Genomic DNA, 72,089 nt, shown 5'->3' with positions numbered 1-72,089 from the left:
TTGGCTACAATCACAGGGAAACTCCAGACTTGTATAATCTAATTGGCTCTGTGTCCCTTCTCATCTTCATCTCTGGTGCTCCCTTTCCCCAAATTGAAATACTTTGCATTTTTTAATTCAGAGTCATTTTACTTGTCTTTGCTTAAAGCAAAAGTTTATGTTCTAGGCCCACCTTCCTGTCAAACCCACCAATGTTTCTAGAATAGTGGCCTTCAGCCATGGGTTCACAGAATGGTAATGACCTGCATGCAGATGTAGAAAGGTTGAAAACCTCTCTGGTGTACTGCCTTAGTTATGGTGGTCTGTGGACCTGTGTACAGGACAGTTATTCATCCAGAGGTGTAAAAAGGTGGCGGAATGCTGTTGTAGAATAGCCTAAAGTCTCATTTCATGAATACCACCACTCTACTTAAAAAAAAAATCAATGTATCTTTATCATGTGATAAAGATATATCTTGCATGTGAAATAACAGTTGTCAAATATTTAGCCAGGACTAAAATAACCCTGTTATGAGATCAGGGAGTTTTATGAAATAAATCCTGTTAGCTTTCTTGTCTTGTCTCTCATGTTCAGAAGGTACAAAACAGTAGAAAAAATTTGGCTATATATATTTTTTTTATTTATTGGAATTGGTTGATAGCTTTCTTATATTGGCCTCATGAGAAGTTATATATTATGATAATCTAGAATGCTTTTAGAGGGACAGGAATTGTAGCTTTAATTGTTAGAATGTTTCATGGGAGCAAGAATCATCTGTTTTGCTTAGTGAAGGATATAAGAATCATAAATATTAATGCATGCATAAATCATTGAGTGCAGTGGATTCATTGGTTTGAAAGACGTTGACTCAGAGTTCTCCAAATTTTTGGACAATTACTTGCTAGAAAACAAGAGATAGTTGAAATAACAAGGACGCTTAAAGTGCTTCATGTACTGTACTTATAGGAAGATATTGAAGGTAGAACAATTTATAACTGTTAAGAGTCAACAGTTCTACTGCTAGTTGCTATTATTATTTGCATGATTCCCTCGTTCACATTTTACTATGCTAATTCGATACGTGGTAGGGAGGAACAGACGTATGTATGTTGCACGGGTTTACTGACAGCAACTGCTTCATAACTTTTCCACTCAGTTATTAGCAAATGTATTCTTTGATGTCTTCATAAGAAAAATAGAAAAAGTAGGAGAAGCACTGTGAAGAAAAGAAGGTTTAGGTAGAGTTTACAAGCTTCATTTTCCCAGTTTAGGAATTTACCACTGTTACTTTTGACACTCAGAATTCCTCAGTGGAGAACTTGTGGTGGAAAATTATTTTTCTCTAAATTGTAATGGTAGAAGCAATAATAAATAGAAACAAATGCAGGAAATAAATAATAGGCATGTGGGGCTGGAGAGATAATACAGTAAAGCAGGTAAAGCATTTGCCTTGCATGCTCTCAACCTATATTCGATCCCTGGAATTCCATATTGGTCCCCTGAGCACTGCCAGGTAGTATGGAGCCAGGAGTAACCCCTGAGTACTGCTAGGTGTGGCACCCCTCAAAATAAATAATAGGAAAGTAAAGCTATTATACAGTATAGACAAATATAGTGTGTATCTATAGTATAATATATTTATATGCTTATTTATATCGTGTGTCTAAGTAAATATGGCTATTTAGAAAGGATACTGCATGGAGGCTGATGAGATAGGTCAAGTGGGTAGAACATATACCTACTATGTGCAAGGATCTGGCTTTGATTCCCTAGTACCACATGACCACTGAACCTGCCTGGTCAGACACCCTCTGTGGCTCTGGTACCAACCTCCACCATAGCTGACCTCTACTGTATTGAGTGCCATCGGAAGTGGTTTCAGGCCCTGCATACTATCAAATATGCTCCCTATTTGAAAAAAAGACTGTTTTATATGTAAGACATATAAGCTTTGATTTTTTTTCTTTATTGAAAGAGAAGTCCTAGAATTTTCAATAACTCTTAGAATAAGAGTTTCTAGAAACTTTAATAACCCTCAGAAGTACAAAGTATACAGAAGCTCTAGTAAAAATAAATGTTTATTAGTAAATCTTGAATAAAATATACTTAGAGTAAAGTATACTTGATTATAAAGTTTTTGAAAGTTAGTTCTCTTTATTTTATAGGTGAAAATAAAGCAAGCCAGGGTCCTGAGGGTGAGGAGGAGGGGAATTCTATAAGATTTTGCATCCTATTTGGAGTGTTTGTTTTTTGCCATACCGGTCACTCAGTTATTCTTAGAGTTTACTCCTGGCTCTCTGTTCAGGAATTATTTCTTGTGGGATTATGAGATCATATACAATGCTGGGGCTTGAACATAGGACCTATGTCAAATCAACCATATGCCAGGTAAGCCCTTTGACCCTGCTACTGTTTCTCCAACCCCTATCAGAACTCTTAAGACTATTCAATTAACTCACTATTCAGTTAAATCACACAAATATTAATGAATAAAACCCATTGTATATTATTTACTGTGGTTAATTCCGTTTTCTACTATATCAATTTAATTTTATACAGCAAACCTTTAAGCATACGATATGATCATCATTCAGTTGTGAACCTAATTATTTCCTTGTAAAAATTAAAAAATCTTTAAAGGTATTCTTTTAGTCTAGGTTTAATCATTTATAGCCCAGGTGACCAGTATCCTTCACTTCTAGTACATTGTCTTCTCAATGCCAGCAACCTCTTTTCGGCTGTGTTTTACATTTCTCCCAGATTTTTCATATTAGAAACGTTAAGTTTGCTGAGTGAAATAAGTCAGAGGGAGAAAGACACACACAGAATAGTCTTACTCATCTATGGGTTTTAAGAAAAATAAAAGACATTCTTGCAATAAAGCCGAGAGACAATAGAGATGAGGGCTGGATGGACCGGCTCACAATATGAAGTTCACTATAAAGAGTGCTGAGAAATAACTATACTAACAACTACCATGACGATGTTAATGAGTGAGAGAAGTAGAATGCTGTGTTAAATACAGGCAGGGGGTGGGAGAGGAGGGAGATGGGGGTATTGGTGGTGGGAATGTTGCACTGGTGAAGGGGGGTGTTCTTTTTAATGACTGAAACCCAACTACAATCATATTTGTAATTATGGTGCTTAAATAAAGATATTATATATACAAAAGAAACCTTAAATTTATGTGTCTTGTTTTTAACCATAATCGCCTATCCTTCTAGCTCTCTTACACCCACACTTTGGCAATTTCTTTATTTTTCCACATCTCGTGTTCCTTGTCGACTAACATCAATTGGCATCAAGATTTTTTGCATTTACTTTGAAATCTATCATTAAGCCCCTGGAATAGGCTTTTAGTACATTTATTTTCCTGCCGTACCTGAATTCATATGATGTTTGTCTTTTTGTGCCTGGCTTTGTTTTATTTTGTATAATGAATGACTTCCAGCTTCATCAGAGTTGTGATTTGTGATAGGATTTCCTTCCTTAAGACTGAATAATATGGGGCCGAAGAAATAGCATGGAAGTAAGGCATTTGTCTGGCATGCAGAGAAGGATGGTGGTTCAAATACCGGCATCCCATATGGTCCCCCGTGCCTGCCAGGAGCTATTTCTGAGCAGATAGCCAGGAGTAAGCCCTGAGCACTGCCGGGTGTGGCCCAAAAACCAAAAAAAAAAAAAAAAATTATAAAAGCTATAAATATTCTCAATTGTATTATTTCAGAGGTGGGGCATACCTGGGGGTGCTCAGGGCTTATTCCTGGCTCTGCTCAGAAATCATTTCTCATTGGTTCAAGAAACTATATGGGGTGCTGGGATCAAACCTGGGCAAGCTGCAGGCAAGGCAAATGCCCTACCCACTGTACAATCACTCTAGCTCCTTTCAGTTAATATAATTTAATAAAGAATATTTAGGAAAAACTAAGCTTTGCATTTAGAATATGCAAAGAAAATAAAAATTACCTCACCAGTAAAGAATTATATTACAGCTATTTATTTATTCACCAAATAATGGACTAACTACTATGCCATGTACTTGTCTAGAAATTTGGCACATGAAAATAAATTACAGCAAGCAATATAAAGTAAAAAAAATTTTGGGGGGGTGCCCACACTGGGTGACACTCATGGGTTACTCCTGGCTATGCGCTCAGGAATCACTCCTGGCTTGGTGGACTGTAGGCCGCTTGTGCCACTGCTCCTGGTAAGGGGAGGATAGGCTATGAAGGTGTAGGTAACTGGAGACTTACTGGTGGTAGTAGTTTAGTGTTGTAATACTGAATACCTGAAAGAACTATAGAATGAACAACTTTGTAAATCATAGTGCTTAAAGTTGTTTTTTTTTTTTTTTTTTTTTTTTTAGTTTTTGGGCCACACCTGGCAGTGCTCAGGGTTACTCCTGGCTGTCTGCTCAGAAATAGCTCCTGGCAGGCACGGGGGACCATATGGGACACCGGGATTCGGGATTCGAACCAACCACCTTTGGTCCTGGATCGGCTGCTTGCAAGGCAAACACCGCTGTGCTATCTCTCCGGGCCTAGTGCTTAAAGTTTTAAACATGAAAAGGAAAATGTATTTAGATTATCTTACTCAGAAATTGAAACAAGCCATATAATAATTTATTTAAAATTTGTAAATTATGATAAGAAATAAGTTATAGTTATAACTTATAGTTTACAAAGCTAGAGTTTTAATACAAATATATTTAAATGATAAGATAACGTAAAAGTATCATCTTTTATTTATTATTTTTTTGCCCTTACCATCTTCCAGTCTTCCTGACAGCAAAAGTGGGAAGGAATGATGAGGAATTAAGATTTCTGGGGCCATAGCAATATCATAACAGCATAATGGTAGGGAGGGTGTTTGCATTGCCCAGGGATAAATAGTAATGGAAACAGGTTCAATCTTACAAGGTCCCCTGAGCATTCCAGGAGCAATTTCTGAGCGCAGAGCCAGGAGCACTGCTGGGTGTGACCAAAACAGAAACAAAAGTTCTTTACCAAGTATCTGGAAAATTCTCAGATAATTTGACTTTTCATAAACCTGAGGAGTTTGTTGGTTTATACAAAGTTGAGTATTTATAGTATTTACTGCTTGTATATTCTGAATTAAGAAAAACAAAACCCTATCAGTTAATAGGTAGGAGGATTAAGGGGAAGTGATTTTTAGCAATTCTTTTGGACTTTGTAGGTTTTTTTTTTTGAAGAGTTCCACATTTCTTCAAAAAAATGTCATTTCTGTCACCTTATTTAAAAAATCTTGATTTGTAATTTTTTTGGTAAGACAGTCTTTACAATGGATGTGTAAGACTTTTGTGCCTTGTTTTCTTGGGTACATAAAAATTTAGAATGTGACCCATGACTCATCAGTTGTTATTGTGGTGTACTTTTAGAAACAAAGAATGTGATAGCAGATTTCCCTTAAACAGCAGTAGCAGAAATAAATAAAAGAAAACACAAATTTGTTTTTTTCTGTGCTGGTGTTATTACAGCTGTATGTTAAGTTGGTTCTTAGAAATGTGTTACAACATTGGACATTTCATTGAATTTAAATAGAATGTTAGGTGGCTTGCAGAAAAGATTCTTGCACACAGCAGTAACTACTTTTCTCCATTTTATTGAAGCATATATTTATTAATTCACTTTGCAGATAAGTATGGTGTTTAAGAATTAGACTTGTGTTTTACTTATTTTTGAAACAAATAGATGAAGTAATGAAAAATTATGTTGGACATCCTATATTATTTTTATTGCTTCATACATTTATTTATTTGGTTTTTGATTTTTACTTGGTGATGCTCAGGAGTTACTCCTGGCTCTGCTTAGAAAGCACTCCTGGTAGGCTTGGGGACTTTATAGGATGCCAGGGATCGAACCTGGGTTGGCTGTGTGCAATGATTTACCTGCAGTGTTATAGATAAGACCCCAAATATGTTCATATTTTTAATATGTTTCTTCTTTGTTTCCTTTACTTTTAATTTTTCTTGGGGGAGTCACACCTGCCGGCACTCAGGAGTTACTCCTGGCTCTGCCTTCAGAAATCTCCCCTGGCAGGCTCTGGGAATCATATGGGATGCTGGGAATTGAACCACTGTCCATCCTGGGTTGTCTATGTGAAAGGCAAACGCCCTGCTGCTGTGCTATCTTTCCGGCCCCAACTTTTAATCTTCTTTTTTTTTTTTTTTTTTTTTTGGTTTTTAGGCCACACCTGATGACACTCAGGGGTTACTCCTGGCCATGTGCTCAGAAATCTCCCCTGGCTTGGGGGACCATATGGGATGCCAGGGGAATCGAAGTGCGGTCTGTCCTAGGTTTGTGTGCAAGGCAAACACCCTACGACCTGCCCCACTGCTCCAGCCCCCAACTTTTAATTTTTAATCATATTATATGTTAGGCTGTACATGTTCCTATCTAGTAATATAGTTTTATACACTTAAAAGTCAATTGGTACAAATAGATACCTTAAATAAAACAAGTCTCAATCCTCTTTTATCCAAGACCCCTGGTTCCTCCAGAGTTGACTGCTATTAGGAGCTTTTGCCTTTTGGTTTTTTGGCTTTCCCTCAAGGCATATTTTGTGCATATAAATGATCAATTTTTTATTCTCAAAACCTAAGAGTTTGGCTTTGTTTATTATTTTGGTTTTCACCACATATGAGTATGAAATAGCACTCTATTTACCTTTGCCCATTTCACATATTTCACTTAGAAAATCAGCTCTAGAGTCTGTCCATGTTGTTACAAATGGTAGGATTTCCTAGATGAAAGTTGTTTTTCTTTCTTTTTAATTAACTCACCATAAGATACAGAGTTATAAAATTGTTGATAGGTGATAGCCTGCCTTTATGGCAGATACTTTAATTCTCTCTCTCTCACTCTTTCTCTTTCTCTCTCTCTCTTTTCTTTGCAATATGATTACTGAAAGGCTATAATGCATATCATTTTACTTTCTTTCAATTCCTGCACTTTCCACCCACTATTTCTGTTTTCTTTGGGTATTATTCTCAAACTATGGGGCTTTTTTGGTTGTTTTATTTTATTTTATTTTTTCGATTTTTGGGCCACACCTGGTGATGCTCAGGGGTTACTCCTGGCTATGCGCTCAGAAGTCGATCCTGGCTTGGGGGACCATATGGGACGCCGGGGGATAGAACCGTGGTCCATCCTAGGCTAGCGCAGGCAAGGCAGGCACCTCACCTCTAGCGCCACCGCGCCGGCCCCTGGTTGTTTTATTTTTAAATACTGCAGATGAATGCATTCATTCTATGTCTGTCCCTCTCCCTCTGAGTCATTTCACTCATCATGATACTCTTCATGTTTATTTTAATGTTTATGTATAAGCACATTTCATGACTTTGTTTTTCCTAACAGCTCTGTAGTATTCCACTGTGTAGATGTATCATAATTTCTTTGTTCACTCTTCTGTTTTGGGGCATATGTTTCTATATTCTGATTATTGTGAATAGTGCTGCAATGCACATAGCAGTGGAGATGCCTTTTTTGTGTTGTCCTTTTGGTCCTCTTTGGTTCATTCCCAGGAATATGGAAACTCAATTTCTAGTTTTTGGGAAATTTTATATGTTTACCAAAGGCTGGGCTAGTCAACATTCCCATCAGCAGTGAGAATCCATTCTTCTCACATCCCCACCAACATGGATTGTTCTTGCACTTCATTTATACCAGTCTCTGTGGTGTGAGATATAGCTCATTGTTGTTTCAATTTGCATCTCTCTAGTGATTAATGAACATTAATTGAACATTAATTGAAATGATTAATGGAACATTTTTTTCTTGTGCCTTTTGGCCTGTCTTTGAGGAAATTTGTGTTCAATTCTTTCCATATATATTTTATTTATTTTTAATTTTTGGGGGGCCACATTGGGCAGTTCTCAGAAGCTTCTCCTGGCTCTGCACTCAGAAATCGCACCTGACAGGCTAAGGGGACCATGTGAGATGCTAGGAATCAAACCCGGGTCTGTCCCTGGTCGGCTGTATGCAAGGCAAATGCCTTACCACTGTACTATCTCTCCGGCCCCAGTTCTTTCCATTTTTTAATAAGGATATTTTTTGTTGCTGTTATTTGGTTAAGCTCTGCTAATGCCTTATACATCTTAGAGATTAACCCTTTATTAGAAGGGTAGTGGATGAATTATTTCTCTCATTCTGCCCATTCTGTGGATGATCTGTGTATTCTTGTCATCATGCCCTTTGAGGAGCAGAAGTTTCTTAATGTATTCCTACTTGTTTATTTTTGCTTCCACTTGCGTGGACAGTGATATTTTATCCTTGAAGATGTCTTTAACTTAAGTGTCATGGAGAGTTCTTCCTGCTTTTGTATGTACTTTATGGTTTCAGGTCTAATATGGTGTCTTTAATTCATTTTGATTTAACTTTTGTGCATGGTTTTAGAGAGAGGTCTGAGTCATTTTCTTGCACATAGCTGACCAATTTCTCCAGCACCAATTGTTGAAGAGGCTTTTCTTCCTCCTTTTCATATTTTTTTGCTCCTTTATCAATAATTAACTTGTCATTTACCTCGGGAGCTGTTTCAGTTCTATTCCATTGATCTGAGAATCTTTTTTTTCTTTAATACTATGAGTTTTAATTACTGCTGCTTTGTAGTAGAGTTTAAAGTTGGGGAAAGTGTTGCCTCCCATATTTCCCCCAAGGATTGCTTTAGTTATTTATAGAGGTTTATTGTTTCATATGAATTTTAGAAGTATTTGATCTATTTTTTTTTTTTTTATGTCATCGGCAACCTTATTGGAACTGCACTGAATTTGTGCAATGCTTTGGGGAGTATTGCCATTTTACTGATGTTAATTTTCCCAATTTAAGAGCTAGGGATGAATCTCCATATCTTTCTGTCCTCTTTTATTTTTTGTAGCATTTTGTAGTTTTCTTTGTGTAAGTCTTTCACCTCTTTGACTGATGCTGAAGTATTTGATATTTTTTGAAGCACAATAATGAATGGGAATTGTTTTTTAATAGCTTTGTTTTTTAATATCTTTCTTTCTTTTCATTATGTATATAAGAAAGCCATAGACTTTTGCATGTTAATTTTGTAGCCTGCCATTTTTCTGTAAAATTCTGTAGTTTCTAGAAGCTTCTTTTTTGCAGTCTTCCCTTCCTGTCTGGATGCCCTTATTTTCTTTTTAAGATTTTTTTTTTTTGGCTGTTGTTTGTTTTTTTGGGGATTACTTCTTTCTGTTGGACTCATGGGACCATCATGCCAGGGATGGCCCCGCTTGCAAGCTAAGCTTCCTACCCACTGTACTATATCTCTTTGCCCCGATAGCTTTTCTTGCCTAATAGTGATGGCAAGTACTTCTAGTACTGTATTGAATAGAAGTGATGAAAGTGGGCAACCTTGTCCTGTGCCTGATCTTAGAGGGAAAGCTTTTAGTTTTTAGTTTTTTCATTGAATATAATATTTGTTGTGGACTTGTGGCTTTGACTATTGAGGAACGTTCTTTTGATTCTCATTTTCTTGAGAGTTTTTATCATGAGTGAGTGCTGGATCATATCAAATGCTTTCTCTTTATCTATTGATATGATTATATGATTTTTATTTTTCCTTTTTTCTTTTTTTTTTTTTTTTTTTTTTTTTTTTTTTTTTGGTTTTTTGGGTCACACCCGGCGGTGCTCAGGGGTTACTCCTGGCTGTCTGCTCAGAAATAGCTCCTGGCAGGCTCAGGGGACCATATGGGACACCGGGATTCGAACCAAGCACCTTTGGTCCTGGATCGGCTGCTTGCAAGGCAAACACCGCTGTGCTATCTCTCTGGGCCCTTATTTTTCCTTTTATTGTTGAAGTTTATTATGGTGATTGACTGTGTTAAAACATCCCTGCATCCCTGCATGCCTGGGATGAAAACTACTTGGTCATGGTGTATGATGCTTTTGCTGCATTGTTGGATTTTATTTGCTGGTATTTTGTTAAGGATCTTTCCATCTGTGTTCATCAGGGTATTGGCCTATAATTTTCTCTCTGCCTCTGTCTCTCTTTCGTTTTTCTCTCTCATCTCTCTGTCTCTGTCTGCTATGATATCAGGGTGGTCTTTGCTTCATAGAAACTATTTGGAAGTGTGTCTGTTTCTTCAGTTTCCCTGAAAAGCCTGAAAAGGATTGGCAGAGAAGGTAAGAGTTCTTTAAAGGTTTGAAATAATTCAGTAGTAAATTCATTGGGGCCTGGGCTTTTGGGGGAAGCCTTTTTATTATTATTTCAATTTCTCAAAAGTATAGGTCTTTTTAGATTTTCCAAATCATCTTGGTTCAGCCTTGGGAAGTTATAGGATTTCAGGAATTTATCTATTCTTCTGGGTTCTTTTGTTTGGAGGCATAGTAATCTCAAAGTTATCTCTGATCCTTTGAATTTCTTTGGTGCCTGTTGTGATTTTCCTGCTTTTGTTTCTGATTCAGTTGTTAGGATTCACTCACTCTTTGTGGGTTTATTGATTTTGTTTGTTTTTCAAAGAACTAACTTTAGGTTTTATTGATTCTTGGATTGTTTTTTTGGATGCCAGTTTATTTATTTCTGCTCTAAGTTTTTATTATTTTCTTCTTCCTGTCTATTTTGTGGTCCTTTTGTTGGTATAGGAATTGCTTTTAAACATTCTATTAAACATTCTTCTTCTTCTGTGCTTTTGATTTAAAGATCTACACTTTTGTTTTGTTTCAGGGCCATACACGATGTGATGCTCAGCTATATTCCTGGCTGTGCAAGGCAAACATCCTACCTGCTGCATTCTCTCTCTCGTACTGAATTAATGTTTCATGTAAACCATTCATTATCCACCATCCCCTGTGTACTTAGGTATTGTGTGTGCCCAGGCTATAATGCCAAGCAAAGCATAGAACTTTCAATCTAGTGGGGCTAACAGATGCATGACTGTTATTACTAAGAGGGAAACATAAGGTATTATTTAACAGGGAGCTATCCTAGTTTTGAGTGCCATTATGGAAGTTTTTGGGGAAGAAATCACATTTGAAAGATGAGAGTGTTAGGATGGCATAGATGGTAGGAAAGGTGAATTATTTGTAACTATCTTAAAATAAGTCATGATGCTTTCCAGAAACTAATAGAAAATCCGTAATGAAGTGACATCTATGATAATAAAATCTGGAGAGTTAAGTTAGAACAAAATTATTCAGAGCAGGATGACAATACTTCTTCATGACTTAGCTATAGGAAGTGAGAAAGAAAGCAGTAACACTTATTACTCCTTAGTTTCTGGTTTGTGCATCTGTGTATTGGGTGTGTTATCTCATTCATTAGAGCAAAGCCAGATTATGATGATATTGACACATGGGCTTTGAATTTGGATATATAAAGGAAGTGAGGAAGCAGCCAGGTATATATTTTATTTTATCAGACTTTGTCTCCTGCTATAGTTTTCTTAACTAAAACATCACTTTCTCAGAGGAGCTTACTTTGAAACTTTTGGTTATACTTTTCAAATTGTTATATCAATTTGTGTGTTGTTAGTTAAAATCTTGATATAAACCAAGTTTGTGAAGTCAGAGGCTCTCTCTATTTAATGTTCCACAGTAACCCTATCCTTTATCAGTCTGGCTTGCAAAAATAGTTAATAGCTATCTCTTTATTTTATCACGAATTTTCTGTGGCTTAATTTATGTACTTCTGCCTGTTACATGTCTTGCTAGTTAACTGAATGGAGAAAACATGTAACACTCTTAATTGATTTACTCTCAGGGTTTCTTCATTTAGCAGGGGTCCTCAAACTTTTTAAACAGGGGCCAAATTCACTGTCCCTCAGACCATTGGAGGGTCTGACTATAGTAAAAACAAAACTTATGAACGAATTCTTATGCACACTGCATATATCTTATTTTGCAATGGAGAAACAAAACAGATACAATTACAATATGTGGCCCACGGGCCATAGTTTGAGAGGACCACTGATTTAGAGTGTTGGCATGGAAATAGATTTTAAAACAATTTTCAGGTTCTTTTTAATAAATACTTTCTAGATGATATTTGTGGAATAGGTATTATTAACTAGAACCAGGAATTTTTGTTTATTTTTTATATTCTTTTATTGTATTTGAAGCCACATGAGTACAATAGTGGTAATGTTAATGTTTATGGACTATAAAGTTACTGCTTTGGTGGTAACCAAATTGCTTAGTACTTTTTACCTCTGTTCTCATTTAACTTTAATTCTCCTCTTCCACTCCCTCATTCCAGAATCAAGGAGTCACAGTACAAGGGTTTGCTATCATTGGGTACTGTTCAGTCCCTTGCTTTTGCTTTCATCGGGTGTTTTTCTTTCCTCTGACATATAACCTAGCATAACTCTACTTTTAAATCTATCCACATTGTAGCAGAAGGTAAGAGTTTATATTTCCTTACAGCTGAGTAGTATTCCATAGTGTTACATACCACTCTTTCTTTATTCATCTGTTGTTTCTTCCAGATCTTGGATATTATAAATAATGCTGCATATAGGTGTGCATATGCCTTTTTGTGTTAATGACAGTATTCTTGGGATAGATACTAAGAAACGGAGTCACTAGGTCATATGGTAGTTGTATTTTTAATTTTTTGAAAAGTTTTGATAATATTTCCCAATATAGTATGATCCTTTGGTATTTGGGGCATATGTCAACTCCAGATTGGGGATCACCGCCATGATGCTAGTGGGTAGACCATTTGGTGCTGGGGATCAAACCTGGTCCAGGACCAGCATGTGCTCTAGAGCTATTTCTCTGCCCCTCTTTTTCTTTTTTTGTGATGTTTAATGACAGATAAGCCCATAATTTGTGGTATGGCTGTACTGTAGAGTATTATGCAGTTTGATGCAACTTAGATGGAACTTGAGTTTATCATGTTTGTGACTAAATCAGGAAGAAACAAATACTGGATGATATTAGTCGTCTGTGATTTGTAGAGATACATGACAGAAAATAAACTATATCAAATTATGAAAAATCTTTGTCCTTTGATTACAAAACCAGATTACTAAGCAGTGGGGGAGGGAGTAAAATAAGAGATGATGTAACATAAGCATAGTGTTGTTGGGGGGTCTTGTGCTGGCCCATAGGTAAATTTATTTTTTAATTTATGTAAAGAGCATACGTCATATACTTGATCAAAATACGTTTGTTTTCAGATGAGTGAGAATGAAATTATTAAAGGAAGAGAAAAAAGAAAGAAGTACAGCAACAACCAAATTTGTGAAAATCATTGTATCTACAATGAGGTCATTAAGTCATTGTCAGAAGGTTTAATAAGATCTTGTTGCCAGTTGGTCATTCTATTACTTCTTTTGTTTCTGAACATTATGTAGCTTCAAAAATACATTGGCATCTAAATTGGTGTGTTCCTACAGGAATGACAGTATTAAACAAAAACGGCCACATGATCCAGTAATTCCAAGCACTGTTGCTGAGACTACAGCTTTTGTGGGTCATGTTTTTGGTTGCCAGGGCTTCTTAAAGTATGAGAAGGTGAGAGGAGGGAGCCTAAAATTCCGCAGGAAAGGCCTGGTGATATCAGCCTAAATACTGGCATACCTGGAGTTTTAGTGTCTCAAAGAGTCATAGAGGACTGGTGAAGCAGGGCCATTGGTAATGGGTGCAGCAAGCATGGCTTTGATAGGGTAGGGACTTGACCTGCCCTCTCCTCCCAAGATTGCCAGCTTTCAGTGTGGCCAGTGTACCCATATTTTTTCATAGCTTTGTTTGGATTTCATTCAAGAGCATAGTGAGTTTATGGAACTGGAAGGGTGCAGAATGGCAACCGCATTGGTCTAATTTTTTTTTTCTTTTTTGGGCCACAGCCATTGACGCTCAGGTTACTCCTGGCTATGCTTTCAGAAATAGCTCCTGGTTTGGGGGGACCATATGAGACGCCGAGGGACCGAACTGCAGTTTGTCCTAGGCTAGTGCTTGCAAGGCTGAGGCGCCTTACCTCTAGCGCAGGGATCTCAAACTTGCAGCCCGCGGGCCGTTTGCGGCCCTCCATACAACGTTTTGTGGCCCATGGCCAGCCTTTAGATATCGCAGTTTTCACCAAATAATCACAATAAAAATCGCATTAGTAAGAAAAAAATCACATTAAGCATTCTCATACTCTGAGCAGTTCCTTTCGGGGTATGCAAATGTTTAATGTGATCTTTTGCGATATTTTTTTCTTACTAATGCGATTTTTTTATTGTGAATATTCGGTAAGCAAATACTCACGAATACTTTGCACCTAGCGCAGACGTCATTTCTGCTGCTCCTGCCCGCTGTCCCTTGCATTTTCGGAGGCCTAAGGGAGAGAAGTTTATTACAGAATTAGATTTTATCATACCTTCATCATGACTTCATCAAAGCCTACAATGAAGAGAAAGATTGATGACGAGCACAGACAATTTCAGGAAAAGTGGGAGACGCAGTATTTCTTTGTTTAGCACAGGGCATCCCCACATGTCTTATTTGCTCAGAGAAAGTTGCAGTGCACAAGGAATACAACTTGAAACGCCATTATGCAACTAAACATGCTGAGGAATGTGCAAAATATCAAGGAAATGAGAGAGTCAAGCTGGTTGCCAGTCTTAAAGCATGTCTAATGAGGCAACAAGATTTCTTCAAGAAAGCAACCAAAGAGAATGCTGCATCAGTTGAAGCTAGCTACATGGTTAGTGAGATGATTGCTAAGGCAGGGAAACCATTCACAGAAGGAGAGTTTGTTAAAAAAAAAATGCATGTTACAGGCTGCAAGTATTATCTGTCCGGAAAAGAAAGGTCAGTTTAGCAAAATCAGCCTTTCTGCCAACACTGTGGCAGAGCGCATTTCTGACATGTCAAGTGACATCATCAACTGTGTGAGAAAGCCAAATGTTTTGATGCATACTCAGTTGCTCTTGACGAGGGCACAGATATAACAGACACTGCGCAGCTCACAATTTATGTCCGTGGTGTTGATTGCAATTTTGAATTGACAGAGGAGCTGCTCACAATAATTCCAATGCATGGCCAGACCACTGCTAATGAGATATTTCAGCATCTGTGTGATGCCATTGAGAATGCAGGTTTGCCATGGAAGAGGTTTGTTGGAATAATAACCGATGGAGCGCCATCGATGACAGGGAGGAAAAATGGACTAGTGGCACTTGTTCAAAAAAAACTTGAAGAGGAGGGTGTAGAGAAAGCCATTGCCCTTCCCTGCATTATCCATCAGCAGGCCCTTTGCAGTAAATGGCTGCTGTGTGACAATGTGATGTCTGTTGTTGTGAAATGCATCAACCAAATCAGATCCAGGGGCTTAAAGAACAGGAGGTTCTGTGCTTTTTAAGAGAAAATGGAGTCAGAATATGGAGGTGTGCTCTATTTCACCAAGGTACATTGGCTCAGCAGGGGAAATGTCCTGAAAAGATTTTTTAAGTTGAGAGAAGTGAAAGCCTTCATGGAGAAGGATGGGAATGCTGTTTCTGAGTTGAGTGATCACAAATGGCTCATAGCTTTTCTTGTTGACATCACATAAGTTGAATGTACTAAACAAGATGTTACAAGGCCTGGGGCAGCTTATCAGTGCTGCCTATGACAACGTGAGAGCATTCTCCACAAAACTTGTGTTCTGGAAATCCCAGCCCTCTCAGACGAACCTTTGCCATTTCCCAGCATGCAAGGAACTTGTGGATGCAGGCATACCATTCAGTGGTGAGAAATATGTTGATGCTATTTTTAAGCTAGAGAAGGAATTGGATCACAGATTTGCAGATTTCAAAAAGCACAGAGCCACTTTCCAAATTTTTGTGGACCCCTTTTCCTTTGATGTGCAAGATGCCCCTCCTGTGCTTCAAATGGAGCTCATTGACCTGCAATGCAACTCTGATCTCAAAGCCAAGTTCAGGGAGATTAGTGGAAAAGCAGACATGCATGAGCAATTTTTGAGAGAATTGCCCCCCAGCTTCCCCGAGCTTTCCCGAATGTTCAAGCGCACCATGTGCCTTTTGGGGAGCACATATTTGTGTGAAAAGTTATTCTCCACATTGAACTTCAATAAGTCAAAGTACAGGTCTAGACTTGATGATGATCTTCAAGCCATACTGAGGGTCTCAACTGCTTCCTCTCTAAAGCCAAATGTGGTTCAGATTTGTGAGAAGAAGCGCTGTCAAGTCTCTGGCAGCAAGGAATAGGCAAAAGATGCCATGTTCAGAAGAATTGTTCATGATCATCACTCAATGTTATATTCATGTTCAGAGGAAATTATTAAAACTGTTAATAATGACGTTTGAGGACTTTTTTTTTTGTGAAATCCCTTATACGGCCCTGCCTCACCCCGACTTTGCCTCCTGCGGCCCCCAGGTAAATTGAGTTTGAGACCCCTGCTCTAGCACCACTGCTCCAGCCCCTGGTCTAAATATTTTTAAATGAAAAACATTCAGCTTTTGTCCTAACTCCATATCATTCTCCCTTTCCCTCACCAAGATTTTTCATTGCCTAGAAAGATCATTAGAAGATGATAGTTTTTGAAGGAAAATGCTTGCATAGTTGACGAATCATTTATGTTACTTTTCTTTCTGATGTTAATATATTTATGTTTTGGTTGGGGAACACTCACCAGTACTTTGAGTACTATCTGGTGCTAGGAATAAGATCTAGGAACAGGCTTTTGAGCTATCTCCCTAGCTCACTGCCACTTTATATTAATTTTTCCCTTAACTTTGAAATTAGATATTACTTCAAAGGCAGTAGTGAATTATGTGCTAGGAAGACTGATTCAGCTACCCTCCTTTTCCATTACTACATTCACTATATATGAGGTCATTATATGAGGTCATTTCTGTTTACATTTGTTAATAGATTTTCATGTATTTCAGAAATAGAATAAATATACTTAATGTAACTGTAGGTCACTGTTGTTGCAAGATCATATATTTTTACGTATTTTACACCTCCCCCATATCTATTCATACATATATTCTCAACATAGGCAAGCACTTTTCATCTGTACTTTTTCACGTCTTGAACCACTGCAAAAAATATGGCTTACAAGGGCACAGCTTTCAGCAGAATAACATGTTGAGCTCTTTTTGCCTTATGTTAGAATGTTCTTAAGAACAAGAAATGGGGCTGGAGAGATAGCATGGAGATAAGGCGTTTGCCTTTCATGCAGAAGGACGGTGGTTTCAATCTTGGCATCCCATAGGGTCCTCTGTGTCTGCTAGGAGAGATCTCTGAACGTAGAGCCAGAAGTAACCTCTGAGTACTGCCGGGTGTGACCCCCCCCCAAAAAAAAAAACAACAACAAGAAATTCCGTACGTATTAGGCTGTATTAATGGAGTACTACTCAACTATTAAAAATGTTGCACTTGTGCCTTTCAAGTCTACCTCATGGAAGACCTTGAGAGATTATGCTCAGTAGAGTTAAGTCAGGAAGTAAAATACAATTACCGGATGGTTTCAGTCATGAGGGATATAAATAACTCAGCAAACTGGCCAAACACAACAAAAATAACTCAGTCACTGTAAGAAGATGCTACCAGAGAGAAATGGCTTTCAGAGGGTGGAAAGAAGGGTGGCGGGCATTATTTTGATAATTTTATGGCAATTAGGTGGTTGGTGTAGTAAGTAGTAAGTCTCTTACACTTACAGATGTGTTAAGCTGTAACAGCCACAAATTTATGATATTGTAAGGCAATAAAATAAAGCAAAATGGATTTAAAATATTTTTCTGCTTTTTTATTAAAATGAAACAAAGTTGTTTTTTTTTTTCAGAGTACATCTCAGTGATACAGTGATACAGTATTTGCTTTCAACATGTGAATGCCTGGGTTCCATCTCTCTCCTCTCTGTCCCTCTCTGTCTCTCTGTCTCTCTGTCTCTCTGTCTCTCTCTCTCTCTCTCTCTCTTTCTCTCTCTCTCTCTCTCTCTCTCTCTCACATACACACACACACACACAATACTATGATGACTGAATACACAATACTGTGAAGACCGAAAGATACAGTAAGTGGCTATAAGGGGCTTGTCTTGACAATCTGATCTGGGTTGATCTCTAACACTCCATATGGTCCTTTAAGCCTGTCAGGAGAGATCTTTTTTTTTTTTTTTTCTTTTCCTTTTTGATTTTTGGGCCACACCGGGTGACACTCAGGTTACTCCTGGCTATGTGCTCAGAAATTGCCCCTGACTTGGAGGACCACATGGGACACCAGGGGATCGTTCCAAGGTCCATCCTAGGTTAGTCTAATGTAAGGCAAACGCCCTACCACTTGTGCCACTGCTCCAGCCCCCAGGAGAGATCCTTGAGCACAGAACCTGGAAAATGTCCTGACTGATGTAGGGCATGGCCCCAAAACCAAAGAAATATTTTGAGGGCTGGCTGGAAAGATAGTGCAACAGGCTGGAAGGCATCTTTGTATGCTGGAGACCAGCATCACATGATCCCTTAACCATTGAGCTGGGAGTAGCCACTGAGTGGTCTACAAACCAACCTCCCAACACTATGATTTAACCAATAAAATACTATGAATAATAACTCAAATATATTTGTAAATTTGAAAAATATACTAGATAATTATAACAACATGTAATTATGTTAATCCTTGATTTTTTTAAAGGTATAATGAAAAGTTATATTAAGGAAAGACAGGAAATAAGCACTTTTCATATTTTTTCAACAAAGTTCCCTGTTGCAAATCAGGCTCTGCGCTCAGAAATTGCTCCTGGCAGGCTCAGGGGACCTGGGATGCCAGGGAATGAACCTGGGTTCATCCTGGGTCGGCTGTGTACAAGGCAAATGCCTTACCGCTGTGCTATTGCCCCATATCATTTAATTCTAACATTTAAGAAATGTTCCTTAGATAAGACCATTTGATTTTTGTAGAGATTTTGATGTAGGGCTAGGATATAGAAAACTAGGAATTGTAAATTGGGCCATGGGGTGGGGAGAGTGCTCAGGTTCCTTTCCTTAATACAGAACTATGATGTATCTTCATGATGAGTACATACTTTGATGTGAAAAACCCTGGGTTTGATTTCTGACACTACTTCAAAAAAAGGAGGGGGGTGGAATAAAAGAGCACAAAAGGGCCTAGAAAATTCATGGGAAAAATTGGAGTAGTGGTGAAAGGGATGGAAATAAGGGGTAGGCACAAATAAGAGGGAGTAAGGGAGGAAAGGAAGGAGAGCTAGTGTTATATGCTGCTTCTATCCAGGAAAGAGGAACAGACTATTAAGGGCAACTTAGGGTTTGAGATATGGAAGTGATTTGAGGTGACACCAGCTAAAGCATAGGGTTTGTGAGGTGGGAAAAAGTAAGAGACTTGTCCTAAAGAATTTCTCTCCCTCTCAGAAATGATAGAATCAGTCGGTAAGTGATTTCCTTTAATGATGATGGGGTGAAGGAAAGAGAGGCAATTTAGAGATAATGAAGTAATCAAAACCTTGAATTAGAGCAGAGGCAATAAGAATACAAATTCTAGAAATAGAACCAGAATTTGCTGAGCCAGGTGAAAATTGAAGACTCATTGCATTTCCTTATTCAATCTTCAGATTGTATTAACCTATAATATACAAAGTCAGGTGTGCTTTTAACAATTAAGACTTGGCTTCTGTCTCCTTAGGCATTCATTTGATAGAGAAATAAATGTTAGATTAATGATTGCTAATAGTAGCAGAGAGGGGCATATGACTATAGGAATAAAATGCTTGTTTTAGGCACAGAGTGATTGATTATGTGGGGGTGGATAGGGAAGAGCTTCATTATGGAAATGTATGCTCTTTGTCATGGAAGAGAGTTCACTTGAGCCAATCATTAGAGGGTGGGCATGCTGCAGATCACCAAGGCAAGGAAAGGACAATTTGAGCAGAGGGAATACCATGCTGATATCAGAACGATGGAAAAGTTGGCATAGCCAAAGTATGGAATGTACAGAATTGTGGGAGGCAATGAGAGTAAAGAAGGTAAAGGGAGGGGGCTGGAGTGATAGCACAGTGATAGGGCATTTGTCTTGTATGCAGCTGACACAGGATGAACCTGGGTTCGATCCCTGGTGCCCCATATGGTCCCTTGAGCCAGGAGCAATTTCTGAATGTATAGTTAGGAGAAACCCCTGAAAGTCACTGGGTGTGACCCAAAAACCAACTCCCCACCCCCAAAAAAAGAAGCCAAAGGGAAGAACATCATGACTTTAATTTTTATAAGAACATTAAGTTAGGGAAATAACACTGGTTTAGGGAGCCTAGTGACAAGGGATAGAAAAGGAGAGGAGCCAGGCTGAAAATCCTATTTTGTTACTGCTAAAAGAACTAGTGCAAAAAATAATTGAGAGTGATAGTTTAATGGAGAGAAGAAGAGGCATAGCTTAGTGACTGTCTGGAATGCTACGTAGAGCATGAAAAACATAAAAATTCTCTAGTTCTTTATGTTGGAACTAATAGTACAGAAGTACCATGAAGAAGTGCTGTAATGGGATCATTAGAGGTAAATGCTACCTGGTTTCAACATACGTATGAGTCAGATATATTGCAACTAGGATGATTATTTTTACTTTTGATAGAAAAATAAAGTTAAATTGATTTTCATGCTTCATGTCAATTACAATATAGTGATTATAAAAAGTGTCTTTAAAGCTATATAGATGAAGAAAACAGTCAAGACTGATCGCTCGCTACCTCCTCTCTCTGTTTTTGTTTTGGTGCCTTACCCAACGATGCTCTGAGGTTGTTATTTATCCTGGTTCTGCACTTAGGAATTACTCCTGGCAGTGTCTGGAAACCATGTAGGATGCTGGGGATCGAACCCAGGTCAGCTATGTGAAGGCAAGTGCCTTCTGTTCTATCATGCTCAGCCCCCACTTTTTATCATCCTTTTTTGGAAAGGGGATAATAATAATGGAAGAAATCAACAAGTGGAAATTTCTTGTATGAATACTGGTATGCCATTTGATAATGAAAGAACAGCTGGAGGGCTAGGAAAAGCTATTGCAGTAACATGATGGAGAATTTTTATCTCAATGTATTGATTGAGATCTTACATTAGTCTCATAGTTATAACACTATAAAAATGGGATCAAGTGAATATACTCACTCTTCAAAAGAAATAGAACTAATCATGTACTTAATTAGCCAGAATTAAAAAAGTAAAAACTGAGTGAAGAGTGAATTGTTACTTTGTATTTCTAACTAGTCATAAATATTTGTAAGAAAAATAAGAGATGGAGGCACTTGACTAGGATGAAGCTAACCTGGATTAAATCTTCAGCCCCCACATATTCATTCAATCCATGTAATGTACCATGAGTGATTTCAGAATTCTGCCTGGAGTGAACCTGAGAACAGCTGGTGTGGTACCCCTCAAAAACAAAATATGTTAGCATATTTATTTACTACTAATATCTAAACAAATTCTGTTCAGCATTTTGGAGGAGAGTTTACTAATTGTACATCTGAAAGCTTCTATTTTACTTTGGCTCAAAAATTTACTTTTTTTATGACTTTTCTAAAAATGTATCTAGTTGTCACATACAGATGTTTATAGATATATTTTTATATCTTTTGATGCTAAACTTTTTTTTTTTACAATTTTCCATCTTATTTTGTTTTAAGAGAGGGTGGTTTAATTCAAGTCAAAAGAGTAAATAGTTTTTTTAAATTTATTTATTTATTTAGATTTTGGGGCCATACCCTGCAACACCCAGGGGTTATTCCTGATTCTGTGCTCAGAAATGGCCCCTGGCAGGCTCAAGGGACCACATGGGATGCCGGGAATTGAACCCGGGTCTGTAGGGTCAGCCATGTGCAAGTCAAACGCCTCACCGCTGTGCCATCGATCTGGCCCCAAGAGAGTAAATAGTTCTAATGAGAAAGAAATGGGATATTACAGAGAGCTGCAGTAGAAACTAGAACTAAAAAGTGACCATTAGATTTAGCCATTAGACATTAATGACTATAAAAATGTTAATCTCAGTGACTGTTAGAAAATTTTAAAATATTGTAGGTGAAGTTATAGAGGGCTAGAGAGTAATAATTGTAGAAGTATTTTGTTGTTTAATTAAAACATGAATATTTTACTATGGAGGAGAAAAAAATTAGAAACCGATGAAAGATGAAACAAATGCTAACGCTTGCCCAAGGGAAGGGTGGGATATTGAGCTCAGCTGGAGAAATTAAACTTTAGATGGGAGAAGTCAGGTGCAGAAGAAATGAATTAGTGAATTATGGGTGTCTATATTTCTACTATAACGCCCCATTGCTGATGAGAACCAAAGCCATACTTTGAGCACAAGATTTTAATCCCCAAGCAGCACTGTTTGAGCCCCTTTAATCTTTTGAGTAACTGGGAATTAGTGGAGATATTGTGATCCACAGTTAGACAAATTAAATACTGTAAGAGCCTTGAAAATAAGACTCTTGTCTATCACTTGAAGTATTTTCTAAATTAATTTCAAGAAGATAAATGTTTCATCCTTTAGGAGAAAATGAACTTATTTAATAAATTTATGACATGCTGTGAAACCAAACCAATGGAAATTGTTGTTTTCCATATCACCTACTCCAAATCATTTACATATTGCACAATACTTGTAAATTTATGACATTCTCTGTGATATTTGGGCCACACCCAGTGACGCTCAGGGGTTACTCCTGGCTATGCGCTCAGAAATCGCTCCTGGCTCGGGGGGACCATATGGGACACCAGGGGATCGAACCACTGTCTGTCCTACGCTAGCGCTTGCAAGGCAGACACCTTACCTCTAGCGCCACCTCTCTGGCCCCTAATTTAACTTCTTTAATATCAGGACATTAAAAGTGGCCCTCTAAAAAGAACATTAGGACTACTAAAAGTCAAAAAAATGCTATCTCAGTAGGTATTATATTACAATCTAAAAACTATAGATAGAATCACAAGAATTTTAGAGCTCAATTTATTTCCACTATGTATATTTAGTATTACTGTTATCAATTACTTGCAAAGCTAATGGTGTATAGAAAGGAAGTCAAAACATGATAATTTATTTATAACATACTAGCACATATTAGACATTGGTAAATGAAAAAATGGATGCATAGAGACCTAGTTACTCAGCTGGCATAGAGCAAAGGGCCTGTTTCAAAGCTTCTAGTGATTTTTGCATAACTCACTTTATTAATCATAAATATGACACTGTAACTACAAGTAGCATTATGAAAGTCTTGACATTTTTTTCAGATATTCCTATTTGCCAGGTAGGGATACAGAACAAGTAGCAAAGCGCGTTGAATTAGTTTGTTTATATATATAAAACATATATAAAGATATAAATATGGAATTATTGGAAACTGATATTTGATCATCTTCCTAATGGTGTATAATAGAATTATTTTAAGAAAAGTATATGTAAAACTTATGATATAGCTAAATATTTTTTGGCTAAATATCCAGACATAATTTAGTAGGAAATGGCTCTGAAGAGAGAATTTTATTAGGAAAGAAAGACTTGCAATCTGTCTAAATTTTTCAGCATTTTGCCTGTCTAAATACTTTTAGATTTTGGTTTTTCAAGCAACATTGGATTTTTGTTTTGTATGGGGACCAGACTGCTAACCCCTGGCTTTGCATTCAGAGATCATTCTGGCAAGTTTGGGAAATCATATGTGATGTTGGGAATCAAACCTGGTTGAGCTATGTGCAGAATAAGTGCTGTCCTATCTCTCCGCCCCAACAATGGATCTCGATCAGAACTTACTGTACTGGAAATGTTTAGTGTTTTTCCCTTTTTTCTCACAGTGTGAATCAAGACTCAATTATTTTTCAATGGATTCATAAATTCCAAATTATTTTTCCAGTAACAATACCTTTTTCACATTAATTTCCCACGAATGTCTAACAGAATTCTTTGAGGGACATTTGACACAAAAAGTCTGACTCCAGGAGCCAGTGATATATAGCACAGCGGTAGGTCATTTGCCTTGCATTGGGCTGACTCAGGATGGACCTGAGTTTAGGTTTGACTTTTCCCACTCAGCTAAATTATCTAGAGATTGATCTAGGTTGTTATGAATTAATAGCACATTCCTTTTTATTGCTGAGTTCTTGTCTGGTAGGAATAGATAGGAATAATTGTGGTAGGAATGTACCCTAATGAAGCAATCAGTGCCTTCGCTGGATGTAGTGTTATGGTTTGATTATTCCACAGTTCCTAAACATGAACGGGAATCCCCATGCCCCCTACCCAGGAAGGATAGGAGAAGCTATTCCAATTATATTAGTCTGCAGTAAATAATCCACACAGGTATGAAGGTCAAAAGAGGCAAGAGACTCAAACAGCAACAGTTTACTAGTAAGCCAGCTGCTCCAATCCTGGAGCTAACAAACCTGCAGTAAAAGGCTCCCTCCTCTCAGCCCTACCTAGTATTTATTCAGATCCAAACAGTGCCCCTCCCCCTAAAAGGAGGGAGGGGAAAAAGCAGGCAAAACAGATTCAAAAGAGAAATATTATAAAGACCTCTATATACCTCACACCCTAATTTATTAAATCACTTAGATGTTAAAGGATATCTGAGTTGTTTGTAGGCTTTGGTCATTATAAATAAAGCTTATAGTTTTTGTCTTTCTTCAAACCTTGTATGAACCAGTGTATGGGTTTTTATGTGAATGTAATTTCATTTCTCTGGAGATAAATGCTCAGGAGTACAGTTGTTGGATTGTATGGTAGTTATACTTTAAAAAAAAACTTTAGAAAATGCTAAACTTTTCCAGATAGGATAGACCCTTCACTTATGTGCAAAAGCTTGACAACCATTGCTTTTTTTTTATAAAGGTAGTTAACAAAACAGATTTAACTGAAATAAGAAAATGTTCTGTGTTGGTATAATCAAGTTAAAAAAAACTTGAATTTTCAGACTTGAAGATTTAGAATCTTATTCTTGAGGTGAGAGACAGAGTACATGCAGCCAACCTGAGTTTGATCCATATGGTCCCCTGAGCACTGCCTGAAGTAATTCCTGAGTACAGAGCCAAGAGTAACTCCTGAGCATGTACAGTTATGATCCAGAAACCAAACAAACAAACTTATTCTTTATTTATAATCATTGAACAGGTTGAATGTTATTGCAAGACCACAGACAAACCTGCATGTTTTTTTTCTATAGACCCGTATATTTATGTGTTGTAGGACTCATTTCAGGTTCAAGGATGAACCTGAGAAAAGTTTATTTTAATGCATAATATGTGATAAAACTGAGACTACCAAAGATGAGGGAAATACTATTTGTCCTTGAAAATGTGAGATGAGTAGACAAATGAGCAAGCGTACAGATGTAGTGATGCTGAGAGAAAGGCATGTAGATATGAAACGGAAGTATACAGGAGGCCAAGTATATATAAATTAAGATAGGAAGGAGGCCACAGGTTTTGACAATGAGGAGTTGTGACTTCACAAATGAATTGGAGTTTGCCAGGAGAACATGAGGAGACAGTGTTCTTAGATATGGTATTGATGAGTTAAGAAATCGTAGATGTTTTTAATATAACCAGGCTTTGTTGGAAATACTCAGTTTATCTTCCCTCCCCACCTCACCTTCCATCTTTTTCCCCCTAGAGTAGGGCCAGTGAAGTCTTTTTCAGTCAGAATCAAAAATAAGCACCAAGGAAAATGGCCCAAATAATAAATAGTTTTGGAATGTGCCAGTTAATTGTGAAAAATAGTTGTTCTTTCTGAGTTCTTGTCCCATAAGCCAGAAAGGGCAATTTTAATTATTAATTATTAATATATAATATATTAATTAATAATTATCTTAATTATAACTAGAGTTAAGTAATAAAGTAGGTAAAATTACACTGGCTATATTTCAGGATAACTTTTTGGGGGGATGCATACCTGGCTCTGCACTCAGGAATTATTCCTGGCAGTGCTCAGGGGACCATAGGGGATGGCAGATCATCTGTGCACAAGGCAAAATGCCCTACGCACTGTACTATCGCTCTAGCCATTTTGGATAACATTTTAAGTGTGTTAGAATATTCTTGATTTAATTTATATTTTAAATTTAAGTTATGCTTAGAGCTAAAATAAAAAGTATATATAAGTACAGGCATATACAAGGTGTATTTCTGATCACCTAAAATTTTTTTTATCTGTTTTTTTTTGGGGGGGGTAGAAGAAATATCTTTGAAGAGATAGCACAAGGGATAAAGTGCTTACCTTAATGGGGATACCTATATTTTCTTTATATTTTGTTGTTGTTATTTGTTTTGGTGCCACACCCGGTGATGCTCAGGGTATACTCCTGGCTATGCACTCAGAAATTGCTCCTTGCTTGGGGGACCATATGGGACACTGGGAGATCGAACCAAGGTTCGTCCTAGGTCAGCTGCATGTAAGGTAAATGCCCTACCGCTTCGGCCCCTAATACCATGCTGTCTTAATAAATATTGGTTTGTAATACAATTTAAAATTGGGGTATATAATGCCTCCCATATTCCTTTTCCTAAGGATTGCTTTAGCTATTCGCGGGTGTTTATTGTTCCAAATGAATTTCAGGAGTGTTTGATTCACTTTTTTGAAGAATGTCACGTGTATCTTTAGAGGAATTGCATTAAATTTGTATAATGCTTTAGGAAGTATTGCCATTTTAATGATATTAATCCTGCCAATCCATAAGCAGGGTATGTGCCTTCATTTCCTTGTGTCCTCTTTTATTTCTTGAAGCAGGCTTTTGTAGTTTTCTTTGTATAGGTCCTTTATCTCTTTAATTAAGTTGGCTCTAAGGTATTTGAGTTTGTGTGGCACTAATGTGAATGGGATAGTTTTCATAATGTCCATTTCTTCTCTGTCATTATTGGTGTATAAGAAGGCCACTGATTTTTACTTGTTAATTTTGTAGCCTGCCACTTAGCTATATGAACCTATTGTTTACAAGTTTTTTGGTAGTGTCTTTAGGGTTTTCTAAATATAGTATCATGTCATCTGCTATGAGAGCTTGACTTCTTCCTTTCCTATCTGGATGCCCTTGATATCTTTTTCTAGCCTTGATTGCTAGGGCAAGAACAGGAGTGGTGAGAGAGGACAGCCTCGTCTTGTATCAGATTTTAGAGGAAAGGTTTAGTTCATTTCCATTGAGAATATTTGCCATGGGCTTGTGGTAGATGGCCTTGACTATATTGAGAAAAGTTCCTTTCATTCTCGTCTTGATGAGAGTTTTTATCAAGAATGGGCATTGGGGGGCCGGGCGGTGGCGCTAGATGTAAGGTGCCTGCGCTAGCCTTGGATGGACCGCGGTTTGATCCCCCGGTGTCCCATATGGTCCTCCAAGCCGGGAGCGACTTCTGAGCGCATAGCCAGGAGTAACCCCTGAGCGTCACGGGTGTGGCCCAAAAACCAAAAAAAAAAAAAAAAAAGAATGGGCATTGGACCTTATCGAATGCTTTCTCTGCATCTATTGATATGATCATATGATTTTTCTTTTTGTTGATATGGTGTATTATGTTGATTGATTTACAGATGTTAAACCATCCTTGCATTCTTAGAATAAAACCTGCTGAGTCGTGGTGAATGACCTTCTTGATGAGGCATTAGATCCTATTTGCTAAAATTTTGTTGAGGATCTTTGCATCTGTGTTCATCAGGGATATTAGTCTGTAGTTTTGACCTGCTTCATATCCTTGAATGTGCCATGCAGTCTCAGAGATCTGTAATTTAGGTGAGATGCTTCTTGTCTTTCCTCTCCTGCCAAATGTTTTCTGCCACGACTCAGCAGTTCATGCTTTTTCCTTTATGGACCAATGTTTCCTGCACAACACCAATGTGAGTTGAATGCCAGTTCTCTTTTTTTTTTTTCTCCATATTCCTGTAGCATACTGTATATAACTTTCTTAACAATACTTAGCATACTGAATTTTGACCATATGTATTATTATGTTATCTAATGTGTTTGGTGATTGGCATTTGCTCCAGATGGTAAATATTTACAGAAGAATGAATGGTCAGCTGCTGTCTTTAGACATGACCCTCCTTCCCCACGTACCATACTTGCTTTAAGCTCTGGTGCTACAGCAGTAGGAATTATGGAGGGAGAGAGAGCAGTACTTGCTAGCCTTGCTCTGAGTTGGAGGACAAATTTTAATAGTCTTATATTAGAAAGAGGACACACACATCTACAGCATGCAATACCAAATGAGGTGTGGAATATATTAGGAGATAAGAATTAAATATATAATAAAACTTACCTGTTTAGCTGAATTTACAATAGACTTATTTCTTTAAATGATACAAATCATTTCTTTATGAGTTTGTACAGATATTTTTTATATAAACTCAATAGGTTTATCTTTCTGTAGTCTGTTATGTAGAGAGAATTTTTAAGTCATACATATTTTGAAATCTTTTTTTTCCCCAAAAAACCTAGTGCACTGTAAAGTCATTTTAATTTTCTTTCTTTCTTCTTTTTTTTTTTTTTTTTATTTTGGGAAGTTGTGCTACATCTCGCAGTGTCCAGATCTTAATCATGGTTCTGTACTCAGGGATTATTCCTGATGGAGCTGAGGGGAAAATATGTGGTGCTGGGTATGGAAACTGGGTTGGCCATGTATAAGACAAGTAGCTTACTCCCTAAGTTATCTCTCTGGCCTTCAAAAGTCATCTTTAAAAATAAAGTAAGGATTTATCCTTGATTCTATATTTGAAAGGCACAATCTTTGGTATAGTGTTGTTAACACATAAATAAGATGCAACCACTAGATGACTACTGCAGTTGTGTTACATAATCATATCACATTGCATAGTTATCAAACTGTTTAGATTAATTGGTTAAAATTACCATTTATTGGTCAGGGAGGCAACTTTTTTTTTGTTTTGTTTTTGTTTTTGTTTTTGGGCCACACCCAGTGGTGCTCAGGGGTTACTCCTGGCTATCTGCTCAGAAATAGCTCCTGGCAGGCACGGGGGACCATATAGGACACCGGGATTCGAACCAACCACCTTTGGTCCAGGATCGGCTGCTTGCAAGGCAAACACCGCTGTGCTATCTCTCTGGGCCCTCAGGGAGGCAACTTAATGGGCTGGAACATATGCCTGGCTTGTATGTTGGTCACTGCACTCTGGGGTTCAAACATCACCACATTACTGAGTGGACACCAGTATTGAATTCTGCCACTTGTGTAGCTATCCAAATATTATGTAAATTGGCACTGAGCCCCTCCCCTGAACACTGCTTGGGTGCCCCCTCCCCTCAATAAAGAACTGACATTGAGCAGTCAGGTATTGGAAGATGTTATCAGGTAAAAAAATTTTTTTTATATTGCACCATATCTGACATTTTTGCTTACTACCACAAGAGCTTTTTTTATTCACTTCACTAATATATCATTCTTAGTCAGCTATAAAATTAATTTCTTTTTGTTTTTATTAAAAACATTTTATGTTTTTAGGGGCCAGAGAGCTAGTGTAGCAGATAAATCTCACCTTGTATGTGGCATACCTGAGTTTGATCTCTGGCACTTCATATGGTCCCTCAAGTTCCTTCAGTTCTTCCTTTGAGCAGAGCTGGATGTGATTTCTCCCCCACCCCCACCCCCACCCTAAATACCATCTTATGTTTTTATATCAATAATTACCTTATATAAATATTAACTTTATGTAAAGTTTCATTAGGAATATTTTGTTGATACTTTTAGCCTTTTTAATATTACTTTTTGTTTTGTTTCTTTAGAAAACAGGCTTTGTTTGTAGTCAACTATATTGCTGTCTAAGGCAACCAAATCTTCAGTGGAAATCCTTTGAATGAAGATACCAAATTAATCGATTCAAAATGGGAACAACAAGTGATGAGATGGTGTCTGTGGATCAGACCTCTTCATCCTCTTCTTCCTTCAATCCTTTGTGTTTTGAATGTGGGCAACAACACTGGACAAAAGAAAATCACTTATACAACTATCAGAATGAAGTGGATGATGACCTGGTTTGCCATATTTGCCTTCAGCCTCTGCTGCAGCCACTTGATACTCCCTGTGGACACACATTCTGTTGCAAGTGCCTCCGAAACTTCTTACAAGAAAAAGATTTCTGTCCTCTGGACAGGAAAAGACTTCACTTTAAGTTGTGTAAGAAGTCTAGTATTCTAGTGCATAAACTCCTGGACAAATTACTTGTATTATGTCCATTTTCTTCTGTTTGCCAAGATGTCATGCAACGCTGTGATCTGGAAGCCCATCTAAAAAATAGGTAAGCAGAAATATGAAAGAGGAGTTACTCTTAAGTTTTATAAAAAGACTGATTCAAGCAACAAAAATTTGACGTAAATAACCCCCCACAAAGTCACAAATAAGTTGATGAAGTTATTTATAGTAGATGTTTCAATATATAAAATGAGTTGTTTGAAATAATAGTATTATTGTCAATAAGTGAATATATAGCTCTAGTGAAGAAGTATATCATCTTGGTGTCTGTTCATTTTTGCTGCTATAATTGAAGCTGTTGTGTATATTCACATGGTAGCAGCATGTAATGATAGACATTTTTAACGTCATTTTAGCAATTCATCTCATCTACAAATTTAAATATTCTTTTATTGATGATATTTTTAACGTCATTTTAGCAATTCATCTCATCTACAAATTTAAATATTCTTTTATTTAGCTTATTAACCTATAATTCAAGAGAAGAAAACTTATATGTCACAATATTAACAAGAACATTGTATATAGTCAGTAGGACTCAGTCTGATTAAGAAGAGATGAAGGGTTAAAAATAAGAATGTTGGGGCCGGCGCAGTGGCGCTAGAGATAAGGTGTCCAGGACGGACCATCCCCCGGTGTCCCATATGGTCCCCCAAGCCAGGAGTGACTTCTGAGCACATAGCCTGGAGTAACCCCTGAGTGTCACCGGGTGTGGCCCAAAAACCAAAAATAAAATAAAATAAAATAAAGTAAAATAAAGGATATATCGGGGCTGGAGTGATAACACAGTGGGGACGGTGTTTACTTTGAATGCGGCCAACCCAAGTTTGATCCTCGGCAAGCCTGCCAGAGTGAATTTTGAGCACAGAGCCAGGAATAACCCTGAGACCACCAGGTCTGGACCCCTAACCAAAATAATAATAATAGTGATACTACATCAACAGTGGGTTAGTATGCAACTAAGAAATAAATTTGTTGAGACATAGATATGAGTATACATGATTTTATATGTCAGGATCTTAAAAAGGTTATGTGGGAACTCGAGCAAACAATTAGAAGTTAAACATTTTTAAAAATTAGCATAGTGGCTGGAGCTATAGCACAGCAGTAGGGCATTGGCCTTGCATGCAGTTGATCCGGGATGGACGGTGGTTCGAATCTGTGCATTCCATATGGTCCCCCAAGCCAGGAGCAATTTCTGAGCCCATAGCCAGGAGTAACCCCTGTGCGACACTGGATATGGTCCAGCCCCCCCCCCCAAATTAGCATAGGTATTTGTTTTAATCAAAGCAGTGTAAAGGGGTATTTTGAGCTGATTAGTGAGTTTAATAATTTGAAGATCTAAAATACCTTTCATATTTTAAACAAACAAAAATCACAGGAAATAACAGATGCACAAAATAGTAGTGGTATCTAAATTTTAAAATGAAGCTAATTGTGACATAATTTCAGAATAACATAGGATTGGGATGTGGCTCAGCATCAAAGCTATTCTTTTGCATGCGTGAGACTTGGGTTTTCTTCTAAGCATTTCAAAGAGAAAATATATCCTGGTTTAGAACTAATACTACAATTTGATATAGAGCAACTTGTTAATATACTCACCCAATAAAACAGAAGATTATCTATTCTCCTTAACTTACAAATAAGGAAACCAGCTAACAAAAATCTAAAGCTACTTACTGATATAGTTAGACTTAAACTCCATCATCTTATTTACTATTCCAATGTACCATGCTGACTTTATAACAGGCCAAATCAGTCTCTGTTATTCTTTTATAGTAAAAGTTTTATATATACATGTTCATTCTGCTTCTAAAATCACTTATAAAATATATCTGATTAGAAATGATTTAAGGGCCCGGAGAGATAGCACAGCGGTGTTTGCCTTGCAAGCAGCCGATTCAGGACCAAAGGTGGGTTGGTTCGAATCCTGGTGTCCCCATGCCTGCCAGGAGCTATTTCTGAGCAGACAGCCAGGAGTAACTCCTGAGCACTGCCGGGTATGGCCCAAAAACCAAAAACCAAAACAAAACAAAAAAAATTAAAAATTTTTTTTATTTAAAGAAAATGCATCACATAGCTGACATACTGATCATAATACATTGTTTCAAGATAAGGGAAAGCAGGGACCAGAGTGATTGCGCAGTGGTAAGGCTGCATACGGCTGACCCAGGACGGACATTGGTTTGATCCCTGACATTCCATATGGTCCCCCAGGCCAGGAACGATTTCTGAGCGCATAGCCAGGAGTAACCCCTGAGCGTCACCAGGTGTGCTCCCCCCCAAAAAAAAGATAAGGGAAATCAAAATTATTGAGAAATATAGAAAGAAAAATTAAAAATAAAATGGAAGAGAAGAAAAAAGAAGAGAAAAACTCAGTAGCAGATATATTTGTGGAAATTATTGTATCTCTAATAAAGTCATTAATAAAATAGCAAAAGGTTTTTGTAGCGCTTTCTTTTTTTTTAAGATATAAGAGATTTTAAAAAATACAACAGAAAAGGTGTGTGTATGGCAATTGTTTGCATTGGCACAGCAAAATTTGGGGAAAATAGAAAGGAAAAACCTTTGGCCTAAAAACAGGGACCTTATCCATGATGTATTCTGGCATAAGACCAACTCCAGGCTCCAGGCATACTAACTTGTCTTTCTCTATGGTCCCAGTAAAAGCTCTTCATAATCATGGTTGTTGCTGTCAGGTTTCTATAGTTAGAGATCCTGGTTTCTATACAGATCCTATGTCAAAAGTCAGGGTGACCCTGAGTGTCTTCTGGTTTCATCTCACCATTAGGAGGCATTGCAGAGAACCCTGAGTTCTTTGAGTTGATTGAATTGTTTATAGATTTTTAAATTTTTCAGGCTAGTGACTCCTTGATTTCCATTGCTAAACCATTAAGTATTGATTTTAGGTCTTCATCTATAAAGGTTTAGGCATTTGGGTGGTCTTGGATATTTGCCAGGATTTCTCTCCATATCCCCCCAGTAAATGTCTTCTTTAGCTTCCCCAATGATCTTTGCATTTAGTGATTTGGAGTGTTGGATTCTCAGGGTGTTGAAAGAAGTACTCAATCCAATCTGCCAGGAAGTCTATGAAATAACTTCGCACAGATGTACTAATGTCTGCATGATTTGGAAAAAGGACTGATGGGAAGGAAGGGGGCTTCAGTAATGGCACTGGAACCCAGAAGGAAACTGAGAGAAGCCTGGAGAGGAGGCCCCGTTCAAGCCTGGTAGAGGAGATTAGGACTGGAGTCTCCTATTTCGACCCAGACACTGGCCTCACTGTCCCTAGGGAACAATGATTCAGCAGTGGTGCTGGGATGCTGGGAAAGACCCAAAAAAGACAGCCCCATTTGCTTTTGGTAGAAGGGATTAAGGCATGAGGTTCCCTATTCCCTCCCTGACTGGCCCCAAAGGGCAGATGAACAGTGATGGCACTGGAACCCAGGAGACTGATTAGAAATGATTTAAAGAAGGAAAACTGAGATGTTATTAAAATGTCAAATGTAAAGATGTATAGAAAAAACTTTTTAGCTATATTGTCTAAATAAAACCTCAGAAGAAGTGAACGATTGACTTGCAGGTGATTAAAATTTTAGTATCAGTTTTCTTATGTCGGTTTCCTTTGTGACTCTTTTTTTTATTATTTGATCTATGTTTTTTATATTTTATTTATATTATTTATATTTTATATTTTATTTAAACACCTTGATTACATGTATGATTGTGTTTGGGTTTCAGTCATGTAAAGAACACCACCCATCACCAGGGCAACATTCCCATCACCAATGTCCCAAATCTCCCTCCTCCCCACCCAACCCCCGCCTGTACTCTAGACAGGCTTTCTATTTCCCTCATACATTCTCATTAGTAGGATAGTTCAAAATATATTTATTTCTCTAAGCTCATCCCTGTTTGTGGTGAGCTTCAATTTCCAGCTCTTTTCTCTTTTGTGTCTGAAAATTATTATTGCAAGAATGTCTTTCATTTTTCTTAAAACCCATAGATGAGTGAGACCATTCTGCATTTTTCTCTCTCTCTCTCTCTGACTTATTTCACCCAGCATAATAGATTTCATGTACATCCATGTATAGGAAAATTTCATGACTTCATCTCTCCTGACAGCTGCATAATATTCCACTGTTTCTTTAGCCATTCGTCTGTTGAAGGGCATCTTGGTTATTTCCAGAGTCTTGCTATGGTAAATAGTGCTGCAATGAATATAGGTGTAAGGAAGGGGTTTTTGTATTGTATTTTTGTGTTCCTAGGGTATATTCCTAGGAGTGGTATAGCTGGATCATATGGGAGCTCAATTTCCAGTTTTTGAAGGAATCTTCATTCTCTTCCATAAAGGTTGAACTAGACAGCATTCCCACCAGCAGTGGATAAGAGTTCCTTTCTCTCCACATCCCCGCCAACACTGCTTGTTCTCATTCTTTGTGATGTGTGCCAATCTCTGTGGTGTGAGGTGGTACCTCATCGTTTTGATTTGCATCTCCCTGATGATTAGTGATGTGGAGCATTTTTTCATGTGTCTTTTGGCCATTTGTATTTCTTCTTTGTCAAAGTGTCTGTCCATTTCTTCTCCCCATTTTTTTGATGGGATTAGATGTTTTTTTCTTGTAAATTTCTGTCAGTGCCTTGTATATTTTGGAGATTAGCCCCTTATCTGATGGGTATTAGGTGAATAGTTTCTCCCACTCAGTGGGTGACTCTTGTATCCTGGGCACTATTTCCTTTGAGGTGCCCTCATCTCTGGGCATTATTACAATAATGTCTTTTATTTTTCTTAAAACCCATAGATATGTGATACTATTCTGTGAGACTATTCTGTGTCTCTCTCCTTCTGACTTATTTCACTCAGCATAATAGAGTCCACCATGTATAGGAAAATTTCATGACTTCATCTCTTCCGACGGATGCATAATATTCCATTGTGTATATGATGTACCAGTTTTTTAGACATCCGTAAATCAATCAACATAATACACTATATCAACAAAAAGAAAAATAAAAGCCATATGATCTTTTGTGACTCTTATGAACATGAATTAGAGGAACAAATCTCAAAGCACTTATTGATTTTTTTGGGGGGTTGGTTTATTGGCTCACACTTGGAGTTACTCAGGGGTTTCTCTGCATTGAGGTATATGTCTTGGTGGGCTTGGGTGACTGACTATATGGGATGCCGGGTATGGAACCTGGGCCAGCCACATGCAAGGCAATGAACTATTGCTCCAGCTCCACTTACTAATTATTTTAACAGCAGTGGTCTAAAAAAATTGTTTTAGAAAGTTACTTAACTAAAATGTATACATTAATATGTAGCTGAAGTACTATTTTCTTTTTTTTTTTTTTGGTTTTTGGGCCACACCCTGTGACGCTCAGGGGTTACTCCTGGCTATGCGCTCAGAAGTCGCTCCTGGCTTCTTGGGGGACCATATGGGACGCCGGGGGATCGAACCGCGGTCCGTCCTAGGCTAGCGCAGGCAAGGCAGGCACCTTACCTCCAGCGCCACCGCCGGGCCCCTGAAGTACTATTTTCTATCAAATTATTTAATGATGTAAAAACTTGGCAATTTCAAACTCGTTTTTTTTTATAGGCTGAATAAAAGTCTAAGGAATTTTTTTGAAGTGGACTGTTCTATTTTCAAGTTGTGTATATTTTCAACTCGTGTGTCTGGATTACTAATTTAATCATTTCCAAAGTTCCCTAGACCTATATTATGAAGGACACATTGGGAAAAGTGCATAATTCAAAAAGGTGGGTGGCTCACTTGAGAGAATTTTCTAATTATATTGTGCTGATTATAAAAATATTAAGAAGCAAGTATAAAATTTAATTTGTAAATTCCACTTGAACAAATAATGTAATGAGCAGCATGCCCGATATCTAGTCCCTAAATTAAAAACTTTGAAATTCAGGAGAAACATTTAAGCAATATTTATCCCAAATACATATTTTATCCCAAAATATAATAGTGTTTTTTAGCTGTTAAGTAGTCTATGCAAGTGACTTATAATCTACTTATGAAGATCTTAGGTCAAGAAGCAGTTCTCTTATTAGTCTTTAAATTCCCCTTTTCAAAGTTGACAAATTGTTTGAATAGTTGACGTATGTTCCAGTTATTCTTTCTGAGAAACTGATCACTGCATACATAGTAATGTAAAACAACAAAATTTGCTTCTGCTTATAGGTCCTGTGAATCAGGGATCCAGACAGGACATTAGAAAGGATGGCTTCTCTCTGCTGTGTGATGATGACATATGGGCCCTAACTGTGAAAAATTAAAAACTAGGACTTCGGGGACTTTAGTGATAATATAGTGAGTAGAGTGCTTGCTTAGCACACAGCTCACCCGGGTTCTATCTTTGCCACTCCATATTGACCCCTGAGTGCAGAACTGACAACATCCCCTGAGTATTGCTAGGTATGGCCCCAAAAGAAAATAAGATAAAAGTCACCATGACTACAGTAGTTAGAACTAGAGAATGTATTTCTAACAAGTTCCTTTATTTATTCATCTAATCGAGATAACTGGAGGCAGTGGAGTAATTAGTACCAGGAACCTGTATATTCTCCAGTGTTTTCTCCTGCATTGTTGTTGCTGGGTAATAAAGGTTCCTATATTGGCACTGATCGTTCCAGTTCATATTTGATACTACCAAACTTTATATGTTCTAGTCTTGAGGATAGGATACATAACTTCTTTATGCCATTACCCTCTTTGAAATAGTCTCAAGACTACCTAGATCAAGGGGAGACCTAACTTTAGGATAGGAAAAGTACAAACTTTGCATTAAGTTTTAACAACAACACATACATGTCATGAGGCACAGAATCATAACTTTTGCATTCCTGTATGTAGAAATTGAGATTTACTGAAATTCATAGAATTTCAGCATCAGCATAATGAAGCATAATTCATCAAATAATGAATCATTGTATAAAAGTAATTTGACCATTGTGTGCCTTTGTTCTTGAAATTTTAGGAATTTGAAATCTCTTCATTATTAGTAGAACTGCAGCATTAGGAATAGTTCAAATAAATCTGAGTGCAATCATGAGTGCAAAGTTTTCTTTCCTGTTTGAATAAATTTCTACTCTTATTCAAACAACATATAAAGAATAATAAAATAAAAGTGAATTAAAGACAGAAAGCAAGCACAAACTGTTGTTTGATGAAAACAAATTAAGATAACATTGATCAAGTATGGATATTATGGAGATTTGCTAACAGTAAAAATTTGCATATTTGATTAAAAAATAAACTTCAGGGGCTGGGGTGATAGCATAGCAGTAGGGCATTTGCTTTGTGCGTGGCTTACCCGGGACGGACCTGGATTCGATCCCCAGCATCCCATATGGTCCACACAGCCTAGAGTGACTCTTTAGAGCCACCAGGTGTGGCCAAAATAAAAAAGAAAGAAAAGAAAAGAATTTAAAAAAAATTGTCAGTTAAAAGATATTTTGAAAGATGTTTTTAGGGGCCAGAGCGGTGTGCAAGTGGTAGGGTATTTGCCTTGCACGCGCTGGCCTAGGACAGACCAAGGTTCGATCCCCCAGTGTCTCATATGGTCCCCTAAGTCAGGAGCGATTTCTGAGTGCATAGCCAGGAGTAACCCCTGAGCATCACAGGATGTGCCCCCCCCCAAAAAAAGATGTTTTTAAATATAATAACTAATCATCAATTAGTTTATTAGTAAAAGAATGAAACCTTTTAAAGACATGGAGAGGTTCTGTCCGAAAAAACTAAAACCTTTAACAATAGTCTATATATTGTACAAAACATTTTTTGTTTTGTTTTGTTTTGGGGTTTTGACTAACCCCAGCATTGCCCAGGGATTTGTCCTGGCTCTACATTGAAGAATTACTCCTGGCAGTGCTTGGGATGGCTATATAGGATGCCAGGGATCTAATATGGGTTGGTTTCATTGCAAAGAATGCGCATTAACTTGCTATGCTATCTCTCTGGCCTCAGCATTTAGTCATTTTTTGTTTGTTTGTTTGATTTGGGGCCACACCTGGTGACACTTGAGTTACTCCCAGCTCTGCACTCAGAAATTGCCCCTGGCAGGCTCAAGGGACCACATGGGATGCTGGGAATCAAACCAGGATTCACCCAGTGTTGGCCATGTGCAAGGCAAACGCCCTACTGCTGTGCTATTGCTCCAGCCTGGGCATTTAGTAATTTTTTAATTCTGAAAGTCTATAAAGCATTCATCTTTGTTTTCTACCCCCTCCTCTCTTTCCTTATCACCAGTTTTGTTTTTAGTGGTATTTATAAATGTTATTTTTTGTCGCTGAATAATGTAACAAATTATTAATTTGTGACAAGGTCTCATCATTTCCCTTTTCTATAAAATTTAAAATTTAATTTGTTATAAAAGGTTTTTGAAATACGGAGAAAACCTTACAGAAGCCTCTTTTCATGTTGTCATCTTTTCTGATTTATTATCAATTTGTTCCTATAATAATGATGTCATCATTATTGTAACTTGAGTTCCTATGTAGAAGGGCCAGAATAGTGGGACTGGATATACAGCCTTCAACAGGAAAGGATAAGACTTCATTTCTTTTTGTTTTTGTTGTTTTGGTTTGGTTTGCCTTTTATCTCATACCACTAGTGCTCAGGGCTTACCCCTGGCTCTCACCCCTGCTGGGGCCTTGGAGACCTTGTGGGATGCCAGGTGTTGAAACCAGATCAGTTATGTGCAAGGCAAACATCCTACGCACTGCACTGATCATTCCAGCCATACTTATTCAGTTTGAATGGTCTGTCTCAAATACTCATTTCCCTCTTTGTGAAAGTACAACACTTAACCTATGACATGTCCCACTAGTTCCCTTGCTGTCTGCATTGTCTAAGCACCAGTCTACCCTGATCTAAAGAATGTTTCATTCTTTTCCATTGACTTTTATTTATTTTTAATTTTCTTTATGCCTGTCTCCTGTTACACTGTTAGCTGCTTCAATTATCTGAGCTATGTAGACCAGTGTCAGTTGGGGCTCGTCTTAAATGATTCATTATTAGGTTTTGAGAGTCAAATTTGGCATTGCTCAGGGCTTAGTCCTGGCTATATGTTCAGAGATCTCATTGGGATTGGCTTTATGTAGAACAGCCTTAATCTTCATGCTATCTCTGTGTCCTCTTAAACCCATTTCATTTCACTAATTTAATTTAATCATTTAATTTTTGGTTTGGAGACTACACCCACCAGTGTTCAGGGGTTACTCCTGACTCTGTGTTCAGAAATCACTCCTGGCAGTACTCAGGAGATCATATGGAATGTCAGGGATTGAACCCAGGTCGATCGCATGCAAGGTAATTGCCATACCCACTGTGCTATTGCTCTTGCCCCTTAACTCCATTTTAAAAAGGGATTTTGTTGTTTGTGATTTTGGCTTTTTATTGATTAGGTAGGCTGTTCCACAGTTACATTCTGTTACTGTTTCTAGGTACAAATTTGTGAAACAAATTTAATACATTTTTTAAAATCTCATTAAAGCGGGGGCCGGAGAGATAGCATGGAGGTAGGACATAGCATGGAGGTAGGACATTTGCTTTATATTCAGAAGGACAGTGGTTTGAACCCTGGCATCCCATATGGTCCCCCATGCCTGCCATGGGTGATTTCTGAGTGCAGAGCCAGGAGTAACCCCTAAGTGCTGTCAGGTGTGGCCCAAAAACAAAAACAAACAAAAAAATCCCATTAAAGGAGCTCTGTAAGCTTAGGTTTAATATGATAATGAGGTATTGAAGAGACATCTTTGAAATCAGATCCACTTTAGGATTCACATTTCTCTAGGTATAATAGGGATCAGAGTGGTGGTGGTCTCAATGGAACATTGACTGGAACATTCTAGCTACTCCACTAATGTTGGCTTCTGTTTTCAACAGGTAAGTAAGTGGTGTGCATAGTCTTGCTAGGCTCTAAGAATGTGTCTGGTTCTCATTCACTAATTACCTTTCCCTTTTCCCACCATTCAGTGAGTCACTTTGTCCAGTGAGGGTGTCACCATGCATCATTTATAATATATATTATATTAAATATATATTTATATGTTGAATGTTATACATTTCATATGCTTGATATTATTATATTAAATATTATAATATTTATGCTACATTTATATAAAATATTATACATATTTTTTCTTTTTTTTTTTTTCCAGATGTCCTGGAGCTTCTAATCGAAGAGCTGCCCTAGAGAGAAGGAAAACTAGTAAAACTCAGACAGAGCTTGAAACTGAAAATGGGCCTACGCTGATAGATATTCCAGCCACATTAGCACCTGAATCGGACTGTTTGGGGCCTGGCACAGTGCCTGCTGAAGGGACCTTGACCACAGCATCTCTTCCCTCCTGGACTGAGGAGCCTGGCCTAGACAACCCTGCCTTCGAGGAGAGTGCAGCAGCTGACAGTATGTACCCATTGCCTCCTTTTGTCCTATTTCCAGTCCATTGCTCTTGTGTCACTACTTTCACTTCTTTCCCACTCTTTCTTTCACAATATGTTATTGTGTTATAATTCACCTGCCATCTAATTCACACTTTTATTTGTGCAATTTTAATAATTTACATTAAAGAAACAATTTTCCCAAGGATGGTGATCCTTTCTTATACTTCTGCTGTAGTTTGTGAATTCATTGGGCCTTAATAATCTGTGTATGTAGTAGAAGCTTATTGACTGACTAACAATAGCAAAGCAACAAAAAGTTATTGTGAATTTAGTGTTTACTCTGGTTCTTTTTCAAATGCTGTATATTCATATGATTCATATGATACTTTGATAAAATTTTTTGGAAATACGTATTCCTATTCCTGAGTTAGTGATTTATAGAGCTCCAGCAGCCAGGCAGAACCTGGGTATGTAGCTGACTCCAAGGCCATATATTTATGACTGTTGTACTCCTCTGTAGAAGCTACCAATCTGGCTGTACGATCCTTAGGATTGTGGAACCAGGGTTACTTAAAGGTCATTTTGCTGTTTTTACATGTAAATTAGGAAATGAACAATCTGGCTGTAAAATCTTTAGGAAAAGCTATAAATCTTAGGTCTCTCTTGATAATTGGTATAAGATATCTTTATAAGTATGATTTTATCTACAAATTTCCAACTTTACTATAAATTCAAGTTATTTTTTCCTGCTACAACTAGAACTCTTTTTTTTTTTTTTTTTTTTTGGTTTTTGGGCCACACCGGACGGTGCTCAGGGGTTACTCCTGGCTGTCTGCTCAGAAATAGCTCCTGGCAGGCACGGGGGACCATATGGGACACCGGGATTCGAACCAACCACCTTTGGTCCTGGATCGGCTGCTTGTAAGGCAAACGCCGCTGTGCTATCTCTCCGGGCCCACAACTAGAACTCTTATGTTTTAATCTTTAAACTTGGTGTGACTCTCTCAACTTTATGGTGATTTATACTGTTTTGCTTCATCCAGACTTTCTCTTGTCTCTTAGGACAAAATGACATACTCCTAATATTTTTTAATCAGGTCACTGTGTCTCTCTAGTGCTTTGATATCAAGTTATTGATTATTAGTTTATCATCTTTGGAGGAACAAACATTGACTTAATTTTAACAATATGGAGAAATTGGGGACTGTGGGGGTTTGGGTCATTCAGTTTCTCTTATCTAGTGCTGTTTGCTTATTATCTGTTAACTTAGGGTGGTTAATTTACTTAGAATTAATCAGAATTACAAATTTTTTTTCTACCTGTTTTCTCTCATTTTTAACTTGACAGCCACACCACAGCCACTTTCTTTACCAGAAGGTGAAATCACCACAATTGAAATTCACCGGTCTAATCCTTATATTCAGTTAGGAATAAGCATTGTGGGTGGTAATGAAACACCACTGATTAACATTGTTATCCAGGAAGTCTATCGGGATGGGATAATTGCCAGAGATGGAAGACTCCTTGCTGGAGACCAGATTCTTCAGGTATTAATTTTTAACTATTCTGTAAACTTGTACCCTTTTCTTCTTATTTGTAAGTTTAAAACTCATAAAATTGCATTGTGGGACCTTGGTTACCTAAAGGTTGTTTTGCCTTTTTTACATGTAGAAGAGAGAAAAATTTATCTATGATTTCACCATGCATGTAGAATATATTCATTCATTTATTTATTTATTTTTCTCATTTTCTATCCAAATTTACAAATTTACTTAGCTCATGGTATTTAGGCTTTATGGGGCAGTTGGATTCTTTCTGGCATGGACTCCTTGACTATTATAGGTCTGCCTTTACCCAAATGAAAGTCACTTAACCCATTGAATTTATCACTAGTCCAATTTTCTGTTACCTTCACTGTCAGATGTGCTTTTCTTTAATTGATTATCAGAATTGGGAAAATACAGAACCAAGCACCAGTTTTAACATATACCATAAAATTTAAGGTAGAATTCAAAAATAGTCACTCCTTATTTACTCCTGAGTGCTTTTTTCTCAGCAAACAGTTTCAATTTTATTAACCCCTGATACCGCCCTCACCTCTGCCCTTTTAGACTGTTTTTTTTTTTTGTTTTTTTTTTTTTGTTCATTTGTTTGGTTTGGTTTTGGTTTAGGGGCCACATCCAGTGGTGCTCAGGGGTTACTCCTGGATCTGCACTCAGAAATCACTCCTGGCAGGCTTGGGTGACCATAAAGGATGCTGGGGATCAAACTCAGGTCGGCCTGTGCAAAGCAAATGCCCTATCCGTATACTATCATTTTTAAGAAGTATTAGCTATTCCTATAGCTTAGGGCAAGATGTTAATTTATGAGTGGTCATGTTGAAATTGATGAGAAGGTTAAAATTCTGCTCTAGAGAATTGGAATTTTTATGAATACTAGTCTGAATATGTGGATCATAATTGATCCTAGTCTAAACCTAAAGAATGGACAACTACTTATAGGAAAGAAATATTTGTGAAAAAAATTTTATCTCCAAGGAAGCCAGACTAATGAATGCTTTTCTCCTTATTTTCACTCTTCAGACTTTCATAATGATCTGTTGCTATCTAGCCATCTTTTTTCTCTGTGGTCTCTGCAATCTAGGTCTTTATTACTTCATACCTAATTTAGTACAAAGTCTCATATGACCTCTCTATTTCCCAACTCTCCATTCTTCAATCTGACATGACATATTGTCTGCCAGATAATCTATCTATAAATGTTTTCCTTGGGAAGCAGTATTCAAGATCTTCTGTGGTGTATGCAAATTCTCTTTTACTTTTAATTTTTTAACTTAGGCATAGCAGTTTGCTTATTACTCACCAATGTTTATACTCTGTACTAGTTGTTGATAATACAGTTAAGAGCAAAAAACTGGGCTGGAGCGATGGCGCAGCATTTGTCTTACATGTGGCTGACCCAGGATGGACCTGGGTTCGATCCCCCAGCATCCCCTAGGGTCCCTCAAGCCAGGAGCAATTTCTGAGCACTAGCCAGTAGTAACTCCTGAGTGTCACCGGATGTGGACCAAAAATAAAAAAGAAAGAGCAAAAAATGTATAATCTGTGGAGAAGCTAGACAGCAACTTCTGAATTCTCTCCCGGCAATTTATTTTCAGTCCAGCATGTCCTCATTGTGCTATTTGTTTACTTTCATCCTTAAAATTTTGTTCCTGTGCCAGACCAGGTATAGCAGGTAGGTAGGTACTTGCATACGGCCAGTCCAGGTTCAATCCTTGGCATCCTATAGGATCCTCCAAATGTGGCCAGTAGCAATGCCTAAATGTACAGACAGTTGTAATCACTGTATGTTGCCATTTATGCACCCCTGCAAAAACCAACAAACTTTTTTGTTTAGCTGTTCTCACCCATTAAGACTTCTCATCAGTACTTAATTACTGACATATATAGTCTCTTCATCGCTTGACATGTAATTAACCATAGTTGATATATCTTTTCTATGGTAATTTCAAACCCTTAATGATACAGATGATCATACAGATTGCTCATAGTCCTATAGTACTATGCAGATAACAAGTACTTAAAAATATTTGTTGAATCTATTGAAGAGTCCAGTTGAATACCAAATTCAATCAGCAGTAACCATCTCTTTTATTAAAATAAAATTTGGAATCTCTTAAATGTTTAGCTCTTGAAAAAAGAAAATCTCCAGATAGCTGGAGAAGAGAGAAACCAGATTAGTTTTTCAATTGGGGGATTCCAGGGTTTGGTTTTCACCCCCACGTCTATACCGCCAGTTGAATTCAAAATGCTTCCTTCATTGTCCTCAGCCTGGGTGAAGCAAACTGAATTTTTAAATCAGTATTATATAGTATTTGACAAATACTGAAAAGAAATGGGGAAATACAGAAAGCACAACAAAGATAAGGTTATGTAAAATCTGTTTTTTTTTTAACTACTACTATGCTGGCTATTGTTATTTTATATTAGTTAATTCTAGTTGCATGAGTCTAGCACTTGTGGCAGACTTCTGTATGCCATTCTTTCCAATTTCTAATCTAATTCCACGTGCAAGTAAGCTAACTGGTTTCTCAGGTGTATTTCTCTACCACTGACATTTTGGTTTTGGCTGCTTGAGGATTAAAGCCAAGAAAGCTAGATTTCTTTTTTATAGCTATCTAGTTCTCTCTTTCTTCCATTTTAGGTTATTAGCTGTAATTAAATATACTTTCTTTTTTGTTTGTTTTGTTTTGGGGCTATACCCAGGAATGCTCAAGGGTTACTCTTGGCTCTATACTCAGGAATTATTCCTGGTAGTGCTTGGCTGACCATATGGGATGACAGAGATTGTCAGCTATCTTGAAAGGCAAGTGCCCTACCTGTTAAACTATTTCTCTAGCTCCCATGTACATTTGTTTTTTTTGTGTTTTATTCTTGTTACCAATAATATGCCAGCACTGGAAATTAACATTTCTACACATTTTTCTTTTTTTTTTTTTTTTTAATTTTTAAGGTAACATTTTGTTTTTGTTTTTATTTCTTTGAATGCAGTCAAGGTAAACAGTTTTCAGGTTTGTTTCATTTAACCATTTTTATTTTCCACTGTGTCTCAATCTTTTTTATTTTTCCATTTAGGGAATTGTTTAATATTATCTGAATCTTTGTATCTCAGGGAAAAGTATAGTTACCTAAAATTATTGCCTTTTTTTGAGGAGGATTAATTCTGTGCTAAAATATATGTAATATAAATTCTAAGGCATTTTTATGTAGTTATATATAACAACTGGTGATCTTAACCTGTTTTGATTATTTAAACTGTTAAGAAAACCCTGCTTCCATATCCTGATTAATGAATTCACAAGGGGGCTCTCCTATTGTAGATCTTACTTTTTCTAGGCCTTTGTCTTGTATACATGATTAATAATTAAAGACAAATTTACATGTAAAGTGTTAATTTATTCAAAATATAAACTCTTAGAAAACTATTTGGAATTTTTTTGCTACCTGGTTATCACCAGTTGTGTATATACTATATAAAGAATACAATGATCTAAATTATTTTGTGCCTGCTAAGAGGGATAGTTGGGAAACTGAAGACAATGGTGGAGAGAAGGTCACATTGGTGGTGGGATTGGTGTTGAAACATCGAATGTCTGAAACAACTATAATATGACCAACTTTGTAAATCATGCTGCTTAAATAAAGTATATAAAAAAAAGAAGAAGAGATACAATGATCCAATTTGAAAATGCCTAACTGTTGTTAAAGTGGTTCATTAATAAGACAGAGCTAGTACACTTATTTATTTAAGCAAGTCAGGTGCACTAATATGGTATAGCTTTTGTTTTTGTTGTTTTGTTTTGTTTGTTTTTGTTTTGTTTTGTTTTGGGGCCACACCCAGTGATGCTCAGGGGTTACTCCTGGCTATGCGCTCAGAAGTCACTCCTGGCTTGGGGGACCATATGGGACACCGGGGGATCGAACCGCGGTCCGTCCTAGGCTAGCGCTGGCAAGGCAGACACCTTACCTCTAGCGCCACCATGCCGGCCCCTAGCTTTTGTTTTATACATTAAAATATACAAATACATATATGATTCGTTAATTATCCTTTTTGGAAGGAAGAAACAAATAGTCTTAGAGTTTTTGCTTTGCAGTCTTTTGAGTTGTTTGAAGAAAAGAATATTTTGTTGTGCTGATTTTTCTTAAAACATTATAACTTTTAGCCACACTAATGGCATACTGTGTCACATGGACAGAAGCCCATCATAATAGTTCATGGGCCTTGCTGGTCAGACAGCAGTGGCTTACATTTTGTTTCTTTCATCCACAGTGGCATTATTAGCAGAATGTTTTAGTGAATAAAAATATGGGTAAAGATAACAATCCTTCTGGAATCCTGGAAAGTGCTATTATTGAAAATACAGGTATCAGGGGCTGAAGAGATAGCATGGAGGTAAGGCATTTACCTTTCATGCAGAAGGACAGTGGTTTGAATCCCGGCATCCCATATGGTCCCCTGAGCCTGCCAGGAGCGATTTTCTGAGTGTAGAGCAAGGAGTAACCCCTGAGCACTGCCGGTTGTGACCCAAAAACCAAAAAAAAAAAAAAAAAAGGAAAATACAAGTACCAGTGGTGGTGGCATACTTAAGTAAAACAAAAACCCAATGAAACTTTTGAATTCTGACTTGAACTAAAATTACTAGGGAGGGGAGTAGGAGTTAGGGCCAAAGTCAGAAGGGTTCCAATGGATATGCATGGCTGATTTTGGCATTTTGATGGTGCACATGGGTATGGTATGATATTCTAAGGGGTGAACCCATATTAATAATACATATTTTTGTGTTTTGTTTTTCAATAATTTAGCTATTTTCTGTTTTTAAGGAAAATAACTACTACTCTTGTGTTACTTGCATTAGTACAAAATACAGTTAGTGTGTTTTATAGAGATTGCTCTACTGAACTAAACAAAGTCTGAGAGAGTATTTTTTTCTCTATTGCATTTCTTTGGCAGAGACACATTTTTTTGCAATTATATGATATTCTACAAAGCTCTAATTGTTCTAATTGTTCTATTATCACAAATAATATTTCAACCTAATTTCAACCTCTTAACTAGGTGAATGCTAGGTAAATTTTCTTATTGATATTACATGTCCAAAAATTAGTCAAAAAATGTCCAAAATTTTTGTAATAAGAACTAGTCACTACTCAAGGTTATGAAATACACCATTTAGATTAATATATATTATATTTATGTTAAATTATTGTAATAAAGTTAGGATTTTTTTTAAAAAGCTGCTTTTTTAAAATAAAAGTCACACACATCTGAAATACAGAGGATAGTACAGATAGTAATAAGGTACTTGCCTTCATTCAGCCAATCCTAGTTCTATCCCTTGAGCAGCACTCCAAGATACCCAAACCCCCTACCCCTAAACAAAACAAACAAAATTACATACTTGTGATATGTTACATTTTTGTTAAATGAAAACTTTTTCTCTAGCTAAGTGCATTTCATTTGGAAAAACGAATTTGTAATCTAGTAGAATTTAATTTCTAGACCACTATAATTAGTATTTCATTAATGCTGGCTGATATGTGTTCATTCTCATCTCAGTTCAATGAAGTAGAGAGTAAACACATTTTACACTTGAAGAAACACTCAAGTTCTGTAATTTACCCAGGTCATCCATTTAGTACATAGCGGAGCCATAGACTCTAATTTAATACTATTATTAAAGCTTATGATTCTAACTTTAATCTCTACTTCATGCTAGTCATTGTAAGCTAATTCTGGGACCTCCCAGTTTTAAAGTGTCATTAGAGTGGTTTTTATTGTAAATAATGATTGCATAGCATTATTTGAGTATTCATCTCCTTTGGGAATATTATATGTGTACAAACTGGAAAAATAGTCTCACTTTGGTTTATCTTTTCTTTATTCTAGGTCAACAACTATAATATCAGCAATGTATCTCATAATTATGCCAGAGCTGTTCTTTCTCAGCCCTGTAGCACATTGCATCTTACAGTGCTTCGAGAGAGACGCTTTGGCAACCGGGCTTACAACCATTCGGACAGTAACGCTCCTCGAGAAGACATTTTCCAAGTGATTCTTCATAAACGGGATCCTGGTGAACAGCTGGGCATTAAACTTGTACGAAGGACAGATGAGCCAGGCGTCTTTATTCTTGACCTGTTGGAAGGTGGGCTGGCAGCTCAGGATGGAAGGCTCAGCAGCAATGACCGAGTGCTTGCCATCAATGGGCATGACTTGAAGCATGGCACTCCCGAACTTGCTGCCCAGATTATTCAGGTATATTCTCAATGTTTCTTAAAGAGGCTCATTACCTACCACACCTTTGTGTTTTGTTTTGTTTTGTTTTATCTTTATTTAAGCACCATGATTACATACATGTTTATAGTTGGGCCTCAGTCATAGAAAGAGCACTTTACTCACCAGTGCAAATTCCCACGCTAATGCCCCCCTTTTCCCTTTTCCCCCACCTCTTGCCTATATTCAGGACAAGCATTCTACTTCTCTCACTCATCAACATTGTCATGGTAGTTCTTAGTATCGTCATTTCTCTAACTGCATTCACCACTCTTTGTGGTGAGCTTCATATGGTGAATCGGTCCTTCCAGCCCTCATCTCTGTTGTCTCTGGACATTATTACAGTAATATCTTTCCTTTCCCCCGCCCCATTTCTTCCAGAATCTCATATTTCGTGGCATAGAGTTTCTCAAAGTAGTCTTTGATTACCCTTTGAATTTCTGTATTATCTGTAGTGATCTCCCCTTTCCATAAAAAATATAAAATGTTTATTTAAGTACCATGATTACAAGCATGATTGTTGTTGGGTTTCAGTCATAAACAGAACACCCCCCTTCACCAATGCAACCTTCCCACCACCAATGCCCCCGTCACACCTCCCCCACCCTGCCTGTATTAGAGGCAGGCATTCTACTTATTATTTTGTATAGTTATTTCCGTAATAGCATTCACCACTCTTTGTGGTGAGCTTCATATTGTGGGCCAGTCCTTATGGCCCTTCACCTTAATGTCTCTAGGATTGTTACAATAATGTCTTCAATTATTTTTTAATTTTTTTATATTATAAAATCTTTATTTAAGTACCATGATTACAAGCATGATTGTTGAGTTTCAGTCATAAACAGAACACCCCCCTTCACCAATGCAACATTCCCATCACTTATGTCCCTTCCCTCCCTTCTCCTCCCCTCCCCTCTTCCTCTTCCTCTCTCTCTCTCTCTTCCTCTCTCCTCTCTCCTCACCATGAATACTCTAGCTGGTCAAAATTGCCATTCTGTTATAAAGGAGTGATACTAAGCTTCATGGACAAGCAGCAACTTGGTTAGTTTTGAAAGAGACATTAAAGGAACTTCTTAAAAGACAAGATAAACTTCCTAAGTATGGTTCCTGTAGTTGTAATCCACTATATAAAGAAAGTTCTGTTTAGTCCTAGCTTGCTAAAAGTTTCATACTTTTTGAATTATGAATGAATATTTTATTTTATTTAGTTTGGGGTTTTTGGCCACTCTCAGCTCTGCACAGGGATCACTCCTGCCAGGCTTGAGGGACTATATGGGTTGCTGGGGATTAAGCCTGGGTCAGCCATGTGTAAGGCAGGTGCCTTACCCACTGTACTATCACTCTAACCCCGAGCTTTATGTATTTTGAATGTTTCTGTGTATATTCAGGAATATTTTCCCTTTTATTAATATAAGAAAATAATGAAGATAAAATGCAGAAGATGAGTAGTTAAAATTGCATTATCTATAATAGTTCGAAATGATCACTCTGGACAAGAACTGGGTGCTAAAAGGAAATAATGTGATATGTATGATACCCTTTCAGTAACAGTAATAGTATTGCAAACCACTGTGTCAAAAGAAAGAAAGAAAGAAAGGAAGGAAGGAAGGAAGGAAGGAAGGAAGGAAGGAAGGAAGGAAGGAAGGAAGGAAGGAAGGAAGGGAGGGAGGGAGGGAGGGAGGGAGGGAGGGAGGGAGGGAGGGAGGGAGGGAGGGCGGGGAGAGAGAGAGAAAAAGAAAAAGAAAGAAAGAAAGAAAGAAAGAAAGAAAGAAAGAAAGAAAGAAAGAAAGAAAGAAAGAAAGAAAGAAAGAAAGAAAGAAAGAAAGAAAGGAAAAGAAAAGAAAAAAGAAGAGAAGAGAAAAGAAAAGAAAAGAAAAGAAAAGAAAAGAAAAGAAAAGAAAAGAAAGAAAGAAGAAAGAAAAAATATCTGCTTTGAAGCTAGGGTGTTTGGGCCAGGCCTAGCTTCGGCCCCACTTCCAGATGCCCCTAGCAGCCACGTCCGTGAACCAGAGCCTTCCACTGAGTCTGTGCAAGCAGCCAATGCCATAAATTCATGTATATGTTCAAAGAGAGGCCCAACTAGTAGGGAAAATTCATTTTATATTCTTTTGTTCTTTCATAATGCCAGGGCCAAACTGAAGGTGAAAAGAAGTATTAAAATTGCCCTTGAAATTATGGGATATTAGTTTGTATTTGTCTTTTTCTACTCCACTTAGCTATCATGCCTTTTGACTTCACTCATGTGTAAGATAAAAGAAGTCAACAAACAAAACGTTTAAATGATAAGAAAAATATACTTGCTGCCAGAAGGAAAGAGAGAAGAGACCTAGGTAAATTAGAAGAAAGGAGTTAGTTATATGGCAAAGGCAAAAACTTGATTTTGGTTAGCAATCATAATGTAGTTATTAACTCATGAAATTAATTCCGTTCCCTTCCTGTCATTAACTGCTTCTCTTGTTAGGTGAAGATCTGTAACTATGAAGAAAAGTGTGCTGAAAATGACACTGTCTATAAAATGAGAACTGTCACTAAAGAATAACATATGTCTGTTTTCTCTAGGCTAGTGGAGAAAGAGTGAATTTAACAATTGCTCGACCAGGGAAATCCCAGCCTGGTAATAGTAATAGTAACCGAGAAGCAGGAGCACTGAGCAGCAGCCAGCAGCAACACACACAGCCAATGTATCCCAGCAGACCCAGCTCACATAAGGTAAGATGGGCTGTGATTGTGCATATATACTGTCAGAGGGTTGCTGCTGCTTTCTAAGAGTAAAAACTGTTTTTCTCTTGGAAAAAGTGATTATAGCTGTTTGGGAGGTGGAATGTATCTTTAATTTCTTGGAGAATTACTGAGCAGTTTTTATTTCCTCGGTCAATAAGAACAGTTTTATGGTCACAGGGGTTTCTCCTGCCTCTACACTCAGGAATTACTCCTGGTGATGCTGGGGTAGCTATATGGGATGCTGGGGATCAAACCCAGTTTGATTACATGCAAGGCAAGTGCCCTACTATCACTACAGCTCCCTAAGACAATTTCCTAGCAGGGATTATTTCTCTGCCAGATCATTGATGAAAAGTGTTTGATCTTCTTGAAATATCCTGCTTGAAAAGTGAGCTTCATCCTGGGTTACTCATTTTGGTAATAGTTCATAATATGACTGAAAAACCATAACAAAGGCAAGTCTATACTTAGTAGTTGGGCAGGTTGCCTACAACAAGATTAGAAGTGAGTATAAAGCATAAATCATAACCTTTGATAGGTTACTATGTAGCATATTTCTTTTGATGTTATAGCTTGTAAAGTACTATAAAGATTACTTAAGATTCCTATATGTTGGATACTTTTTAAATTTTTATTTGAATATTTTATAATTTTATAATAAATTACTAGTTATTTGTGCTAAAAATTTTGTTTTTTGTGATTTGGGGCCACAACTTCCTTGCTCAAGGTTTACTCCTGACTCTCACTGTTCACTGAAGTAAGGCCTTGGAGGAACCAAATGTGGTACAGGAAGTCAGATTTGAGTTTCCTGCTCTTGCTCTGTGATTAGAATTTTAATTGTTGATTTATTTTTTAAAGGTGGTACCTTATTGTTAGTATTATTTACTTCTTCTGAGCCTTTATCTAAACTCAAATCCAATAGACAAGGATTTTTAGAATGATAGTGTTTTCTTGCAGCTGTATTTTAAAAAATAATGATGGTAATGATAATGTCTGCTTAAAAGCTGTAGATTTTTCTGATGTACTAAAATGACTTCTTAATGTCAGTAAAGTATCAGAGAGAATAATTACTTTGGAATGCTGCAGAGACCCTATAAAAAGCATCACTAACAGGCACAAGTATTTGAGCTTATCAGGTTTATCTGGTTTCCTGAGCTTAAGTACAACCTAAGCCCAGCTTGTCACTGGGCTATGGTTTAGTTAATACTTACGATAAATTATAAGCACAAACTCTTCTCATTTCAACATAGAAACTAAACTATATGAAGGAAGTCTATAATTTTGCCATCATAATGATAATTATATAAAAAAGGTTATTGTTTGGAATAGGGATTTGGAACAGGAGTTATTGCATATAGATTGTCCCACTAGGGGCAGTGCTTAAGTACAGAGCTGGGAGTGAGCCCAGAGCACCACTGGGTGTGGTCCCCAAACAAACAAAATTGAGAAAAACTGACCAGTTAATTGCAACAATAGTATTTCTTTCATTTAAACTGTTTTCACTTAAGCTATATATTATTCATTATTCAATAAGTTTTCCCTCTCACTTTCTAGGATCTTACCCAGTGTGTAACATGCCTAGAAAAACACATCACCATCAAAAAGGAACCACATGAGTCCCTTGGAATGACTGTAGCTGGTGGCAGAGGAAGTAAAAGTGGTGAACTGCCCATCTTTGTGACCAGTGTACCGCCTCATGGCTGCCTTGCTCGTGATGGCAGAATCAAAAGAGGTAGAATAGACTCTTGAAAAATGTCACCAGATAGTCTCCTTTGTTTTAATTTACATCTTAAACAAAAATCATTAGATATTTTCCATTAAATATATTTTAAAAATTCTTTCTTTTTGTTATATTATTTTTAATTAACAAGTTGATTAATTAATAATATACAACATTAATAAAGTATCAAGGCTCTGATTTTTCTTGTGTGGATCTAGGGATATCTTTTCTTTACTCTTCTGATAATGTTAACGCTATGTGAATAGTGTATGGTTCTTTATGAATATAACTATGTAACTGAAAAAATAATACACCAAAATTTTATTTCTAGGAACTGGAGCAATAGACTGTCAGGTAGGGTGCTTTCCTTTTATGTGCCTAACCTGAGTTCAATCCTCAGACCCCATTGGATCCACAAGCCCTGCAGGGCCCTGCAAAGGCTGGGTATGGCCTAAAAAAAAAAATTATTTCTGAAAGTAAAGCATCAGTAAAATTTTGAGTTGGAAAGAAATGTAGAAACCTCTGAGGCTCAGAGAAGAAATAAAAATGCCCAAGGCTTTTACAAAGCTAAATAAAGTAGGGCTGATGATAAGGGGTTCCACGTAAGTCCCAAGGTCTCAAATCACACTGTGTGTGTTAAGAAATTATTTAATTTTAATTTTTTTCTGTTTTGGAATGCTTTTCATTAGTTGGATTTCCCTCAGTATTATAAAACTTGCAAAGAAAATTTTAAACTCTTTTACCTTATTGGAGTTAACCTTTGTGGAATAATTTACAAATAGCAGGATTTAAAGGGGAAGGGTGACTTGGTAGGTAGCTGGGTTCATTTTTCTGTCTTCATTTGAACAGGCGATGTGTTGCTGAATATCAATGGCATTGATCTGACCAACTTAAGCCACAGTGAGTCTGTTGCTATGCTGAAAGCGAGCACTGCATCCCCCACTGTGGCCCTGAAAGCCCTGGAGGTCCAGATTGTGGAGGAGGCAACCCAGGCCACAGAAGAACAGCCAAGTGCTCTGAGTGAGAACGAGTATGATGCCAGCTGGTCCCCGTCGTGGGTCATGTGGCTAGGGCTTCCAAGGTATAGACGGGTTCTTTTGCTGTTTTATGGAATAATCATAATTGCAACCTGCATGGTTGTAAGATGCAGTCATTCTACTTACTAGGAAGAAAAAGTAACAATAGTGAGTCAAGTTAAAAAAGAAAGCATAGGGGCCAGAGAGATAGCATGGAGGTAAGGCGTTTGTCTTTCATGCAGGAGGTCATCGGTTCGAAATCCCGGCATCCCATATGGTCCCCCGTGCCTGCCAGGAGCAATTCCTGAGCCTGGAGCCAGGAATAACCCCTGAGCATTGCCAGGTGTGACAAAAAAAAAAAAAAAAAAAAGAAAGAAAGAAAGAAAGAAAGAAAGAAAGAAAGAAAGAAAGAAAGAAAGAAAGAAAGAAAGAAAGAAAGAAAGAAAGAAAGAAAGAAAGAAAGAAAGAAAGAAAGAAAGAAAGAAAGAAAGCATAGATTATTTACATTTGAAAGATAAATTTAATAAGAAAAAAATAAGAAGTCTTAAGTTCTAAAAGCTAGTTATTTATAAAAACAAATCAAGCCATTCTGAACATTGCAAATAAGACTAAGTAGACTAGCTGTGATACTGAATATGCAGTTCCTTGCTTAGAAGAGCTTTCATTTGCCAGTGTCCAATGATACCTGCTGAAATTTCATGTACAGTCTCCCAAGAGAAACCAAGACAAAGAGTTGGAGGTAAGGACAGGAGAGGTCTTTCCATACCCCCAAATCTCCTTTCTAAAGCTACCTTCAAATCCTTTAATTCCTTCTTGAAAGGCAGACTGTGAAGCTCAATGTATATCGAACGTATTAAACTCAAGACAATTATTTTATTGACCGTACAGCTATTTTGTTAACTGTCTTCAACACCAGACCTTTGTTGTTCAGCTATAATTGCTCATAAGTACCTGTAGGAAGGGTATGTTGCCATCACAATACCTGTGAAGTCAGTGTATTGAGCAGATGGTCAGTTGTTGCTCATGAAAGCATTTGAAAGCAAAACATGATGGTTGTCTGATTTGGTACAGACATAGGAAGAATGTATGTATTACTATTATTTTTATGAATAATTTTGAATTTTCCATGTATATAAAAATCCTAACACTGAACTGTGATGAGGCATTTAACTCTTTACCTAAGTATAAAAATGATCAATTGGGGGCCAGAGAGAGAGCATGGAGGTAGGACGTTTGCCTTGTATGTAGAAGAATGGTGGTCTGAATCCCGGCGTCCCATATGGTCCCCCGAGCCTGCCAGGAGTGATTTCTGAGTGTAGAGCCAGGAGTAACCCCTGAGCGCTGCCAGGTGTGACCCAAAAAAAAATAAAAAAGATCAATTCCTTAGAATAAAAATATGTCAGTTCTGTGCCATCAGCCTTCTTTTTTATTATTATAAATAGCATTTGTATAGTACTGGATTCTTTTGTTGTTGTTTGGTTTATTTTGGTGAAGGCATACCGAGTGGTGCTTACTCCTTCTACACTTAGAGGAACTCTACATAGGGGACTCAAGAAACCATATGGAATGCCAGAAATCGTACCTAGGTCAAATGCATGCAAGACAAAAGCTGTACTATTCCTGTTATATTATCATTTGAGCCCAGTACTATATTCTTTATAAAGTACATTCATATAAATGGTAATAGTAGAGGGAAAGGCATTATTGAATTTTATTTGTTAATTTAACTTGCTAATGAGTTTCTTACTGGCTATAAAAGAAACCAAAACCCAGAACTAGAAAGGCCTAACATTAGAATAGCATTAATATCTCAGAGCCTTATATTGGGACTTTGAAAAAGGCAGAATGTTTTTTAAATAAGAGAAATCATGTAACTTGTATGTTTATTCATTTTACCTTCAGCCAGAAAATGAATTTTTTTCAGTAAAAAGTCAAAGTTTTAAATGGTTGCTCTTTTATTTATATGCACATACATATGATTTGAACTGTGAGTAGTCTTATTACACAGTCTAATACTTTGACTTTCTGTTTCACCATGGCATGTTTCAAAGACCCCATCACAGTTCAGAGGCCAGAGAGCGAGAATTTGTCTTTACTGTGCAGCAGCTGAGTGGGTTCCCATCAGTGCCAATGAGCAGGGAGAGTCCTCCATGGCCTGCTGTTCTTTTGACATTAGTTCTGTATATTGCAGTTTCATACAAGAGGTCAGCATGGTTACCTCATTGATGTTTGGTCAGTATGGTCACCTCGTATGTGTTTTAGAGCATTTGCCAGTGTGCTTGGAAGAGTGATAGCTTTTAGATGAGAAGAGAATAGTAAGAGCTTGTTTTCATTTTGCCCTTCCCTGTTGTTGTTGTTGTTGTTGTTGTTTTATTGTCTGGGATCCCAATTTGATTGCTGTATATGAGGCATCACACTTTTGGCACCAGGAATCTGTCCCAGCAAGAACAAATTTAAGGCCTCATATTTGTAAACAGTCACTAGTGCAGGCCTAGGAAAATTTATTTTGAGTTCACCTGTGCCAGAAGGGTACTTGTAAGTAAAAAAATCATTTTTCTGTGGATTCTCAGAAGTCTCTGTTATATACAGACCTGTATTCAACAACTAGCTGCTGTTGTTTAGCTACCAATGGCCTTATTTATTTAAAACTATTTGTTTTATACTACGTAAGATAATCTTCAAATCCAGTTTCATCTAAAAATGAAAGGTATTTTATTGGGAAGTGATATTTTTCTATGCCATTTGGGTCTTTTGCGGTTTTTTTTTTAAACTATTTCTTTCCAAGACCATAGACTTAAGGAAGTATAAATCTGTTGGTTTTTTACCCCCTCCCTCCCTGAACATTGCCACCAAACCATATTTTTACCAATCCAACATTTTATCTCTCTCGTGTTTCAATGTTCCTGATAAAAGAGTGTGTGTATGTTGTGGGTATGGGTTTACGTATGTTGATGCTTTCCATATTGAGTTCCCTATTTTGTTAGAATCTCACATAAAATGAAAACATCTTATATAATGGAGGAAAAGGCAATGATTACCTCCTGGTATAGGTTTAAAAACAAATTTTCTTATATTTTTTGGGAAGCTGCACTATTGCTCATTTGAGTCCTTAGCTCATTGATACTGAGGTTACTTTCATAGTCCTGTAGATAGAAATGTTGTCAGTATAAATAAGCAATCAAAATTGAGGACCTTATCACGTAAATTTAGGCAGGGAATTATTTTTTCTTACAAATTTCTGAAATCTGTAAACAAAGTTAATTTAAGCTGTGTATGTGCAGGGAGAAAAGATGTCTTCATGTAGGAAGAGAAGACTAAAAGGAAAGAAATTTGAATCTTAACTAGGAATGCATATGGCACTTAGAAATTGATCAAAATAATACAGTAAAAAGGAAAGTACCTAGATACTGGAGTATAAGCTTATGCTAGGGTCATACACGTTATTTGATTCTGTGCACACACAGTCATCTGCCGTCTGCTGGAGGAGGCGCTGCTTCAGCTCAGTCCACAATTCGAAGCTGAGCTGAAAAGGTAGATGGCAGAACTGAACTGAACGCTACTGAAGTATTTAACCCACAATATTCTGTGCTTTGTATGAGACCGACAGCAATGATGATGATATCTGTGAACTCATTGATGATGACAATGTCTATGCTGATACCCTCACATCAGATACAGCTGAAGCTCTGTTTGGGCATACAGATGAGGAGGAGGAGGAGGAATACAATTTTGAAGGATTTTAACCTTTATGATTTAGCTTGATTACCTGTTAAGCTACGGTTTTCTGCACATTATATATAAAGTTTTATTGTTGCTAGTTTAGTTTTTCTTTAGCAATAAATATTGAAAAACATTTAACCTACTGATTCCTCAATTATTATAATTGTTTTGAGTATATATTTTATTTTTGAAATTTACCAGTGGCTGCTGCATTTTCCACCTCAGTTTATGCTCATGTCACTAAGTTTTCCCAGTTTTTAGGGTAAGTTTAGGGGGGGGGGGGGGAATCAGCTTATACTTGAATATATATGGTAAGCCTTTATTTTCCTGGATTATAAGCATAATACAGTGTGGAGAGGCCAGTGCAATAATATTGCTGGTAAGGCGTTTTTTGCCTTTCATACAGTCAACTCAGGTTCAATCCCTGGCATTCCATATGCCTCTCGATTCCACCAGGAATAAGCCCTAAGTGCAGAACCAGGAGTCACTACTGGTAGTGTGGCCCAGAAACCAGAAAATAAATAAAATATTTAAAATGAATAGCATATGAAGTTGTAGTAAAGATGAATGTGCTACGATAGCCTCCACACTAAGATATTCTTAATTGTTTTTCTTTATAGTGCTCTGCATAGCTGCCATGATATAGTTTTACGAAGAAGCTACTTAGGGAGTTGGGGCTTCAGTATTGTTGGTGGCTATGAAGAGAACCACACCAATCAGCCTTTCTTCATTAAAACCATTGTCTTGGGAACTCCTGCTTATTATGATGGACGATTAAAGTAAGTCTTATTATATGTAATGATATAATTTGTATGTGATGGTCATGATCTAGGTCAGAGTCAGCTAGTTTAAAGTCTGGGTCATCTCCAAACCCAGCCTGTTAACTGTTCATGCAAATAAAGTTTTATTGGAACAGAGCTACACTCATTTGATCACATATTGCTCTGGATGTTTCTGAACTATATAGTGGCAGAGTTGAGTCAGTCTGCCACTATGTACTTGACAGAGATGATATGATTCACAAAGCTTAAAATATTTACCTTCTGGCTCTTTACAGAAAGAAAAGTCATTTCTGAGCTACACTGACGCATTATCTTTACTATCTTGTCACTCATGACTATATTTTGTTAATCTAATGATAGGAACGAAACCTATCATTACATGCAATGTGACTTGAAAACTAGCTCTGAGAACTATTTCCATGACACACTAGGTCTAGTCCTGTCATTAGATGACTGCTTTATTTTTCTCTACAGCACTCAAATGTATGTACTAACATGTTTATGCAAGTCCAGCAGGGAAGGATTTGGTTGCCATTTTTGCATATATACTAAGTTTTTAATAAATACCTAGTGAATGAAGGAGTGGTAGCTTAAAGTGTGGTAGGAACAGTGCTCGGTTCTTGTTTTATTAATCTTTTTGACAGATAAGTTGAGTATTATTTCTATTTAAGTAAAGGTTGTTTTTCTAAATAACTAAGATTTGGGAAAAAATGCAGAAATTTGCCCACAATCAAATAGATAAAAGTGATTACTGTAATCCCCGCCCAGTAATTCCAGCCCTGAGCTTTTGCCATTAACTCCTCTGCTATTTGCATCACTGGGAAGACAGGACTTATGTGTAGCCTCTTTTCTTCCTACAAATATCAGGTCAAGAAGAAAGGAGGAGATGGATGATTTTAAGATGTTGGCACCTAGTTGTGGATTAAGTAAACTGTTCTATAATAAATGTTGACACACTTGATAGAAAACTGCAGAAATGGGGATTATACCATTTGCAAATGAATTATAAGTAATATTGTGACAACTTGGTCAGAGTTAATAGGATCCAGATCATTATTATATGAAGATAGGAAAATCATTATGTTAGGAAAAATACAAGGAAAACTGAACTAACCTAATTCCTTTAGCTAGATTACTCAAATCAGTTAGGTTTCAGTTGTAATTTTTTGTTTGTTTGTTTGTTTTGGGGCCACACCCAGTGACACTCAGGGGTTACTCCTGGCTGTGTGCTCAGAAATTACTCCTGGCTTGGGGGACCATATGAGACACTGGAGGATCGAACCATGGTCCGTCCTAGGCTAGCGCAGGCTAGGCAGACGCCTCACTGCTTGTGCCACCGCTCTGGCCCCAGTTGTAATTTTTTTACCTATCTCCAAAAGGAAGTTGAAGTAGCTAACAACAAAATAGCATTATTTTTATTATAAACTAATAACCAAAAATCATGAAAGATAGTCATGTCTTCAGAATTGTCATCCATCTTTGATAATTCTGCTTGGAACTTAAAGCTCCAGTAGCTAGCAGAAAAGAAATATCACTCATAAAACTGCTTAAGATTGCAATTTGAGCACTCAGTTAACTCTATGCACAGAAAAATAACAGTAAAAACAATAACCCTTCCAAATATTTAAGTTGTTACTTTTTTAGTAAAAGGCGAAAGATTTATGCGATCTGAAGAGAAGCCAGATTATAAATTTTTAGTGTGGCAACAGATTAATTTTCTGAATTATATTTAATAGAAAATTATTCACCAGTTACTAAAGAGGGTTACATTGATAGGGAGCGGTTTAGTGGGTCTGTGGTTATTCATGCTACACAAATCTCTCAGGACTGCTTTTCCTAACAAGACAACAGTAACAGTCTCTCTTTGTTCTTCCAGGTGTGGTGATATGATTGTAGCTGTAAATGGCATATCAACTGTAGGTATGAGCCATTCTGCATTGGTTCCTATGTTGAAGGAGCAGAGGAACAAAGTCACTCTCACAGTTATTTGCTGGCCAGGAAGCCTTGTGTGAAGTTTTTAAAACTTAAAATTGGATTGTGTCTTCCCTTTTTCGATGTTTTGGAAAGAAAGCCCCATAATTTGATTGTGTTTCTGGTAGTCAGGAGCTACTGACATAACTGGTACACATATGCAGGACCAAAAGCTACTCTGATTGTACTTTTGTTTTTATTTCAATGATTTCCCTCAAGTTGGCCACATTTCTTTCAACTTGTATCAGTTCAACTTGAATCTCCCACTAACTCTGAGTTTATACTCTCAGAGTCTGGGCTCCCATTTTGTCCAAGTGTGGCCTGTGATCATGAGTGAACCTGCATGAACTATGACCAACTAGCTAGCTGATTAGCAGACTTCTGGTGGCTCTTTATTTTCAATCGAATGAGTTACACATGCACCAAGACTGGTGTCCATGAAGCCTGTAGCAAGATGCCACTGTGGCATCTAGTACTGTGCCTGAGTACATTTTCATTTTGGATGAAAACCCCTTTACCCATATTTTTTTGGTGCCAACATTTCAAAATTTCATACTGTTTATAAGGTGGTTTTATTCTGGCTTATTTCGTTTCTATTTTAATCCCTCAGTACTCATGGCTGATGAGACATAAGTCTGCCATCACTAAAGAGGTTTTAAAAAATAATTTGCCATTATTAGGATAGTAGAGAATAAAAGATAATGTTACCCAATGACAAAGAAATTTGGAGAATAATTATAGTTTAGTGCTGGAGATGGTAAAAGCTGTACTTACTTGAATAGTCCAAAAAGCATTAAAGATTCATTTCCAAAGGAATGTTTTATTATGTAGGAAGAGTTTTGAAGCAATTTTTTCTAAAAATGATATTCTAGATTTTGTACTATACTTATCAACAGTCTTGGCTGGAAATGTTCTTGTGATTTATGCAATTAAACTAGATGATAAAGCTAAAACGTATTGCTATTAAATATACACTCAATATCACATTTTAGTAGGTAAAGGTAGACTTTTTAAATTTTATTCTGAGCAAGTCTTAATGTCTCAGAAATTTACTTTTTCCTATTCTTATAAACATAGTTATATATATAAAAAAAAAAGACTGTGGGATGAGTTGGGCTCTTGCCACACGAGTAACTGACAAAAGTTTGATTCCCGTGGCCCAGTATAGTCCCCAGCACTTACCAGGAGTGATTCCTGAGTGCAGAGCCAGGAGTAAATGCTGAGCACTGCCAGGTGTGACACAAAAACAGAAATGAAAAGCTGGGGCTGGAGAGAGAGCATGGAGGTAGGGGGTTTGCCTTGCATGCAAAAGGACAATGGTTCGAATCCCGGCATCCCATATGGTCCCCCAAGCCTGCCAGGAGTGATTTCTGAGCATAGAACCAGGAGTAACCCCTGAGCGCTGCCAGGTGTGGCCAAAAACAAACAAACAAGCAAAAACAGAAAAGCTAATATTTTTGATCTGGAATAATAAGTTTAAGGTGTTAGTATCATTCAATCATTTGTTGGTCACTAGACTATTTTCATTTTCTTTCATATGGTTTTAAAAGCTCTGACCAGCACACTTTTTTCTTATTTTTTCAACATAGTTGCCCTTTGCAAGAACATATAAAGAAGTAAATACAAAAAAAATACCTTTATCTTATTGATATTATGCATACTTGAAAAAGTGTTTCGTTGTAAAACCTAGTTCAGAATCTGAGCTAACTTACAAGTGACCTCTGTAATAAATGGTATTGATAATTAGAGAATGTATTTCAGAATACAGTATATTCTGAAGCATGACCACTTTCTTTTCAATTTAACAATTGCATTTGAGAGTCATTGTATTTGTTGCATGTCACTGAATATTCATTACTTTTATAATGATTTTTAAAACATATCTCTTGAATATATAGTGGCAGTAATTGCTACTAATTTGTTCAACTTGTTAGCGATACTGTATTTTTATCCCATAACCAAGATACAGTGGAATGCCCCATACAGTATATTACTGTTATATGATTAATTTTTGAAGCAATTTGATATTAAAATGCTTTGATATTTGAATTGACATGGAACAGTTTGTTTTCCTGCTCCTCAGAATTTTATAACCTACTTTGCTATTTTTTTAAACAGTTTATAAGAATGCATTATTTCTTGGGAAGTGATTATCCATCAACAAATATCCTGAGACTGTTATATATAAGATACTTAAATTGAAACCAGTGGTATAATGAGTATTTTGAAAAAAGAATTTTTCAATTTTTTATCATAAACATCTTGGAATCAAGCTGAAGCCATCAGTTTTTATTACAAAAAGCTAAGGCTTTTGGTTAGAATATTTGGTGATAGAAACTTGTTCATAAATTGTTACTGTTTAAGTATTTGAATTTCCTCATTTTAAGCTTAAATGGTTAAACTTTTGATTTTCTGTGCCTTCACTTTAAATTATTTTTCAGTTTTTAGATGTGTTTAAACAATGGTGTGATAATTATCCAGAATGGAAATAAAAGCCCCCTTTTTTCCATAATAGTAGTTTTGCCTCTTTGCTAAGCAGCTGATATGAACTCACTGTTTGATCTTCATTTTTGTGCCAAGCACCACTTATAGTAATCCCAAGTTTAAAATTTCAAGACGACAAAACCACAGTCTCACTCTCATTTCTGTCAGCAGAACATGTAGGATCCCTGCTGCCTTCAAAATTGCTTGTCCATGCAATACCTCTGTACTGCTTTGTCTAGTATGTGTGGCTCTGGAGCACCTAAAATGTGCTTCATGTTGCATGTCGATGTGACAGTGCCTTGGATATCACAGGTGACTCTGTGGTAACATTGATCTTCCATTTTTTACTTAACAGGCTCCCTGTGGCCCCTGGGCCTGCCTTCACACAGGTTTATGGTTTCTCTGTTCTGTATTTCCCTCAATGCAAGTTTTCGGGTAGAGCTTGAAAGATGCCCCACCTAGTTCTCTCTTGCATTTGTGTATCACTTTCAGGAGAATTAGTGTCCTTGTAATGAAGGTTGGATGGCTTTTGTATTTGCATTTATTATGATCCTGACCGTGTTTAATCTAAGTAGTGTTAGGTAACTCCACTAATGCCTACATCTGTAACCCTTGCATTTGTGGATTGAAGATTTTTTTATGCACCAAAACCTGGGCCCTTTGGTATGAAATTTATGCTTTTCCAAACTTTGCCTGCGTTAATCTATCAATCCTTCTTTGTTTTGTTTCATTTTTTGTCTTGGGGCCAAACATGGCGGTGCTCAGGTTATTCCTGGCTCTGTACTCAGCAATCATTTCTGGTAGACTTGGAGGACCATATCAGGTATCAGGGATCAAATCCAGGTCAACTACTTGCAAGGCAAGCTTCCTACCCCCTCACTCCAAACTTAGAAGCTTTTAAGCTTTCAGAATAGTTTTTCTAAACCCTTATTCTGATCTTTTTTTATTTAATCATCTTTTTTACCTTAATTTTTCTCTGTTTAAAATTCTTCAGTGCTTCTTCATTATCAGCAGGAAAAAGTCAGACTGGCTGGGCAACTGTAAAGTATAAAGGCTTTCACTCCTGACTCCTTCCCTCTGCCTTACTTTCCACCTTTCCTGGACTCTGTAACATACTGCTCATTCCAGTGTCTGGGTGGACTGACTTGCTCAGTGACTTTACCTCTTTGGGGAAACCTTTTGTTCTCTAACTTATTTGAAAAGGTTTGACCCTGTTTTTAATGGTCAGTGAGCATGCATTTGGAAGAAGAAAGCAGAAACCTACCTGGGAAATATTTGATTGCTCTTATCAGTGTTTTTTGAAACAGCATTGAGTACCAAAGACTGTGTCTTTTGAAACCCAAGATCTTCCCAGAGGAAGGATCTATACGGCATATCTTTTCTTCTGTTCCAGGATTCTGGCCCTGTCAGTATGTCAGAGCTAGTTGTCAGGGCCCCTTAGGCCCTGGCATTGGCCTACCTTGCACAAAGCTCTGACCTTTTAGTAGACTTATTGTTCTTGAGGTTGTGACAGTGTTTCACAGTCCCAGTAAGAGATGTTGTAGGATAGACTATTGAAATTGGACTGCTATTGTATCCTCTTGGTTAGGTAAGAGTTACAGGTTTGGAGGAAGAGGGAAGACAAGAAAAAGTGTCATTTTTCTCATGTCATATCTAGGGTATAATATGTCAACATGTTTCTGGCTGTTGTTGACCTTTCTTACCTCTTTCCTCCTTCCCTCCCTTCACTCTGTTCCTCCTCTTCCTCCTCTATGCTCTATCCTTCTCTCTTCTCTCCTCTCAACACATATATACATTTTTGGATAGAAATCTCTGTTCTCAAACTATGGCTATTTGTGCTATTTTGATCTTCTCAGGGAAGTGAAGGGCCCACTGGCATTGGCAGTGGAGTCCTAGTGGGTGGAAGAAGGAAGTCTTTGGTCATGACTATCAAGCTTGTCCTTTTATCCCCTCCTTGACTATTTTTGCATAGTAAAATTTCCCAAAAGAGTTACCGCCACTTTGTGCTCTTTCACTTTTTAAAAAAAATTTATAACGATTTCTGACAGAAAATAGTGTACAAATATTTTGTTTTCTGTCTGGTTTGGGGGTTACACCTGTTGGTTCTTAGGGTTTACTCATATCTTTTTGCTCAAGGATCACTCTAGTTGATTCTTGGAAGAACATAAAATGCACCTGGGATTGAACCCAGGTCCAGCTTCGTACAAGGCAAGTGCCCTGTCAACTGTATTATCACTCAGTCCCAAAAGTTGTATAAATTTACACTACTCTCCACCCAGCTTCAGTTATTGAAGTTTTACTTTCTGTTTGCATCAACTTTCTGATCTTTCCTTGTACATCTTTATAATTACATATTTACCTTTCAAATGTTTTATTGCTGTGCATACAGTTCAGTTACATAAAAGGTGTCCCGAATAGTTGGTCTTCTGTATCTAAATGCATTTGCTCCAGTACATTCATTTTTCATTTATGATGCTGGTTTTCACTGCTATCTATTCAATAACTATGGCAGTTTTATGCTTGTTATGTAGTTGCTGGACATTTATTTTGTTTTTTGGGTGTCTATGAACACTTCAAAAGCAAAACTCAGGTTGGAGAGATAGTATAGTGGGTAGGGAATATGCCTTGCACAATATCTACCCTGATTTTATTGTGGTTCTACCCTGTTCCCCATATGGTCCCCTAAGCACTGCCAGGAGTGATCCCTAAACACAGAGCCAGGAGCAAGCCCTAAGCTCAGCTGGATGTGGCTCTAGAAAAAAAAAAAAAAAGTCTCCATCTGCCCAGCAGTTCTCTAGGTCCAGGACAGTGGTTCTGTATCAAGCCTCAGTGCACAGAGGGATCACCTGGAGAGCATTTAAAAGAACCTAGTACTGATTTGGTTGCTCTGGGAAGGGACTTGGCCTTTGGTTTGGTTTGGACATGGTGGGGCTGTAGGATAATGAATAGCCCACAGTGCTGGTCCACAGTTCTACTTGTCATGTGGATGACTTTTGCTCCACATGTTTGTCAATGTATTGTTGACAAACACCATATTGATGACTAGTAAAGCCCAGTGTTTTCTCAGATTTGCTGGCCCTTCTAGTCTCTTCTTTGTTGAGTAGCTGACCATTTTCTGATGGGCTATTTATATTTCACTTGATTGAACTTTTGGAATTATTTATTCTACATATTTGTAGTTAGTACAAATATATTTCCTCAACTTATAATTTCTCTTTACAATTGCATAATGATATAATAAACTGGTTTATTTTTCTAATGTAGTCAGATGCATAGAAAGAATATAAGAAAATTATTTTTTTAGGAGTCAGAGATATCTCAATGTATGTTTTGCATGCAGGAGACCTTGATTTGTCTCTAGCCACTAATATGATCCCCTGAACAAAAGCTGGGGTCCTGAACCAGTGACTGTGTCCCCAAAACAAAAACAAAAAAAGCTCTGTTTTTTCTAAATCTACTTTTAGAATTTCTTCTTTCATTGTTTTTTTGTTTTGTTTTGTTTTGTTTTGTTTTTGGTTTTGTGCCAGAGTGTGAAGGGCCAGAGCTATAGTTCCAGGCAGCCAATGACAATTGACTAAGGTCTTTCTTAAAAGGGTGTGCCCCCTTTATGGCCAGTGCTGAACTGCTGGGATAATTAATATGGTAATGTAGGGCAAGAATATTGTACTTTAAATTTCCTCTAGCTCTCTTCTCATGTTCTATTCTACTGCTTCTGTACCCTTAGTGGCTAGTCTTTGTGCTATTTAACCAAATGTCTCAAGTTGCCTTCCCTCTGTACCCCAAAATACCCCCCACTTGGCTTTATAGTGCAATGTGGCAGCAGATTTGTACTTCCACTCTGCTTTCTTCTCCACTTGGTTGTTGTTACCACTTTATTTTGACTAAGATTTATTTAGGTTTCGTTTCACGTGCGTGTGTGTGTGTGTGTGTGTGTGTGTGTGTGTGTGTGTGTGTGTGTGGTTTTTGGGCCACAACCAGAGGCGCTCAGGGTTACTTCTAGCTCTGCATTCAGAAATCACTCCTGGCAGGCTTGGGGACCATGTGGGATGCCAGGAACTGGACCCAGGTTCACCCTGGGTCTGCCACATGTAAGGCAAACGCCCTACCACTGTGCTATCAGTCCAGTTCCTAGGTTTTGTTTCTAAACTATGTAAAATCCAAACACACAAACACAGTCCCAACAGTTCTTACCATTCCCGTACTGTCTTTCAAAGAACAACTGAAAAACAGCAGAGAAGGGTTCAGGCTAATGTTGACCTCGAGACTCTGGGAGTCTCTGAGAGAAGGAAATATTTCACAGACGCCTGGCATTGAAATTACAAACCCCACTCCCATTTTTCTTTGGGTGGGGGGTTCACACCCACCATCGTTCAGGGGCTACTCCTGGCTCTGTGCTCAGAAATCGCCCCTGGCAGGCTCGGGGGACCATATGGGATGCCGGGATTCGAACCACTGTCCTTCCGCATACAAGGCAAATGCCTTACTGCTGTGCTATCTCTCCGGCCCTCCGTTTTTTTTTTTTTATCTTGTTTGAAGTTACTATAGAAATTTTTATTTTGTTTTCCAGAGGAAAAGTACAGTTCCTTTAGGGTCACTGTCAGCAACTTTCCCATGGATACTTATATAAAAACAGGCTTTTCTTTTCCCTTTTAGAATATTTTAAATGTATCTTTGTTTTAGGGCCACACCAGACTGCACAGGGCTCACTTCTTGTTCTTTGCTAAGGGATCACCCCTGGTGGTGCTGGGAGGGCCACATCCAGATTGGCTGCATGCAAGACAGGTACCCTACCTACTGTACTATCTCCAACCCCCAGAAACAGATTCTTTAGAAATAGTTAGAAAATAGATTGAGAAGGTTCTCGGCCTCCTATGTGGTCTGATCAGTTTTCAAGCAGCAAGGGACTTAGTCCCTATATCATACTTTCTCACCTGCCCTGTGCTCTGCATATTTTGTTTCTGTCACTTCTGAACTGAATTCTTTCTTATATATTAAAACAGACTGCTGATTTTGGATTCCTCAGATGTGTGAAGCTTTCTGGTTAAAATTTAATTTGAAGCTAACAAACCTGGACTTCAACTTCTTCTAAGAAGTAGTTAACTCGATTTTCATACCTTTGTGCAGTTGAGCAAAGCCTCATTAATTCAGACTTATTCCAACTGTGACTGCTACTATGGGTGTAGGCTCTAACTCAGGCTGGCTGTTATTGTCAGCATTCTAGAATGGAAGGTAGAGTAGCCTTAAAGTACAAGTACACTGTCTCCAACTTACCTCAAGCACTTGAAGATGACCCATGTTGGAACTGGAATTGTAGTACAGTGAGCAGGGCATTTTACCTTGCATGTGGCTGACCTGTGTTTAATTCCTAGCACCTCATATGATCCTCTGAGCATATGATCCCCTGGTCACACTAGGTGTGATAAAAAGAAAAAAAAGAAAGAAAAATAATACCTGACCCATATTCTATGGTGTCAGTGTTTCAGCCTAATGTGGTTGGTCATGTAATACGAATTTATTTAGCACCCACTTATGAGCATAATATATAGCTAGGCTCTGGATTCCTTTGTTTTGGTTTGGTTTGGGGGCCATACCCAGTAGTGTTTAGAACTCTCTCCTGGTCTTGCTAGGGGGACAATATGCAGTGCCAGTGATCAAATCCCAGTTTGCTGTGTGCAAAGCAAGTACCTTACCCACTGTGCTATCCCTCTTTGTACCTGAATCACTTTATAACATTTATTTTTATCTGGTAATCCAGTTTCTTTCGTTTGTTCATATTTTTTGGTAGACAAACCATAAAGATTACACTGGCAATGACACTGTTCTGTAGTTATGGGCAAGGAATTCGTGCTTTCTACTTTGTTTGTATTCTCTTAAGAGCCAGCTAAAGGGAAGGCTTCAAGTCCTTAGGGTCTTAAGTATTTTTTCTCATAAGAACTCATGATTCTTATGAGATGTTTACATGTTGCAGTATAAATTCCATCCACTTAACTGTTCTACGAACTAATTTTAACGGCAATATGAAACCTCTTTAGAAGTGGAGTAGACGTGTGAATGCAGTCTTCTAGTTCTAGGCCTCTGGTTAGAGATGCTAAAACTTCATCAAATGCCAGAGTCAAGACAGACCATAGAGACCCAGCCCATAACCTTTCTCCTTGTGCCAGAGCAGGTGGCCACAGCCCTGGCAACTGTGGTTTTGTGTGGCACTCATGTCTTCTTTTGAAGCTTGGCAAAGTCATTCACCTGCAAATTGTGCTTTGTCATTTAGGCTGTTTTGCAAAATTCTCTTAGAGCCTGCTTTGTTTTCTTCTATCATGACGCTTGGTTTCCAGTGAAGAGAAAATCCAACCACTGAGCCCTAGTTCAAGAGTGGTCAAGTGGAACACAGCTGTTCTTCAGATTAGCAAGGCAGAGGGCAATGATTAACCCAGGTCAGAGTTCTAAGGATAGAGGCAGTTATGAAAAATACACATTGTCTTGATGAGCTCTTTTGGGGGAGGTGAGGGGGGGGCACACCTGGTGATGCTCAGGGGCTGTGTGCTCAAAAATCATTCCTGGCTTGGGGGACCATATGGGACGCTGAGGGATCGAACCACAGTTCATCCTAGGTCTGCTGCGTGCAAGGCTAATGCCCTACCTCTGCGCCACCACTATGGCCCCAGTCTCGATGTTCTTTAAAAATCTTATGTCCCTCATGACTCTAGCAACTCAAGAATGTCCAGGTCATTCATGTATTCAAACACAAAATCACTGCAGCCCTAACTGCCAGCTGCCCCCTAGATCTTTGCTTGGGAGCCCAGAAGTTAGACAAGGGTCAGGACACACAGAAAACCCCAGTTCAACCTTTGGCACTATGGATCCCTTCAGCACTACAGGAAATGGCCCTGAAGGGCCCTGAGTATTGCATTGTCCCGGTTGGTCAGGTGTCACTGGTTCCCTGCACATTACTTGGGAATCTGCCCCTGCCTGTCTAGATTCAAGTCATACCTGACCTGTGGATGGCGCTGATTAAATTCTTGGTCCTGCTGCCCAGTCCTTCCCGGGGTAGGTGGTGTCTACAGTGGAGCATGCTCAGCAGCCAAGCTCAGCCTAGGGAAACTGACTTATCTTCTTGTTCCTATGTGAGTCCAAAGCACCCGTTTCTTGGAGTTCCAGTGCCCAGCAAGATCTTTACTGCCATTGGCCCAAGCTGTAGACTGGGAGGCCCTTGTCCCAGTGGCTGCAGAGCAGTCACGTGGTAACCTGGCTCTTACGCATGCTGGAATGTCTTCATGGTAGGAACATGCTGCTTCAATTACGACCCCCCACTGTGGGCATGGTTTAACTACTGGATTTTTTTCTCAGCATGATTACTCTCACAGCCAGAGATGGACACTCCTCACTTGTTACTTTTCATTTTGTTGGGGACGGGCACACCAGGAGAGACAAAACATAGTCCTAGTAGGCTTCAGAGACATAGGTATGCTGGGGATCAAGTCCAGATCAGCCTACCCATTATACTTTCACTCTGGCCCCTTCACTTGTAACTTTTATCATTGTGCCATTGGCATAAGACTCAAATTCATCTTTTCCTTTCAGTGGACATGTTTAGCACTGCTGCCATACTCACTGTGGCATTCAGAATTTACCCATTCCTAGGACCATGTCAATGGCTTTGAGTTTGCTTTCTTACAGAGACATAAGAAATAAAAAGATGAAGAAATATTACAATTTTGCATAGATGGGCCTTACACAGCAGCCCTTGGCATGGTGGGGGGACTCTTAACATGCTAGGCTCATGCCTACCTGGAACACTCCTGAACTCCTAATCCAGAAATACTTAAGCCAGGAAAACCAACAAGGACTTGACTCTGGGAGAGAATTGTGAGAGGAGGTGAGCAGGATCGTCTGGCGAACACAGGTCTGAGTACACATGGAGACTGGTGGGATGTACTCATTACAAGTGATCCCTTGTCTATGTGCTACAAGCTGCCCCTCACACTTTGCGACAGCAGTACTAGTTTTGTGGATACAAACCGGGCATCCAGGTGTACATCTGAATGGCCTGTTGGTGACCACAACTGCCCACCACTGGGAGACTTGGGACAGGACTCGAGTGAGTGTCCTGGACTGAGTTGGCCTCTGCCTCCTCAGAAATAAAATTATTTAAACTTCCCTGAAAATGGACCTTGGGCTTCTCTTACTAACTGTCCAGCCACAATTTCTCAACATTCATAGTTTGAAGTAACTTGTAGGGAATACATGCCTCAGGGACTTAAGTGCCCCACACCTCACCCTACTCCATCCACCCTGCAGCTCATCTGATGTCCTAATATTGGCACATGCTGCGAACTCTTCTGGCATCCTTAACCTGGAAAGCCTAATCATCCTGGCTGCCAGCCTGTGACCTCTGCACCCCAGGGTGAAATGATTCCCTCCTTGCCTGTGTTTGCCAGCAGTGTTCATAAAGGGTGGCTGTTGAGAGCTCTGCATGGGCCTCTCAGCTGTTTCCTCCCCATTGCAGATGCTGAGTAGTCTGTCTGATGCCAGGGTAGATGCAAAGCATTCTCTTGTACCAGTCATCTAGGGGCCTCCAGAACTCTTGGTTCTTGGGCTGGAAACAAGCTCATTTAAAGTCCCTGGGTGAGGGCTTAACTTGTCTTCGGATGCTGCCCTCCCTACTTTAGGACGTGTGGGACGTTCTAGCCTCAGGCACTTTCCTTGCACCCACGGGCGCCTTCTTGAGCTTGCGGTTCAGCACCTGGGAAAAGGAGTTAAGAAAGTCAAGTTTCAGGCCCGGAGAGATAGCACAGCGGCGTTTACCTTGCAAGCAGCCGATCCAGGACCAAAGGTGGTTGGTTCGAATCCCGGTGTCCCATATGGTCCCCCGTGCCTGCCAGGAGCTATTTCTGAGCAGACAGCCAGCAGTAACCCTCCGGGTGTGGCCCAAAAACCAAAAACCAAAAAAAAAAAAAAAAGTCAAGTTTCCCTTTACAGTGGAGCTGCAGGCGTTAGAATTCCCAGGTATGGGGAAGGCGAGGGTGGTGCCCTCTGGTGGCAGGACCGAGCGGGCACCCCAATTAAGCTCCCCACTGTTTGCAGTCTTAATGCTGGGTTGAGGGGATGCGGCTGTAGGGAGGCGAAGGCTGGCGGTGCCCTGTGGGGAAAGGAGGGAACTGGTGTGCCTCTCTCCTGTATGCAGGAAGAACCCTTCCTGTAAGAATAAAACAAATGCAAAAGTGTAAATACTGCCCAGCTTCTTTGTGGGCCTTTCTCTGTGAATAAGATGGCAATTGGGCTTGTTGGCTGTGTGTGAGCGTAGAATCTATGGTTAGGGCTCTTTGAATGTCAGTGTTACTGAG

The 72,089-nt window shown here is 38.0% G+C and overlaps 1 protein-coding gene across 1 annotated transcript; it reads left to right on the top strand.

Annotated features, from left to right (window-relative positions):
* The first annotated feature begins 29,651 nt into the window (after positions 1 to 29,651).
* Positions 29,652 to 62,770, top strand: LNX2 (ligand of numb-protein X 2). Its single transcript, XM_049778223.1, has 9 exons — positions 29,652 to 30,144; positions 40,279 to 40,526; positions 41,852 to 42,051; positions 47,951 to 48,319; positions 50,897 to 51,046; positions 52,613 to 52,790; positions 53,628 to 53,859; positions 58,135 to 58,293; positions 60,173 to 62,770. The coding sequence occupies exons 1-9, from the start codon at positions 29,732 to 29,734 to the stop codon at positions 60,306 to 60,308; spliced, it is 2,085 nt and encodes a 694-aa protein (XP_049634180.1). The 5' UTR covers positions 29,652 to 29,731; the 3' UTR covers positions 60,309 to 62,770.
* The last annotated feature ends 9,319 nt before the right edge of the window (positions 62,771 to 72,089 follow it).

Source organism: Suncus etruscus, chromosome 8 (genome assembly GCF_024139225.1).
Source record: "Suncus etruscus isolate mSunEtr1 chromosome 8, mSunEtr1.pri.cur, whole genome shotgun sequence".
NCBI classification, from domain to species: domain Eukaryota; kingdom Metazoa; phylum Chordata; class Mammalia; order Eulipotyphla; family Soricidae; genus Suncus; species Suncus etruscus.
The sequence above is the reverse complement of the archived record's forward strand: the minus strand, read 5'-3'. Positions and strand labels throughout refer to the sequence as shown.

What these genes read in the sequence shown, in the direction of transcription:
- LNX2 (XM_049778223.1), top strand. Translation starts at nt 29,732, where the DNA reads ATGGGAACAACAAGTGATGAGATGGTGTCTGTGGATCAGACCTCTTCA. An exon ending in GAAGCCCATCTAAAAAATAG is followed by an intron (nt 30,145 to 40,278) that starts GTAAGCAGAAAT and finishes TTTTTTTTCCAG; the next exon opens with ATGTCCTGGAGCTTCTAATC. An exon ending in ATGTGGCTAGGGCTTCCAAG is followed by an intron (nt 53,860 to 58,134) that starts GTATAGACGGGT and finishes TTTTCTTTATAG; the next exon opens with TGCTCTGCATAGCTGCCATG.